Source organism: Carya illinoinensis, chromosome 8 (assembly GCF_018687715.1).
Source record: "Carya illinoinensis cultivar Pawnee chromosome 8, C.illinoinensisPawnee_v1, whole genome shotgun sequence".
Taxonomy (NCBI): Eukaryota; Viridiplantae; Streptophyta; class Magnoliopsida; order Fagales; family Juglandaceae; genus Carya; species Carya illinoinensis.
Genome location: NC_056759.1, coordinates 22,451,137 through 22,523,225, shown reverse-complemented (window position 1 = coordinate 22,523,225; position 72,089 = coordinate 22,451,137). Strand labels below are relative to the sequence as shown.

The following is a 72,089-nucleotide window of genomic DNA, read 5'->3' as shown; positions in this document are numbered from 1 at the left end:
TGAAAATCCATTTACTCCAACAAAACATGATTTTCTCAATTTAAATAAAATGCACGTGCATGCACCATGTAAATACAACCACAAGGCACAAACCAACCAACCGATCACAAATCAACAAACCAAGTAACTCCGTCCTCAATCCATCCGACCCCCGAACTCCTCGGACTCAGTCCGAAATCAACCAACCAATCCAACAAATATTTATTGTAAGAGCAAAATATATTTAAATCTAAAATTAGAGTTTGGAAAATATTTACAGCGCTATACGGTATTTTTCGAAAGCTCGCGGCATTGCAAAAGGCGGAGAAAAAGCAACATAACAGTGTATTTTACACTGTGGTCGTGGGTAATGAATTACCCACTTTCGGACAGGGAAAACCAAGACACAAAATTGATAGGGAATGGCCTTGAGATGTTTATGAAGTTAAAGGAAGTGAGTTTTAGCCGTGGGTGGCGGTGGAAATGGCGGTGGAAGGCCAAAATGGGGCTGAACGAAGTTGAGCTCGTGGGAGCTGCTCCGGCAACAGATCGAGGCCGGAAATGGGTGGGTTAGATAGGAAAGTGGTAGAGGAAGAAGCTGTGAAGAGATGGTGGCCGGACATGGAATGACGGCGCCGAAAAATCTCAAAAACTGTGTGGCTTGGAGGAGCTCGTGGCGGCTAACAGTGGCTCGGATGGAGGTGAAACTTGGTGGGGATGTTCACCGGTGGGAGGGGAAGAAAACTGGGTGGGTGGTGTCAGCCACGTCACCGTCGAGCGACGGTTCTGGATTGAGAAAGCAACCGGCAACAGAGAGAGAAGGGTGGGCTGGTGCCGTGACTTCCAGCCGTGCGTGGCGGCTAATGGCTCGACGGATGACGCTGAAAATTGGTGGGGATGATCACCGGTGGGAGGGAAAGATTTTGGTGGGGGTGGTTTACTATACGGCCGCTGGACGATGGCGAACTGGGCGGTCGAATGGTCGGCGACGGGAAGGGAAGAAAGGGGCGTTCGGGCGTGCAGGGAGAGAAGAGAAAAAGAAGAAGAAAAAGAAAGAAAGAAAGAAGGAAAGAAAAGGAAAAAGGGAAAAAGAGAAAAGAAAAGAAATGAGGTCCAATCCTCACTCCGGAATCCAAAAACTGATTTGCCGAAAATGATTTTAAAAACCGTAAAATGACTAAAATAAATTAAACACAACATCAAATAAATTAAAATCAATTTAGAATACAATAATTTAAAATAAGATAACTATTATATTAATTAAATTAAAAACAACTCCTTCAGTGAAAATACATGTAAAAACGGGTCATCACACCAAAACCATGGTCCGTCTCGAAAAACCAAAAAGACACCTCATCCCCTATTTTTCATTCCTTGCTCTTTCTACCCAAAAAGTCTTTCCTTTCTCCCGAATAAAGTGCCGCCCATTCAAAAGCTAGAAAATCCCTCCTTTCTTTCATTCATCCCTTTCTTTCCACACTAGTGCAGCATCCTCTCAAAAAAGTCAGCCAGCCCTCCTTGTTTAAAAAACGTTAGTGCAGCATCCTCATTCGAGATGAGTCACGTCTATATCAACCAAAAAGAGCAAACTGCTATGTCCCTTTTATTTTCTCAAAACCTACGGAGACCAAAAAGATAGAAGCTTCTCACATGCATCCTAAGAGAAATGAAGCCCCTGTGTTGCGTGTGGTCCCGTTAGCTTCTAAAGAAGCCGTGTTGCAACTTGCATCCAATTGGTTTAGCGTGTCTTTCGTCAAAGAGCTATGCGGCTGCTGCTTCTATCTTTCTTTCTTTTCTTTTGATTGCATTGAGTCTCTTTGATGTGTGCTTCTGTAATTGGTTTGCCGTTTGATTGTTGTGAATATTGGGAGAAAACAAGTGCAAGGCATAGTAGTTAATTAAAAAAAATAAAAAAGAAGAATATAATATCAAAGATGTGTTGTGCATGTGAAGAAACATTGTCCAATTAAATCACAAGTTATAAAATTAAGCATAAACCATGCTATTAACCAATTTAAATCACAACTAAGATTTATGCCCATTAACCATTTTTTCATCTAAAACCAATAATAATGTTATGAAATAATTAAAATATATTAGTTTTAAATGTATGAAGTATGCAATATTTCAACTCAATCAATCATTCTAAGACATTAATAAATCATATCAAAATATGCTAAGACATGCCATAGCCAAAATTTCCACTTAAAATAATTTAAACACTTAAAGCATTCTTAATGAACCCAGTTTTGAATTAAGCATGGTATCTTTTCTAAAATCAACCAAAATTCACTCCAACACTTGAAAACAAGACTTGACATGCAAACCAAGATCTAGGGCAAAAAAAATTACTATTTTCGTGGGCCACTCAAGATGCCAACACAAGAGCTCACAAGAACACCAAGAACACTCAAACATTTACACCCTTTCAGTTTCTCTCAAAACATAGTAGGAAGAAGACTCTCAAATTCTCAAGAGGAGATTGGAGATGAGGTGTGGAGGAAATGAGGGGGTGGAGGGGACATTGGCCTAGGCTAAGGGGATTGGGTGAAATGGGCGGTGGTGCAAGGGGTGAAGTTTTAAGTTTTTCATGCATCACTTTGTGTTACTCGTGCAAAGTGAATAGTGCCTCAAAACCACCATGATTTCATCAAGCCAAGTGCTACAATGACCCTACAGGTGCTGGTCGAGTTGTGGTGTAGAAGGAAGAAGAGAAAAAAAAAATCAAGCATGAAGCTAACAGGTTCAAGGATGGCAACTTTGGATAGTTTTGAGCATGCCCTTGACTCCTTCTCTTGTCCTCTCTTCATAGCTCATTTGTGCAGGTCATGATTCACTCTTGGAAGGATTTTAAGTTGAGGTAATGGTGCTTGTTTGGCTACCAAGTGATCATGAAGTGGCAGCTCAAAAGAAATGGGTGAAGGGAAGTGGGTGCCGAGTGAGGGTGGCTTGGTGCCTTCTTTGTGTGGGAGAAATTGGTCAAATGCTCATGATGACTATGAGGGCCTCTTGGGGATTGGGTGGTGATGGAGGTGGTGTGTGATGGTGGCGGCTCAGCCATGGGCATAAGTGGGGTTGAAACTCAACCAACCCAGTTCCTATCCAACTAGTGCTTAGGGTGCAATTGGTTTGGTTCTTGAAACCATATTCATCCAAGGCTTGGTCTGGTTCTAAATGGATTATATGAGGTGCTTAAAGGCCATAATTGCCTTGAGAAAAAGGCACAAAACAATTGGGCTAGTGGTAAATCAGTCCATTGCACACAACAGATTGGTGTAGTCTGGGGTTTGATATGTCATTTCTTTTAATGACATGTGTGGAGGTTTATCTAGGGTTATAATATGATCTAAGAATGATGAAATTGAATAATGAAACAAGAATATTTCAGATCAAAAAGGCTAAAAATATTGAGAAAGAAAATTAAGCTCCAAAACATGATTTAAAGATCACTAATCATGAGTAAGTTGATTAATGGTTTTAACCCAATTTCAAAACCTAATTTGAGTCCTAAGAATCACTTAGGGTACAATATGGGTTGAGAAAACCCATGGTATGGCGTATTGGGCTTCAAATTAAAGAGTGAATAGAAGCAAAACAAGGCTTTGGGCTTTGTTGGGCTGAAAAGGGCCATGAGTGTGAGTTAATGGTCCATGGGCTTTGGTTGTGGGTTGATGGGGAGGCCTTTTTTCTAGATTTTGAAGGATTATGAAAGGCCTCAAGATCCACAAATATGGGGCATAAAAGGCTTACCTTGACGTAATTGGGCCATGGGTCAAGCCTACACCAAGTTAGGCCAAAAAGGCCTTATGTCTTCCTCAAACTTGGGCCAACCCTTATCCTACCAAGACTTGTATTCCTATGAGGCTTGGTTTAAGGCTTCTAAGTCTTGGCCCATTAACATTATAAAGTTCTAAGGGTCTTAATAGAATTACTAATAGGCTTGCTTCTCTTAACCTTCATGCTTAATAATTAATGACACTAAGTGTCATAGTTTAAATAAATCTAACTATCTCTAATGAATAAAATAAATAATATAATAATATAATAACAATAAAAAAATATTGAAAGCCCAAGATCAGAAGCTTAAACTAAGGGCGTTTAAAGATTAATCATAATGGTTAATTAGGCAAGATTTTACAAAATCTCACTGCTGTAGTCTCAACAATCATTCTCCTCTAAATGGTAGATCATATGTCAGGATAAGGAGGTGCACCAAAGGTTGATCAACTAGAGACTGTCGATTAGAAGGTGACAACATGGTGCAGAAATCATAGCCTCAGTGCTCTAATTTATTGTTAGTATTATGGCATCCTTGACTGAGTTGCGTGAGCTACTCAAGATTTGCCTAGTAGTTGTGTTAGTTCCCGATTGTCTCCAATACTCTTACAATTACAAACCTTTTCGACTTATGTTGTAATCTTGAACGTCTATTACATTCAGTGTATGAACTATATTTCAATGTTTTGGGATATATCATATTTGGTGCATAGTATTGCTTAGAGGAAAAAAAAATCTACACAAATATTGTATATTGCTAGATGCATGCTAGGTGTATTGCATCTTTATTTGTCATGAACAAGGGCAGGTAACCTTTTATTGTATGTCCCGATGCTTCTAAATCTATTCAATCCCAAGCGGAATCTGGGGGTGCCACAGCTATAGTCTACAACAATTCACCTCAATAAATTTTACAATCTCAATTGAGAAAAAATTGGATACACAATCCCAAAATGAAGGTAAGGCATATGTTGCCTCAATGGTGACTCAAGCTGGCACATTCCTTGGGCATTATTAATAATATAAGCCTAGAGGGAGATTACTTGCATGCCAATTTGATAGTTCAACATTGAACATTTACCTTTATCTGATAAAACCTTGCTCTCCATAGTCCAAGCTTCCTTGAAAGTCTGGCAAAAACCCATAATGCATCCCTGATGGGTCAGAATCATCAAATCGGGTCGACACACCAACAAAATCAGACTCCACAAAACCCAACATATCATTATATTGGAAATAACATTGAATGTAAATTCATTAAAGCTATTGCTACAAGAAAGAATCCTTCTTAACATTGTACCAACCAACAAGACAGCAGCTCGAAGTGATTAGTATTCTTTTTGGAAATGAAGATGGAAGTTATTCTTTTGTTTCAAAGAAGAAACAATGGAGCATCTTTTTATTAATTGCATGTGATAATGTGGAACAAAGTCCTTGGCCTCTTTAGATCAATCTTCTCAAAACAATCTATTTTTTATTGGGTTTAATTTGTCCCCTTCCCCATAAACAATTGTGCTTGTGCGTCCCTCTAAAGGAAAATAGAAACTACCTCACCCAAACTAGTGTAAGAAATCATAAAAGCAAGTGAAGAACATCACGACATATGGAGACTGTAGAGGAATTAACTTGGCTGGGTGTTGAATATGAACAGACCAAATGGTACACTTGTCAGAGAAAGGGAAAAAGAGTTTTGCTACATACAATCAAATTTGCATATTGCTTGCGCACTCTACTGATATGATTGACCAAAACAGTTATTTTATATTAAAAAAATAATGCAGTCAATCGCATGAGTGGAGTAAACAAGGAATACGCAAAAATGACTGTACAAAGAAATTTTGTTATTTTTGATAATATAAACCTAAAGCGAGATTACTTGGCAGTTCAACATTGAATATTTACCTTGATCTGGCAAATCTCAGCTTATTTGCCTGACCTCCTACGAGATAAGAATTGGATTACAAAACAAACTGTTTGATTTATAAAAAGAATTTTAAAAAAAAAAATTGTCATTTAAATCGAGGTAGATTGATGTGGTGCCTTGATTATAAATCTGGTATTATTACAAGATAAATTGCATGACAAATTAATGTGGTTTCCCCCAAAATTCAAAAGTGGAAAAGGACTCAAATAGTTTCTACAAGGACAAGTTACTCTCATTTATCGTTTCTATTTTATCTTATTTTGTAGTGTTTCTCTTTTACTTCTTCTACCTTTCTCATGCAATATATATAAGGAAGTTGAAAAAAAGAATTTCTGAAGGCCGAGTAAGGGAAAAAGTCATTCCTCTATTTTCTTTACCTTTTTTGCCCTTTTCAATTGGCAATATTTTTGCTACATGAACCTTATGGCTCATGCTTGTCTTATCTGATCAATTCTTCTAACAAGTTTTGATTACTTGGGGACTGTTGGTCAAGCTTTACCACCAACATAACTTACTGTAAAAGAAAAAGTTGGCTAGGATTAGATGACTAAATGATAACGTTTATCTTATCATTATATTTGTAATTTATGGATGAATGTAAAATAATTATTGACTTTATCTTTAAACAACATTGAGTTTATCTAGAAGTCTTAGAGGTTGTTTAGATAAGTCATTGAGGTAAAAATCGAGTCCATGGGGATCTGCATTTATCCAGAATAGAAGCTGAACAGAAATCAGTCACTACAATAGAGAGTTATCGCAAAATGTCAGTAATTCGTCAGGAGACATTCTCATGACAGATTCTATCCATTAGCATAATCCTACTTCAACTAGAACTCTTTCCAAATTATTTATTTAAGAGATCCTATTGGTTAGGATCTGTAGAGATTCAAATCTACGTATTTTCTAAAGCACTCGCTTGTACATATTTTGGTGAGAAAATTCCTTAGTGAATTTTCATATTTGTGATCTCTCATTATGTGTGATCGTGCTTCAAGTGTGAAGGATCATTGATTGGATTTTAGCCACTGGAGTTCCAGGAGGGAAGTCAATAGTTTAAAGATCACCAGAGGTTCTGCCTTCTACTGCGGTAGAAGACAAATGGGTCATTTGTCTAGACAAGTAAAAGAGTCAAGTTACAAAGGTTTTGTAATTGAGAATTACTTGTAATTGATTTTTAAACAATAAGATTAACTTTCCTAGGTTTGGTTGCCCCGTAAGGTTTTACCTTTAAAGAGTTCTTTAAAGGGTTTTCCTTCGTAACAAATCCTTGCGTCTTGCAAGTTTGATTATTTATTTTAAGTATTTGATTCGTTATATAATCTTGATAATTGAGATCTAACCAATTTGTTCAAGAAAATTGGTAGACAATTTCGTAGTTTTATAGGGGTACTTGGGGAATATCAATTGGCAACAGAGTCTGGTTTACTCATTTGAGTGTGATCCGTGTCTTGTAGATCATGTCGACGTCATTGTATGTCCTGCCACACTTCGATGATGATATAGATCTCATTGTAAGGAAATTCAGAAAATTCTTGTTTTACAAGAAAGCTAATGGAAAACAAAAGCAAAGTGAGGAATTTTTTTGCAAAGATAAATGAGTCTAAAAATTGGAATAAAGATAAATTTGAGAAAAATGACAAAGTTAAGTGTCATGAATATTTAGGATATGGTCACATAAGAGTTGAATGTCCAAACTTTAAGAAAAATAAAGGAAAAGTATTGAATGTCACACTTAGTGACAGTTCAGATTCTGAAAGTTCAAGCTCATCATCTAATGATGAAAAATGTTTTATAGCTTTTCCTATTATTGTGAATGATTTTCCTGATATTGCACTAACAAAATCTGAAAGTGGTTATGATTACAGTGATTCAAATGTATCACTTGGTGATGCTGACCAAGAATTAAGTTTACAGGAAGCATACAATGATGTGTGTGAAGTGATCAAATTAAAGAAACTCAACAAGAAGCTGTATAATAGATTTACTGCTGTGGAGAATGAGAAAAATAATCTTTCTGAGGCATTAAAAATTTATGGTGTTGAAGTATCAATATTAAAAGATCAAAAGGCTGCACTAGAAAAAGATTTGAAAAAGTTTCAAGAGTGCAAACAAAAAACAGCAACACAAAAATTAGAAGAGATGTTGAGTTTCCAAAAATCTTGTTGTGATCGTACTGTGACGCCCCCAAATCCCCACGCACGGACACGGAGAAATCGAGACGTCCGGATGATGACATCACGGGTCACCACCCTGTCGACGTGTGCCAAGTGTGTGTATAAGCGGCGAATGTGCACGAGAAACAAGCAACGAAAAGCAAAGTCAATAACTAAGTACCAGAATTTTTCTTAATTTAATACAAAACTGTTTAAAACATATGTAAAGAAATATTACAAAACACAAATATATTTTTAAACCAAACATCAAAACTTAAACTTTAACTCAGAACTCCGGCTGAGCCGCATCCTCAGGCTCAGCCTCCTCCTCTTCCTCGAACTCTGCACCAAAAATCTACGGTACCAAAAATGGTGCCGCAAGTAAGTAAAATCCAAACACCACTGGATAAAAACATATTAACTCAAACAACATGCATGGAAGAATGCAATGCACATGTTCCATAAAACCATAATTTTTCCATGCACGCTAAAAATCTCATTTGGCCCAAAAACATATCCTTTCCAAATATCACGCCAAAAGTCACATTTGGCCCATATCCAACTCAATCCATTAACCGATTAATCCGTATGCACCATGACCTCCCCTAGGGGTCATCCGCACACCCTGGCTCCTGTGCCACACCACAGGTAACAACCACGCGTGTGACACCTAAACGAGCGATGCCCAGTTCCGCGCCCGGCGTGTTCGTAGCCAAGCATCCTCTAGCCCCGGCTCCCGTCATTGCCCAGCGACAACTCAGGAGACGTCACTCAGTATATTACGCTTCCAAATGACCAGAGGAGCTCCACCGAGATAATACCGCATCTCGGCATTGGGGTCGTGATACACAAGCACCCAAAATCCATTTTAACTCATGAAAACCCAGTTATCAATAATTACCACATGCATATGCGTGCACAATGCAATGCCAATAAAATCACACAATTCACCAATACTTTCCAAACATCCAAAACAACCAACAAACAACTCCGTCCTCAAATCCAATCGACCCCGACTCCTCGGACTCAGTCTGGAATAACCAACCAAATCACAAATAATTATTGTAAATGAAATAATATATTTAAATCTAAAATGAAGTTTTGAAAATACTTACAGCACTATATATTAATTTTTGAAGGATTGGCGCACAGCAAACGGTGAAGGAAAAGCAACGTAACAGAGAAATTTCACTTTGGCCTTTGGTTGTAAAATACCCACTTTCAAGCGGGGACAAACCAAGACTTGGGATTGGTAGAAAATAGCTTAGGGGTGTTTATGAAGCTAGTGGAAGTGAAGGTTGGCCGTGGGCGGCGGCGAAAACGGCGGTGGAAGGCTTAAACACCAAAATCAGAAACTAGCTCGTCGGAGCTGCTCCAGCAACGGATTGAGGCCAGAAATGGGTGGTTTAGGACGGCAAGGAACCGGTGATGAAGTGGTGAAGAGGTGATGGCAAGAGGTGGAGTGACGGCGGCAAAACGAAGCAAAAGCCGTTCGGCTTGGAGTGACTATTCCAGCTAAACAGTGGCTTAGATGCCGGTGAAACTTGGTGGGGATGATCACCGGCAAGAGGGGAAGAAAACTGGGTGGGTGGTGTGCCACACGGTGGCCAGCAGAGGTGGTTCTGGGCAGAGAGAGAAAAATGAACGGAAATGGGTAGAGAGAGAGAGAGTTGCGGGGGAGGAGAAGAACGGGAAGAAAGAAAGAAAGAAAAAGAAAGAAAGAAGAAAAGAAAGAAAGAAAAAGGAAAAGAGAAAGAGAAAAATAAAAGATGGGGAAAAGAAATGAGGTCTAATCCTCACCCCTGGAATCCAAAAACTGATCCAACGAAAACAATTTTAAAAGCAATAAAACCAAGAAAATATTTTAAACACAACGTAAAGCTAAAATATAATAAATAACTAGTAAAAACTAACTATTTAATTTAAAATCCAAAGACAAGCTAAAATAAATTAAACAGCAATTTAAACTCAACAGCAATTAAAATCCAATTAAAATCCGATAATTTAAAATAAAAGAACTATTATATTAATTAAATTCAAATATTCCTTCAGTGAAAATACACATAAAAACGGAGTGTCACATCCTCTCCCCCTTAAAATAAATTTCGTCCTCGAAATTTGTGAGATCAAATATCAGCACCAAGTAGGATACGATAGACAACTCAAAGTATAATTGAGAAAATCATACCATCGGCCATTTTCACACAAGTATGATTAAAGCTCTCTCCAAATATACTCCTAAAGCAATTCCATCATATTCGTACTAGTCTCCCAGCGACGCATCACGTCTAGAACTCCTAAAGTGGCCACGTAAACCGAAATCACCATATCCTCAAGAACTTCAAAACCACACCCAAGAAAATTCCAATAATTATTACTCCCTAGAATGAATTGTATTAACCTAGTGGGACTCTCTGACTTAACAAATGAAATGGGTTAGTTTCAATAGGGGCTTAATTGTAAGAAAGGAAGGCCCGTGCCCAGCACGTTGGCCACTTAAGAGTCTTTAAGTTGCATTCTATGAAGACTCTCTCACGACATTGTCGTATGCGATAGCCCCATTCCCCTTTCCAAAAATCTCTCAAGACTGAGCATCCTGCTAATCTCGAACACAAGCCATAGTCATTCCATTATTTTCGCATCACTCTTGTTAAAGCCTTGGTTCTGAGCTTTTTTTAATCACTAATCCATCAAGGTAAGATTCGGATTTGATTCATATTTGTTTCCATTACAATGTCTAGGGCTCGGAATGTATTTATGTGATATAATTTGTGAAGTTTGATTCTACAAAGTGTTGGGTTGAATTTGCATTTGGGATGAATAGACAGTGACTAGATCGTTCCCTCAAAATACTTTCTGCATGTATTTAGGAATTTTTTTAGAGGTTACATGATTATACATCTCGGTTTTCATTAAGTGCACACCAAGTGCTTGTTTTTATGTCTCAACCAAACTACTTCATTTGTTTTGTCATGTTTTTACTTGCACTCATGCCCATACATCAAGCACATTTAATTCATGAAAAGTTGAGACACGTGGGAGTTGTTCATCATGTCTTTCTTAGTATTTTCATCTTGGCACACATAAGTAGTATTTATTCTCTTATGAGTCTTGTCAGATTAGTGACAAAAAGGGAGAGTATTGGAAGAATAAATTGAAAGATGTTGAAATATTTTGGTGCTGTGAAATTTAGGGGGAGTTTCAGTAAGTATGTTGTTGAGAGGGAGTTTAATGAACTTACTTAAATTAATTTGTTGAGGGGGAGTTGGATAATAGTTGTTTATTTTTGCTGGACATAAGTTTTTATTCTTGATTATTTGTTTAGAATTTCTACTCGATTTCTTAGTTTGTTATTTGTACTTTTGACAGATCTTATATTACATTCATCAAGTTAGTTTTGTCACCAATCCGCCAAAGGGGGAGATTGTAAAGGAAAAAGTTGGCTAGAATTAGATGACTAAATGATAAGGTTTATTTTATCATTATATTTGTAATTTTTGGATAAATGTAAAATAATTATCGAATTTATCTTTAAACAACATTGAGTTTATCTAGAAGTCTTAGAGATTGTTTAGATAAGTCATTGAGATAAAAATCGAGTCCATGAGGATCTGCATTTATCCAGAACAGAAGCTGAACAGAAATCAGTCACTGCAAAATAGAGTTATCGCGAAATGTCAACAATTCATCAAGAGACGTTCTCGCGACAGATTCTATCCGTCAGCAGAATCCTACTTCAACTGGAACTCTTTCCAAATTATTTATTTAAGAGATCCTATTGGTTATGATCTGTAGAGATTCAAAGCTACATATTTTCTAGAGCACTTTCTAGTGCATATTTTGGTGAGAAAATTCCTTAGTGAATTTTCATATTTGTGATCTCTCATTGTGTGTAATCGTACTTCAAGTGTGAAGGATCATTGATTGGATTTTAGCCACTGGAATTCCAGGAGGGAAGTCAATAGTTTGAAAATCGCTAGAGGTTCTGTCTGCTACTGCGGTAAAAGACAAATGGGTCATTTGTCTGGACAAGTAATAGAGTCAAGTTACAAAGATTTTGTAATTGAGAATTACTTGTAATTGATTTTTAAACAATAAGATTAACTTTCCTGGGTTTGGCTACTCCGTAAGATTTTACCTTTAAAGAGTTCTTTAAAAGATTTTCTTTTGTAACCATTCGTTGTGTTTTGCAAGTTTGATTATTTATTTTAAGTATTTAATTTATTATATAATCTTGATAATTGAGATCTAACCAATTTGTTCAAGGAAATTAGTAGATAATTTCATAGTTTTACAGAGATACTTAGGGAATATCACTTACAATAAAGATAAAGAAATAAAACAACAAAATAAATTAAGGCCTTCTATCGATGACCTTAACCTTTTAATAATTTATGCATGCAAGGTTCATTTAGCTTAGGGATGCTATATGGACCTTAACCATTAAAAGGAATAAATTATTATTATTATTATTATTAATTTTTTTCTTTTAATAAATAAAAAAAGAGATTTAAGGAAAGAAAAAGATTTCTTTAAACACTTCCAAATGAATACAACCAAACCATTGTCAGCAAATAAAATAAATTAAAAATTCATACATCATACAGATTATATGTTGAAGTAGATTTTCGCATGGTCGGACCGGCAAAGAACTCTTCCTAAAAAATAAGAAAATCATCACTGGACCTTACCAGGTCTCGAGGGACCGGGAACACTCCAAAGATAAAATGAGTCATTCTTTTATCTCTAGAGAAATTCAAGAGAGAGTGAGAGTTCCTTTATTTCTAGAACTCCTTCCTTCTTCTGGAATGACCTCTTCACATGATTTCATAAATTGAGTCTATAAATGTTTGCTATGTGTCAACTTTGAAACCGTTAGATGATTGGAGTGGGGGGTTATTTTCTAAAACTGGGGCTTAGTAGCCACTATTTACGAAGTAGGTTTCATGTGGCTATTTATCATGTAGTGGGATTTTTGAGTTGGGACCCCTAACTCTTTTTATCCCTGACATTATAGATACTCTTCTTCGTTTTTGGTCTTTCCGCTGACTAGGAAAGGCCATGTAGCATGAGAAATATTAGAGGTGACTCATTAATTACTATACAAGTAGTGAATGAACAGGAAACAACTGTAATCTGGATTCTTCAACCTATCATGAAGGATATAAGGAAACTCTTGAGTAGGTTTCAAAGCTGACAAGTCAGGAAAATTTATCGAGATTTGAATCGATGCGCGCATTCTATTGTACAATGGGCAGCTTCCAATAACCTTTATGGAAGCATACCCCTCGCTTTTATTCCCCCTTGCCTCCTAGAATTTTAATGGTGGTAAAGACTCCCTAGTATTTAATGTTCCTTCTTGTGGGCCGTAATCTGTTTTTGTAATGCTGTGCTTAGGATGATGAACTATGTTGTATTCTGTTTTCTAGTAATGAAGTTCTATTTGCAGGACAAAAAAAAACAAAAACATAAAAACAAAACAAAAAAGAGATAAAGCATGGGAAATATTAGAGGCTTTCAGGCTTAGATGCAAGCTAGTGAATGTCTTCAAATAGATAATTAGTCTCAGAAAGAACCCCGAATGTACCACCACTTGGACCCTTCAAAATAAACTAAAACTGGGCAACAGCGAGATCGTAGGAACCAGGTGCAAGGTTTTCATCAGCATCTTTGTTTTTTGATTAAAGTTTCTCCATATTATAATTTTTTTTATTCTCAATTACCAACTAAATAAATCTCTAATTTGATCGACCAATACGTACTTCCACCATTACTTTGCTCTTGATACCACCGGCGGGAAAATCCCATGCACCAAGCACTCTGATATAAGTTTTGCTAACAGAGCATGCTTCACAGATGGGAGTAGACTGCTTAGTAGAGCGAAGGGACTATGCTTTCCCAAGTCATTTCCGGTTTACATCTAGGCGTGTAGAGACACAGTAGAAGCATCAAACCAGCCAGCTGCAGAGATTGTATACAAAGGCAATTGGGTATGCGGGCAATTTGTACGACAAGCAGCATAGGTGTTAGGTACATGTTGCAATGATATATTTCAATCAATCGCAGTTTAGGGAGCCTTTGCAGAAAGTTGGGACGTTATATGGGTTCAGCCATGCATTATGGTATAACCATACCTTGTCGGGTTTCAGAATTTGAGAGGTTGCAAACTCAAACTGCCACGGTAAATGCTGCCACCTCCATAGGTGTAGGCAACCATGGCTGATACTTCGATCGGCAAAGCGTCAAAAGAGAGATTCAGAACACCGAGAACGAAAAAGATGAGGCAGAGATATGGGTTTCATTTGCGCTACAAGTCCACAACAGCAGAATGAACTTTCTAGTAAGATACATTACATGGAATTTAAATACTAGAATTTGAATCACTTCCCTTACTAAAAAATTTGGTGCCTTGTAACAAAATTTGAACTCAAAACGATATTGATTTTAGTTCTCCAAACTAAGATGCCACAAAATTCCAGCCTCATTTAACCAGATATATTGTTGCTGCATGGTTCCTCAATCTCTTCAAAGATTCTTCATCTGTAATACGATGCCATAAAGTAGAGCATGACTGCCGTTGAAGTGGTGACTAATAGCTCCTGATCATACATGAAAAGTCAAATGCGTACAACAATCAGCCGTTAGACAGGAGCAAAGAAAATGGAAATGCTAACAAATTGCACAAAATCGAGTACGGCATCGCTTGTTTGATCATTTAGCCATCAAGGAGCAGATTTTGGAAGTGATGGTGGAAATGTATATGTATGGGCAGATTTCTACCTCATGTAGGTTAGACTCAAAAACAACTCACATGCCAAAATTTGGTACATTTTTAAACGAACCCACAAATATAGATTATGGATCTGACAAGTTCATGAAAAATATTGCTATATATGTACTGGCTTAAATGCATATCCATGCACCTAAAGGATTCTGTGCTTATAATAAATACTTCCAAATCTATAGTAGTAGCTTTTTTTTTTCATCGTTATTAACAGTAGGTTAACATGGAATAAACTACTATTTGTTATTTCTCAAGTAATTTAGCACAAAATTAACATGCATATGTTAGTTGATAGTGACACCACGGAAAATAAATGAAGATTTACAACATATTGTCTATAAATTCAACAAAGCCTCATTCGTTTTAGTAAGTAAATGCCAGTACCTGATTGTTGTAAAGAAAAGCAGGTATGTAGCCACCGACAAACTCAATCAAATTTAGAAGACCAGTGTATGCCTGCAAGAATTCAATTATGGAAGGATCAGTTATAAGACCACAAGAATAGAAGACTAAAGATTTTTTATATCAACCCATGTAAAAAGCTGGGAGTTGCAACCAATCCATGGGTGAGGGAGGCTCATGAGTAATCAGACATTATGAGGTTGTTTGGATAGTGAGATGAGATGAGATGGTTTTAGATGAAAGTTGAAAATTGAATAAAATATTGTTAGAATATTAGTTTTTAATATTATTATTGTTTTGGGATTTAAAAAAACTGAATTGAGATTTGAAAAAGTTGAATTGTTTATTGCATTTTGTGTGAGAATTTAAAAAATTTATAATGATGAGGTGAGATGATAGTGTTTCTCAATCTAAACAGTCTCTATAAGTACAGATAGCAACTAAACCTGTCATATTGAGAGAGAGAATCAAACAATAAGTGGGAAAAATGGAAATCTTCAATCAACAAAAAGATCACTTGCATTCATCTTGAAAATTTACCGGTTCAATGCAAGTGCTTTTAAGTTGAAAAGCATCCCTTTCAACCCGCTTTCATATCTTAGAATACAATAGACAAACAAGCATAGCTGAGCAAAAGTTTTGCAATTTCCTTTGGCCAAGCATGCAAGAAACTTATGAAAAAAGACCTGTCTTCCATCAGAGGAAGCTAATCTGTCAAACTTGTAAAGGTTAGCATGATTTCCACATTGTTAATTTTGGAAAGGAAATGCCTTGAATCTCACTTAAGCTTTTGTTGCTCGTTTTCATAGTTATTTTTCTTTAATATGAACATGAAACGAAATACATATCAATCATGAGAAGCGACAAACTCATTGAAGCGACAAACTCATTGACAAGCTTAATGGTTGTGTAATACCGTCTTTTTCTTATAAGTAAATGATTGTATTAATAATAATAGGCATAGCCCCAATACAAAAGATGGTATAAAAGAGAGAACACTAATCTAGAAAGAAACATAGGATACAAAAAAGTCATGAACATCAAGGCCATTAAAATCTACAGATATGGCCCATAGAAATAGAGTTCTAATAAAAAGAGATATACGTTCCTCTGTTGTGTGCTTCTTGTCTTCGAACGTCCAATCATTTCGCTCCTACCACAGACACCACAAAATATAGATAGGAACCATTTTCCACATAGCTTTGATTTGTGGGATACCTCCTAGATTTGTCCAGCTGGTCAACATTGCTACCACTGAGGCGGAAAAACTTCATCCCATAATGCTCTAGCAAGCTCACAATGCAGTAAGAGATGATCCACAGTCTTGCCAGTTTTCTTACACATACAGCACCAATCTATTATAATCACCCTGCATTTCCACAAGTTATCCGTCGTCAAAATCTTACCCAGAGTTGTTCAACAAAAAATGCCGCTTTAGGAGGTGCCTTGTTTCACCAAATCCTTCTCCATGGAAACTGAATGTCCTATGATTGTGTGTGTCTTATAAAAAGAGCGAACCAAGAATGTACCTTTGCTTGTAGGTACCCACCATAGTGAGTCTTGATTGCTCAATGTGGACATGGAATACAAGAGACTAAAAAATTCCTCAAAGTTGCCTACTTCCCAATCTTGGGCTGCCCTATTAAAGTTGATGATCCATTGGACTTGATCCCTAGATATCACCATAAGATCAGCCCCTGAAGCTTCATTCTCACTCGCAACATGGAAAACTGAATGGAAGGATTCCTTTTAGGCATTATTCCCACACCACAGGTCGTTCCAGAATTTTATTCTAGAGCCATCTCCCAGCACGAGCCTAGTATGATGAGTAAAAACACCCCCACCCTCGTCTAATGTGCTTCCAGACTCCCACCCCATAAGCTACACTTACCTCCTTAATGGACCAACCCCCCACCCCCCCCCCCCCCCCCCCCCCCAAAAAAAAAAAACCTCCGTATTTGTTGTCAACCACCGACTTCCATAAGGCTTCCGGTTCCATATTCAACGGTCACAACCATTTCCTAATTAAGGCCTGATTGAAAAGCCCTTAGATTTTTTACGCCCAAACCAACATATGAGATTGGGGAGCATACCTCATGCCAACTAACTAGATGGAATTTGAATTCATCCCCCATTCCACTCCACAGGAAATTAAAATAAAGTTTCTCAATTTGGATCTCCACGCTTGCTAGAATTGGGAATTGGGAACAAGGATAGGAAATACGTTGGTAAATTGGACAAGGTTCTCTTGATTAAGGTGATCCTGCCACCTTTCGACAAGTACATTCTCTTCCAATTAGCCAATCTACCTATGGTCTATCTTATTGATCACTGTATTCTAGATTGATTTGGCCCTCAAGGCAACCTCCAACAGCAGACCAAAGTAATTCATAGGAAGAGAGAACACCTTACATCCAAGAGTGTTGTTAGCTAGGTGCTGGATATTAAGAATATTGTCAACTGGCACCAACTCTATTTTGCCAAACTTCATTTACAAACCTGATACCACTTCAAAACAGAGTAGAAGTGCCCTTAGTGCCCGACCTTGATTTTGATCTGCCTCAAAAAATATAGTGTATCATCTACAAACAACAAATGGAAAATGTTAAGAATATTCCTGTGTCCCCAACTGAGAATCTATTCACGAAGCCATTAATGACCAAATATGAGATCATTCTACTAAGCGCCTCCATTACCATAACGAAGAGTAGTGGGGACAACGAATCTCCTTGTTTTAGACCTCCGGAGCTGTTGAAGAAACCAAGTGGGCTACCATTCACCAAAATTGAAAATTTTGCCGTTGAAATGCACCATCTCATCCACAAACACCATCTCTCTCCAAAACCACATCTCTCAAGTAGGTAAAGTAGAAAGTTGCATTTAACGTGATTATACATCTTCTCCATATCCAACTTGCATAGGATACATGTATTGCATAGGTAAAGTACAAATGTATTTTGGGGTTTTGTGATAGTTTTTCCCAGTACCTCTCTTGCGATTTGCAAGCACCTTGTAGATTATCTTATAAACCCCATTCACAATACTAAGGGGATGCTTGGGGAATGAGATGTAGTAAGATGATTTGAAAATAGTGGTGAGATAGTTTAAGTTAAGTATTTTTTAGATTTTGGAAAAGGAAAAAGAAAAATTCGAATAAAAAATATTATAAAATTAAAATATTATTAGAATAGAATTTTTTAATATTATTTTTATTTTAGGATTTGAAAAAGTTGAATTATTTTTTATTTAAAAGTTGGAAAAGTTGTAATGATTAGTTTTAAAGTGTTTGTGTTTGAGTAGTGTTTGGGTAGGAGATGAGATGAGATGAGAATTATTACCAAACATCTCCTAATAGGCCAAAAATCCTTAACCTCCGATGCCTTGGTCTTTCCTTAGGAATCAATTCAATAAATGTGGCATTAAGGTTTTTCTCAAATTTTCCAACTGAGAACGATTCCTGGAACACCTTCATTAGATCCTCCTTCACCACCTCCCAACATGATTGGAAGAATCCCATAGAAAAACCATCTGGACCTGGTGCTTTGTCTTTTACCATTTTCCTCACCACTCCATGAACCTCCAACTCCTCGAATGACCTCTCCAACCAAGAGACAATATGCAGCTCAACGACTATAAACCTAGTCCATCTGGCTTTGGCCGCCACCCCTCTTGCTCGGTAAGCAAATGTGCAAAAAAACCTGCCACACATTCTTGAACAACAGGGACCTCCGTACAAGCCACACCAACTATATTTAGCATTTCAATGTTATTGATTACCATAAGAGTTAGCCACTCTACGGAAAACTTCGTACTTTGATCCCTTCTTTTAACCACAAAACTCTTGATTTTTGGTGCCAATATATTTCTTCCAACAAGATAAACCCTCTCTAATTCTGATACCAACTTCGCCTTCCAAGAAAATTCTTCTGAGAATAGAAATCAGCCCTCCTGTAACCTCTCTAACTCCTGAAGCTCATCCAGTATGGATTTCTTCCGTTCACCTATGTCACCAAAGGGGAGAGTTCCAAAGCTTTAAATCATTTTTTTAAAGCTTTTAGTTTACTTGCAAATATAAAGCTAGGGCCGCCATGAATTTGAAATGAGGACCACCATTGCCTGACCCTATCCACAAAACCTTCAATTTCAACCACATATTTTCAAACTTGAAGTAACACTCCCTTCTTGGATACCACTACAATTGAACAATATAGGAAAATGATCCAAGTAAAGGCGAGGCAGCCTCCTTTGACATACGTTTGGATGGTGAATTTCCCATTTCGATGAGACTAAAAATCTGTCCAATCTAGACCAAGTCTGATTATTGGACCACGTGAATGCTCCCCCCATGAGAGGAATATCCAACTCAAGTCAAAAATACACTCCAAGAATACTACCATTGCTGGTCGTAGCCTGCTTTCTCTTGAACATTCACTTGGAAACCTTATAACATTATAATTTCCACCTATGCACCATGGCAGGTCCCACCAGCTATGGACTCTAGCTAATTATTCTCATAAAAACCACTATCCAAATTCGGCCCGTAAATACCAGCAAAAGCCCACAAGAAGTTATCTTCCACACTCTTAAATGAACATGCCACTATGAATTCCTCCATTTTCTCCACCACCCTTCTATCCAAACATCACTAAAACACCTCCTAAAACTCCATCCGATGCTAGATAAGCCCAATCCACATATGGACAGCTCCAAATACTTCAAACAATTCTTCTCATAATAGATTTCAACTTAGTTTCCTGCAAACATACCATGTCCACCTTCCACTCACGAACAAAATTTTTATACAAAGATGATTATTGGCCTTGTTGAGCCCTCGAACATTCCAAGAAATAATTTTGGGCTTCATAAAGAAGAAGCTAGCCCCTTCCCTTTGGATCTTTCTCGACTAGAGCTGCCCTCATAGTTAGTTGATTTTGAGCCTAATTCCCTTCAACTACACAATATCTTACAAATTAACTCATGTACATGAAGATAAGATTACAATTCAAACCATTAATGTTGGATCCTTAAGGGCTCTAAGAAGTTTCCATATATTTTATAAACAAATGTAATTTTTCTTGTACGGAAATAGATAAATATAAAATAATCAACTTAAGCTAGCTTGTTTATGAAGTGCCACCTAAAGAAAAATATCCAGTACGAGTATGTTTCTCCCTTGTCCATCTTTTTAATCTCAATTTATCATGGATTCTGAGATCCAATTGGAACCCCACGCTTATAACAAGCGATCCAGTAATCTATGTTATCCTGATCAGCCTGTTTACTTGGGTGCACCTTTTACTCTTTAATAAAATTCTATTACTCAATAAAAAGATAGCCCTGATCGGAGGGGGAAAAATAGCTGAATATTACCAGAATCCACAAATTTAGCCTTTTAACATTTTGACCTATCACCAACAGTCTAAGATATATAGAAGTCATATAATGTATCCTACCAGAGATGAAACAGCAATACAGCCAAAAACTAGTCCAAGAGAACGAAGCAGGCGTTTTCCCATTCGCAGTGCTCGCCCTGAATCTTCGCCATCTTCCTGCAGGCAAGAACAGCTTATATATATCCAAATTGAAACAGTAACTCAAAAGGCCTCAAACATAAATGCCAACAAGGTCTTGGCATGTGGTGCCACAAGAAATGGAACTCACCGTATATGTTGGTGATGCGGGTGGTTCAAAGGCCTTCAGCTTCTCAAAAATCCGATAAACAAAAGCAAAAGCTAAAAATTGCAAAGGCTTATATTCCGCATTGCCCTTGACAATAATCCAAGCTGTCTGCAGAAAGATAACAAAAGATGAGGATGAAAAGAAAGCCATAATTAAAAGCATGATTGACCAAGTAACTGTGAAACAGCAGCCATGTAATGCCTCATATGGTTGGAACTGACTTACTAAAAGATCACCTACATATCACACCATATGAACAAGGTAGAAATTTCACATGAACATATCTAGCTAGCTATGATTTCATGAGCTTGGGTGTAGGTGTGGCCGTTGGGTGGGAGAATGTGTTCTAGTGTCAGATCCCTTACAACTTGGAAAAATCTATAGAAGTGACAGTGGTGATGGAGTGCTATTGCATTAATAGGAGGGATGGAGAATCCATGAATTATCTCCTACTTACTCCATTGTGAGGCAGACATGGTTAGCACTTTGTAGCAAGTGCTTTTGGTCTGTTTGGGCTAGATTCCGTGGCAGCTAGATTGGGAGCTGCCTTATTAACATGCTGGAAAGGAAGATTTGAGAATGATCACAGGTCAACATGCTTCTATGGAGAATGATTTCAATTTGTTTAATGTGGTGCATATGGTGGGAAAGAACCGATCGAAGCTTCAAGGAAGATACAAAACAACGGAGGAACTCAAAACTTTCCTTGTTAATACAGTATTTTTGTATGGCGTCCACTTATGTTTTCTAGATTTAGATTCACTGGACCTTCTCTCTCTAGTTGGATGTATCTGATGTTCACTCTGTACTTAGTGCCTTTTTTTTATCATTAATAAAATTCATCATACTTGTCAAAAAAAAAAAGTTTTGAATTTGGGTCCATATATTGCATTCAGATCTTATTTATAAAGGATATGTGAAATATTCTCTACACAAAAGTGCCGATTTGAGTTATAAATTGTGAATGTAACGGATAATATGAATAGTACATAATGACATAATGATGCCATTGTGAAATAATCACGTGCAATGAACGTCTGAAAAAATAGAATTGGCACTTTAATCACAATTGTTTGCATTATATATCCATAACTGAGCACCTTAAACGCTCCCTGAGGCTAATGAAATAATAACTTGGTACCGTAGCTCTATCCTAACATGAGGACCAAGAGAAGTAGAATTTTCAATGGGAAATTGTGCTACCATTTTGGCTTTTAGCGACTACAACAATGGTATTGGCCATGGGTTATACCTTGTGGTTAGTGATTCTCAATCCCAGCAAGGGAATCACACAATCCAATCAAGCAGTGTGAGAGCATTTGACAATGAGTAAAGATGTTTTGGGAGTAGGCTTCGGTAACATTTTGGTGAATAATAATAAAATATCGCTCACATGAGACTACAATTTTACTAGCAAGTAGTATTAATATTATTTGAATTGTATACTGATTATTTTGTAGTAATTTGATATCCTCAGAAAACATAAGTAAAATTGTTTACATAATTTGTATGTTTTGCATAGAAGATAATTGCTAGAGTATGTATTGAAGTCATGATTTAAATTTCCTAGAATTTTTATTTTTTTATTTTTTTTATAAGTAATAAACTTTATTGAAACAAATGAAACGAGGCGGAGCCCATGTACACAGGAAGTATACAAGATGAGACACCTAATTACATTCTAGAAAGCTGAAAAGAAAACAAAAACTCATGAACACTCCCTCCCTTTAATAAAATAGCAGAAAACCATTGAAAAAGGGAAGACACAAAGAAATTCCAGATATCCCCCGCTGCTCTTTCCCTGTTGTTAAAACATGTCATTCCTTTTTGTCCATACACACCACAATAAGCACAATGGTATCATCCTCCAAGCCGCATCCAATTGAGAGCTATTATGATTTCTGTTCCAGCAGGCTAAAACCTCCCACCACCCTGTAGGCATAACCCAACTCAGCCCTACTCTACCAAGAATACCATCCATAACTCCCTAGCCACCTCACTATGAAGAAAAAGATGATCAATCGATTCACCATCCTTTTTACACATGAAACACCATTCCATAATAATCATACCACGCTTTCTCAGATTATCAATCGTCAAAATCTTCCCTAGTGCAGCAGTGCAAATAAAAAAAGGCAACTTAGACAGCACAAAACCTTCCAAATGCTCAAAAAAAAAAAAAAAAAAAAGCATGCTGCTGAGCAGACACCTCCTTATAAAATGACTTAACAGAGAATTTATTGCTCCCCGAGTGTTTCCACAGCAACCGATCTCTCCCATGTGCATCTATCTTTACAGAATGCAAAAAACTCAAAAAACCTGCAATTTCATCAAGTTCCCAATCCTGTGCATTTCTAGTGAAAATAACATTCCAAGGTACAGCCCCATCAACACGACACAACACCTCTGAAACAGCAACCTGCTGATTACCAACCAAACTGAAAACTACAGGAAAAACAGCATAAAGAGGTCTCTCACTACACCACTCATCAAACCAGAACCGGATTCTATCACCAACTCCAACTTCAAACTTGATATGTTTTTCAAAAATGTTCCACCCCTTTCTAATATATTTCCAAAGGCAAACACCATAAGACCCCCTACCCTCCTTAGAACACCATCTCCCCCCACTCACACCCATATTTCCAGATTTTAGACTTTTGCTTGTGGAATTACCGTGACACTTTTATACTTCCCTTTTATAATGGTTTGTATGATGTTCTTAACTATGCGATAATAGTTAGTCGCACTTGAATTTTGCAAATAATTAGAGGATGGGAGCTTATAAATTTGCTGATGTGATACTCAGAATTAGCTAAAAATGATACGCACACGACCCTTTTTTACAACCCTTTACACAGCCATGTTTTAAAATGAGGGAATTTTTATGAGCTATTTTTTAATGCATGTTGGGAGAATACAACTAACCCTAAGTAGCAAGGGGCAATGCTTAAAAGAGGAGTATTAAAAGAGTTCCTTTAACATGCTGACATGATCTTGAGTTTTCTTACTATTTGAGGTTTGGACCTTATTAGGGTTATTAATGGAAGTTATTACACTAATTAACCATGATTTATACTTAAGATTAGCTCTAGTGATCTAAGCATCATTAAGATAGATTAAGCCTAACTTAAGAGGAGTTTAAGGTAGTTAAGTAAGGTTAATGCATTGAGGTTTAAGAGGAACCGATAAGGGATAGGATTTGCTGGCAACTCCTGAGAGTTGCTTGTCAGCCTTAGAACCATCTGATTAGAGGGACTTAAGTGGTGGAGAAGCTTATTGTGGTGGTATTATGGAAGAAAGAATGGGTACTTGAGAGGCTCAGAGTTAACCAATGAGTATCTGTTTTTGTGTCAAGTGCAGCCACCTCATTTTGATGTCAAATTATCTCATATTTTAATTAAAAATCTACAATTACTTGAGGATTAAAATTATATATGATAGGAATGAAAACTAGATGAAAATCTGGTCAAACAAGAGGAGGACAGCAAGGTTACTCAAAAATTGACCAGATTTTCTGTTAATTGATTACACTTCATGCAAATGACTTTTCATTAATGACCCATGTTCGACCCCAATAACTCTCCAACGCTCTAGAATAATCCTAGCATGTACAACAGCAGCTTTGGGAAGCATTGGTGTCAAAATCAACCTTAGCCAGCAGCTGTAGAGATGGTTTAGCTAGCAGCTTGCTGACTAACTTGTATATGCCCAAGTTTTGGTCCAATCCAGCAATAGCTTCGACTCTATCCGAAGTGAGAAGATTATAAAACTAGCTCTAGCATTCAGAAAAAGTCATTATCGTGGTTTAGAAGGGAGGAGAAACAGAGAGAAGGAGAATAACAGAAATGAGGACAGGAACTCTAAACTATAACCGGAGTTTGATCAAAGGTGAGTTTGATTTATGTTTTTGTGTTCATGGAAATGAATCTAGGATCTAGCAATGAATTAAGGATGTATATAATCATCTAATTCTGATGTAACATGAATCATTTAAGCAAGCTCCATTAAAAACCACAAGAGGCCCAAGGAAATAAAGTATGGAAGAAGAAACTTCTAAGCTCATATGGAGAACACTCCTTATCCTCAAAGCTTCAACTATTCCTTTCAATCCAAAGACATCACATGATACATAGAGGAATTTAGCAAGATGTTGATGGTAGAGATTCTATTTTTGTGGTTGTGGATAGATTTAGCAAGATGGCACATTTCATTCCATGCCATAAAACAGATGATGCCACAAGCATAGCTGACTTGTTTTTCAGGGAGATAGTGCGACTCCATGGTGTGCCCAAGAGCATTGTTTCTGATAGGGATGTTAAATTTCTTAGCTACTTTTGGAAGGTGTTGTGGGGAAAATTAGGTACTAAACTCTTATTTTCCACTACTTGTCACCCACAAAGTGCTGGTCAGACTGAAATAGTTAATAGGACTTTAACTCAACTTTTATGCACTGTTGTTCATAAGAATTTAAAGACTTGGGAGGATTGTTTGCCATTTATAGAGTTTGCATATAATAGGACCATGCATACTACTACTTCATACTCTCCTTTTGAAATTGTTTATGGTTTTAATCCACTTACTCCTTTAGATTTGATGCCTTTACCTATTGATGGCAGGAGTAGCTTAGATGGACAAAAGAAGGCGGAGTTGGTGAAGTCACTTCATGAGAGGGTACGGCTTCAAATTGCCCAAAAGAATGAAAGGGTTGCTTCCCAAGCCAATAAAGGGCGACGGCATGTCATCTTTGAACCAAGAGATTGGGTTTGAGTTCACATGCGCAAAGAAAGATTCACAGCCCATAGACGGACTAAGTTGCATCCTCGAGGAGATGGACCTTTTCAAATTCTTGAGAAAATTAATGACAATGCATATAAAGTGAACCTTCCAAGTGAATATAATGTTTCTGCTACCTTCAATGTTTTTGATCTTTCTCCTTTTGATGTAGGTGAAGATTCGAGGTCGAATCCTTTTGAGGAGAGGGGGAATGATGGGAACCAAGGTGGAGCTATCCTTAAAGATCCCTTACAAATTCCAGATGGGCCAATTACAAGATCAAGAGCCAAGAAGATCAAAGAAGCAATGCAAGGATTGGTGCAATCCACTTGGGATGAAGCTAGGAAGAGCCCAACACTCAAGATGGGCTTGAAGGAAAAAGAACCAATTTTGATCCACTTGATACAAGCTATGGAAGGCATGACTTAAAGATTGGGCCTATTGTTGTTAAGGCTTTCAATTTGTTTAACGGTATTTTATTATTAGTTTAGAAGAAGTGGGCTTGAGGATACTTGGCCCACATGTCTTATTCCTAATGCACTAGGGTTATTTTTGAGAAGGCCTTGTATTTTTGGCCAAGGGTTTATTTGGAAAGTTATAATTTTATGTTTCACTAGGGTTTCAAAAGTTACTGTAGCACGGCGTATGGCACTGTTCACGCTACAGTACACGACGCATTATTTACTTAGGGTTTTTGGGGATTGTCTATTTAAACCACTTGTAACCTCATTTGAGAGGCAGACTATATGGAATTGTGATTGAGAGTTATCTCCTCTTGTTCTTCTTGAACTTCTGAACTTATCAAAGGTAAATCAAAACCTTTGTGGCGTTCTTCCTTTGTAATCTAGGTTCTTGAGACGGGTTCTTCAATGGGTCTAAATTTTGATATAATCTAGGTTCTTTGAACGAATTCTCATCGGGTCTAGATTCTCCATCCATATACCTGAGTTTGGCTTTCTTGGGGTTGTTTTTCCAGTATTTTTGTTGGGTCTCAAAGCAAGTCTATTGGGGTTCACATCACATGCTCCGTACATCGACAACAGGTGAATTGACCTTTCCAACAAGCAAACAAATTAACCACCCTCTTGGGCATCACCCATGCTATTAAAGATCTCCGCCCATAATATCCTAGCCACCTTGCAGTGAAGTACCAGGTGACCAACCGATTCCCCACTCTTCTTACATATATAACACCAATCCATTACGACAAGACCCTCTTCCTCAAATTATCCAAAGTTAGAATTTTCCCAAGAGATGCAATCCATCTAGAGAAAGCAATCTTAGGCGGCACCTTACTTTTCCAAATACACTTCCAAGGGAACAAAATATAATTTTGACTTGACAAAGCCTTGCACAATTATTGCACAAAAACCTTCCTACTCCTTGTCTTTATCCAAAGCATCTTGTCCACCACATTATTACCAACATTCAAGAGGTATACAATAAACTGAAAAAAAAAAAACAGAAATAACTTCAATTTCCCAATCATGAGCAGCTCTAATAAAACAAACATTCCACTATGGGGATCCACTAGAACAATCCAACAACTCAGACACTGAAGCCTCCTGATCAATAGCCAACCAAAAAAGAGATGGAAAATGGTCTTTAAGAGCTGAATCACCACACCAAAAAAAGGCCAAAATCTGACACTAGATCCATCACCAATCACAAAACTAATAAAACAAACAAAAACTTCCCATCCATTTCTGATATTCTTCCACAAACCTACACCATGTGCACTTTTCACTTCATTAGAACGCCAACCCCCTCTCAAGGTCCCATACTTCAACTCAATAATAACCTTCCATAAAGACTCCCCTTCCTGATGGTACCCCATAACCATTTCCAAGGAAAGCCTTACTAAAAATCCTCATATTACAAATTCCTAACCCTCTACTAGAAATTGTTGTACATACCTTGTTCCACTTAACGAAGTGGAACTTGGACTCCTCCCCAATTCCTCCCCACAAAAAAGCTTGAAAATTTGCTCAATTCAATTAGCGACACTCGCCGACAATGGACAAAGGTTTTTTTCTTTTTATTGGCACTGGGATCCACGAACAGCATTCCGACTAATCACAGGTGTGCACAGACCCTTGGAAATGAGTTTGCCGCAAGTGCACTTAGGGTCATTCAAGGGCAAAATCCCTCAGTCCAATGGCCCCTAGAGATTGCTTGCACCCAATGGGATTTGAACTTCGGACCTTGGAGAGAGTATACCACCAAGATCAAAGCCTTTACCACTTGAGCCAAACCCTAAGGGTTATGGAAAAAGGGATAAAAAAATAAGTGGGAAGATTAGAGAGCGTACACTTAATAAGAATGGTTCTTCCCCCTTTTGACAAGTACAACATTTTCCATCCAGTCAATCTCCTCTCAATTTTCTCCACGACCTCATCCCAAATAGTCTTAGCCTTGGAGGAGGCCCCAAGAGGAAGACCCAAGTATTCATTGGCAATGAAGCTACCTTGCAACCCAAAATGCTTGCCAACCTTCAGTGATGACAACCCAACTATCCTTTCCAACTCACAAAGAAATCCACCACACTTCTAAACATCACCCAATTCACTCCAAATGATTGAATGAATGATTCCACAAAGCATTAGCCACTTCAAAGTGAAGCAAAAGATGGTGAACAGAGTCTCCACTGTTCGGCATATAAAACACCAACCAATCACCAATATACAAATTTTCCTTAAATTGACCAACAAGAGAATCTTCCATAGTGCTACCAAAAAAAAAACCCCCCTCTATGGAGACTTCATCCTCCAAATATGCTTCCAAGGAAAGGAAATTTGATCATGTGGATAAATGGGATTATAGAAATCCAACCTCCATTTTAAGTTTGGGGAATTACATGTCATGTATGTCGATACGGGAACAACAAGTTGAAGTGGACGCTCTAGCTAAGACAAACTAGTGCATGACTAGCATCTTGCACTGATATATATATATATATATATATATTTGCACTCTTCCTCCACAAATCAAAACACAGGAAATTACCCCAAAGTTAACAAAAAGTGCACAAAGAATATATAAACTTGTGATCATCAACACAAAATTCTCTAAACACAATACATTTACAGTGTAAGACCTCATTAAAACCTTAGTCAACAACTCCTTAGATAGAATGAGCAGTGATTACACCATATGGTCAAGAAGAATAAAAGGACTTTCAAGGATATTTATAATAACAATAAGAGCCCATTGAGTGTATGCCATGCCATTTATATGCTTTGGCCAATAAAATACTTGATTTCCAAACCTTAACTACATGCAAATCTAAAGGTGAGCTCAAGCCAAGTATGAATGGTAGGAGCTTATTGACTGTATAGTGTAACAACTCAGAAAAAGCGTTAGCCATATCCTATAACCCAAAGAAAACTAGTCAATTTGAAACTCCCTCATAATCAATTATAAATCTTGGCTTCAACTAGTAAGTGAGCAATGTGGGACCTAGCACCCATGAATACCTTTATAACTTACTCTATGTTCGTTATTCCTTTTCCCAATGTGATACTGCGGAGTTACATATAGCATGGCATTTACAACCTTTTGTATATAAAACAACTGATTGCCAAGTCTTAACTAAAGAAAAGTTGCCGAGATTATAAATTCAAGCCAAGAATGAATGGATATCAGTTTTGCTTAAAAAAAAATAAACAATAAGATTATCAATCTATCTATCACCACTTACAAAAACAGCAGATATTGCAATGTTGATGCGCATATCTTTGCCCTCAGACTTCGTGAACCTAAAAAGATATTAAAGTTTAAAACTGAAAACACTGGTAGACAAAATACAATCATAAGGTGATATGTGATGCTTGACACAAAGGCAGAGCATATAATTTGCTAGAATTTGCCTAAGATATAAATATGACACAGTAAGCCAAAGGCTGAACACTTATAAAGTTCAAGGGGAAGTTGGAAACAAATATCACATTTCCATGAACGTAATAAATAAGCTTCTCCATTGAAAATCATGTATGATTGTGCATGCAGCATTTTAAATCATCTGAACAGAGGATTATTGTCATATGTATGCTTTCAATAGGCAATCACACCAGCCTTTTGCCTAAGCATGCATGAGTAATTGATTTGCTTAAAGCAATGTCTAGCCAATTTATTTGAAGTTTTAATCAACTTATCATAATTTGATTCGCATAAAGCTCCAGTGGGGAAAGATGGGACCTGGTGCACCATTTTGAAATTATGGACCACACTCCAGACAAATGATAGTGCAGCCAGAGTCCCTTTTTTCCACTTAAACTGGAAGGAACCTTGCCCACCTAGTGGCAAACAGTATTTCTATAAAGGAAGAAAGGAAGTATAGTTCATCAAAATATTAAAATAAACCAATGGTACGTTTGAATATTGCAATTGCTTATCAGCACTCTTCTATCATGCCTCTAATTAATCACAAAAAGACAAACCTTGGCCCCCATGGTACAATTGGCTGCTTATCAGCATATTTAATGTCCTTTGAAACCTGAATTTTAAAAGGATTTAAGATTAATCAGTATAAGACAGAAAAAAATGATGATAAATACTTAAGGCTAAACCTTGAAACTATTAAAGAAAAGAGCAAGTAAATAGCACTAAAAAATAAAGAACATGTGGTATGAATCAAATATCGGGCGAAGAACAAGCTGCAAGTATTTAACATAAGAATGAATATTCATATTTTCCATGTACAGAAAACCTTGAAGGAAAAACAAAATCTAGTATGATGGCATATGGTAAGGAAAATATATATTTTTCCATAGAGAACCACAAAACAAAACTGAAAACACAAGAAATTGGTTAGTCCATTCAAGAAGGCACACAAAGCAATTATCATGAGGAAATTATGAAAGGTGACACAAAACTGTAAGTTTGTAGCTCTAAGATAATGACCCACAACCTCCGTGTAAATCATGTAATTTTCACTCTTTAAATTGCACAACCAGGGCAAGCCCCTTGAAAACAATTGGGACCCACCAGAAAAAAGAAATAAGATCTTGCCCCAAGATTGCATGCCTAAGGCTTGTATCTAGCATTGCTCATGAAGAATAAAACAATGAAAGTGTTATAAACTGTACCTTGAATTGACCATATGTTACACCCTTCTTGCGCTTTGTTAATTGTTCCATCATGACTTTGTCGTATGCCTTCTCCAGCTGAGGAATTACACATTAGGAGCTATAAGATCCCATAACTCAGCCCACAACCCTTTTGAGCCAGACAATAAATTTCATTACTTGCGATACAGAAATCCTTCTCTAACCCATAACCTATTTCTATTCCATTAAACGTTTAAAGTTCTTGATATTTTGATATCAGTATATATAAATTCAGACTTTGAGGGGGAAATTCCATAAGATATACTGCCGTATATCAAGAACAAGAGATCCATTTGCAACCAAATAATCTCTCACAGAGAGAGATATGTAACCTACTCTGGTAGCAGTTGCTTCATCACCTTGCCTCTCAGCTTCCTTGTGCTTTTTTGTATATGCTGCCTTGATCATGTCAAATCCCTCAATGGGGCTCACACCAAGAACCTGAAAACCAAGATCATTACAAATAGAGTAATTCTAGGTACAAGCCCGGAACAGGCCCTTTGTAAAAAAGTGGGCACCACTTAAGAAGAAAATGTTTTTTTATACATTTTCATGGTGGGGTCTGCTTTTTTTTAACAAAGGACTGTGCGGGGCTTGTCTATTGGGCTTGTACAAAGAGTTATTCTTAAAGATATTACTCAGTAAGTGTAAACATAAACTAAAGCAATTACATGACTCATAACTTTCATCTTTAGGGTGCAAGCCAAGTAAAGCCATATACCTCATATGGATTTAAGTTGCTGTCTGGATTAGAACTTCCTGCAGCAGATGTAGCAGCACAAAACATCGTTCTATTTTTCTGCTGTAATGTTCTAGAAAATCTGACAAATTCCACAGCATGCTGCTGTCATAAATTGTTGAATGAACAAATCAAAGTTTAAGGAATGAAAGCTTTTAGTACTTTCTTTAGATCACTATTTCTTTTTCCTTCTTGTAAACAAGCTTATTATTTATATAATGACATACAGCCAACCCCCGAAAAATTAAATCGTTCCACTCAATAAATGATATGCAATCAGTATGGCTGACTTATTTCAAGCCGATAAAAAGTTTCCTCATAAAACTCTCAAACCTGAACATAAAACTTCTTTCAAGGTAGTAAAAGAACACCACTAGTACTTGAATATTAGAGTTTAATTGCTAAGGAAGCAAATTACAGAATAAGTATATAATTAATTAAGTAATCACCCTCACATGAGGCTCACACAACTAATTTGCTTTACCAATAAACAACAACAATTAATCTTGAAGTTTGTATTTGAAAAATGAAACTGAATCCCAAAACACAAGTGCCCATTTCGTTCAACAGTTAATCAGTATTCCCTTAATTAAAAAATTAAAAATAAAATAAAAACCACAATTTCAGCTTACTTTTACCGAAAATGCTAACAGCTTACAATATAGCTCAGTTTGTTATGGCCGCCGAGCGACTACTGGAAAAGAAACGTACTTTCCATTCCAAATAGCGGCCTTATCAAACATCTCTCTAAAACCGAAAAAAAAAAATGTAAAAGAAAGCAATTACCTAACGTGCGAGGGTGGAAAGTTTGAGACTTTAGGCCGCAAATTCCATTGGGAAAAGTGTAATTTAGGGAAGTGTAAGTCAGTGGAGACTGCGAACACCATTCCTTCGAGTCTTCCTGCCGGAGAAAATTGGAAGGTTTAGAATTTGTATATAAAGGTTTTAGTACTAGGGTCTGGAGTCTGGACTGAAAGGGTTGGGCGTCAGAGACGTGGGCATTGAGGGTTGGACATCTGGAAGTACCGCTTGCGAGGCTTTTATTTTTATTTTTTATTTTTTATTTTTTCTTTCGAATTACATAATCCTTTCCGAAATTAAAATCTTTTCACGGGTATTTAATTTTATCGTTTTTATCTTTGAATTCATAAATTTGTAGTAACACAAAATATGTGGTAAAATAATAAAAAGTTAAAATTATATATAAAACTAACAATAATCAAAAAATTTCGAAACCACTACAAGGAAAAATGACAAATGAAGATAGGACTAGGTAACACTATTCATCCAGACCAGGTAAAATGGTCTGAAACCTAGATAATTGAGTTCCGATTATAAGTTTTAGCCAAAACAAATCCAAGCCAATAATCGCATAGAGAAACTTGGGTACACCCGATACCCAAATTTTTTTTTTTTCTTTTTAAACTTTCAAGATATGAAAACGACGTTGTTTTGGTTTACCAAAAAGGCATCATTTTGTGCTAATCGTCAAAAGAGATGAAACCCTTCTCACTCAAATCACTCATTCCTTCAGAATCTCGTATCGATCTCTCTCCCTCTCCTCTTTGTGTCGAAACCTTCTCTCTCTCTCTCTCACATGCGCCTTAGCCTCCTCAACCAATCGAAGCTTTGTTGTCTCGATCATCACTCTACATCGTTCCATCGCTCCATCATCTGCATCCTTGCGCCCATCAAAGTTACTCTCTCTCTCTCTCTCTCTCTCTCTCTCTCTCTCTCTCTCTCTCTCTCTCTCTCTCTCTCTCTCTCTCTCTCTCTCTCTCTCTCTCTCTCTCTCTCTCTCTCTCTCTCTCTCTCTCTCTCTCTCTCTCTCTGTGTTGAGCTTTTGTAACTCTTAGATTATTGAATATTTCAACTTGTGTTCCAAGAGTGTTGGTTGTAAGTCCTTTTGATTCTAGCTTGGTTTTCTCTCGACTAGTAGAGTGTTTGATTCTAGATTGGTAGATGTTGTATAGTATCTGTGATTATAATATTGTATTAAATATGGGTTTTACCCATAAAATTTCTAGATTGGTAGATGCTGTATAGTATCTGTGATTATAATATTGTATTAAATATGGGTTTTACCCAAAAATTTTGTGGGTTAATTTGTTGCTAGACTTAGACATGAATTTAGCCCTTTCAATTCACTTTTTTCCTTTTCTTTTCCTTGCTGTAGGTCGTGATTTGGCACTCTTACTAAGTTATTGTTTAAAAAGTAGCTCATTCTTTGGAGCTCACTTCACTGGTCACCTCTAGAATTCTTTACTTGAATTTAGATTCATTCTCTTAACTATCATGCATCAAAAAATATTTGAATTTTGCCAGATTTCTGACTATAGGGGAGAAACTATTGTGAATGTTAAACTTTAAATTATATGAATGGAGTTTTGATAAAATTTTGACCATCACAGTTGATAATACATTTTCAAATGATGTTGTCGTTAATTACATAAGAAGGAGAATAAAGGACAATGATTGTACTATATTAGGTGGTAAATTTATTCACATGCAATGTGTTGCCCATATATTGAATCTAATTGTTATGAACTGCTTAAATGATGTTTATGAATTTGTAACAAAGAGTAAGGATGTCCTTAGGTATGTGAAATCTTCGCCGTTAAGATTTGCCAAGTTCAAATCTTGTGCAGTAAAAAAAAAAAAAAAAAAGCAGTGGTAGAATGATTTGCTTGTATATTCTTACTAGATGAAACTCTACATATTTGATGTAGAATACCATTGGAAAACATAAACAAGACTTTGAAAATTATGTGTTTATGGATGAACAATTCATGAACCCCACTAGTGATAATTGGAAAAATGCACAAATTTTTTTAAAGTTACTGAGAATTTTTTCTGATGTTACATTGAACATTTTTGGTTCTTCGTTTGTGACGGCTAATATATATTTTGAATAATTTTACACAAATGAAGATGCATTAAATGAAATATTCATGAGTAATGATATTATCACTAGTACTATGGGCATAAATATGAAATGTAAATATGACAAGTATTGGGGTAGCACAAATAGGTTCAACTTGATTATATATGTTACTTTTGTGCTTGATCCACAATACAAAATAATGGCAATGAAGTTTTGTTTGCAAAAGAGCAAAGGGTATGAGTTAGTAGATAAGATAGAGAACAAAATTAAACTCCTTTTAGGCCGCTTGAACGAGCAGTATAACACATTTCATGTGGCCGGTGTGAGAAGTTCTAATGTGACTCAAGAGAGGCCAAACACTACTAGTGGGGGAAGCTCTAATGAGCCGGCACCGTCTATGACTAAATTTCAGATTATGTTTACCAAATACCTTAAGGAGCAAGGTGTTATGAAGTTTAAATCGGAGTTAGAAAGGCATTTGTCATAGGCATGTGCAAATGACTCGCTCGGTTTTGATATCTTAGATTGTTGAAGAGTTAAAGTCGCTAATTATCCTATCCTTGCTAAGATAGCACATGATGTGTTAGTCACTCACATTTTCACTGTTGCCTCAAAGTCCCCATTCAGTACTAAAGGACGCATATTAGATTCTTTTAGGAGTTCATTGTCTCCAGAAACCATTGAAGCCCTAATTTGCACTCAAAAGTTGGAAGAATACGTATAGTCGACGGGCCTTAAAGGCAAGTTTGAAACTTGAAATATTTTTTTAATACTTATCCAACTCATTTTATTATATATCTAACTCACTTTTTAATATTTTTTTAGATGATCATTTAGTTTCATCTTCAACCAAGACTGTTGTGAGTCTCCCTTCCCATTCATGCTGAAAAATTTAGAACTTTTTATATCCCCCTAGTAAATTAGCTCTACTTGTTGAGATTTTGACTATGGATGGTTGTAAACTTGTAATTATTAAATCTTTTACTTTGTCTTGGCAGGATTTGAGACTATTGCCTATATATTGTAGGTATGTGCAATAGGGGTGGGCAGTGGGGCCCCACAGCCTACTGCCCCACCCTCGTATGGGCAGGGTGGATCCCCTGTCCACCAGATGTAGGGGGCAGGTGCCCCCATTTGCATCTAGCGCCCCCAGTGGGGCCGGGGCAAGGATGGCCTCAAAGCTTGCCCTACAAATCCCCCGCCCCACCCTCGTATATAATATATATTTATATAGTTATAATAAAAAAAAAATACCACGGCAATCAAAACAACATTGTTTTGATGGTTGGGGCTTTATTTTAAAAGCTACACATCTCCAAACAACATCGTTGTATATATGTTGACATTTGTGTTGTTATATGCATGCTTGACTTATGTTCTCATATAATTGTTTCTAGTTTGGCATAAGAATGAATGAGGGTTTTCTTTCATATGCTAGATATGTGAACCTTAGCTTATCTCAAAATTTTCTCCACAGCCGATTCTTTAAGTTTGTAAGCATATTGTCTTAAAAAATTAATAATTTGATTAGATCCTCATTTTACACTTTTTGTCTGATCTTATATTTTTTGGCCATGCAGTTGCAATTATAGTGACCATTATATTCTTAAACCACACTGGATTTACAAGACTTGTACTTGAGTGATTGTAGGTTCAAATTTGCCATTTAGTTAATGTTTAAAATATCTATGTTTTCTATTTTGGGGTTTTGATATGGAAACCCCGATCTGTTTTGACTTTTAAGACTTGATTGATTGTTGAATGGTTTTAATTGTTTGAACATGGTATGATGTTTGCTTCATTTCAGATTTTTGTCAGTTTTGGGGAATGGAAAATCTGTCAGACTGTAGTGGTAGCTCTCCTACCCCTAACCCTACACATACCCCAAAACCTAAACCTACCGGATCTACGAACCCTTGCCCTAACCCCACAAAGCAAGAAACTTGTTTCTATAGTATGGACCCACTTCACTAAATTAGATGGTGGTGACCCCAATAACCACTAAGCTAAGTGTAACTATTGTAGTAAAGTATATGGATGTCACTATACGAGACATGGTACATCCCAATTAAATGTAAACTTATAAGAACAATTCAAGAAAAATCCAATATTAAAATCTTTACAAAACAAGAGTCAATCTAGACTAGAGGTCGAAATTAAAAATATGGCGGATGGGAGTAGTGGGGGTGCAACATTGAAGAAGTATGCTAAGTATGATCCCGAGGAGTGTAAGAGACACCTAGCTCGTATTGTAATTATGGACAAGTTACATTTTCAGTTTGTGGAAGAGAAAATGGTTCAAGCATATCTAAGTACTTCGAACCTAGATTTAATCTTCCTTCTCGCCACATGGTGGCAAAGGATATAAAGAAACAGTATATGTTAGAGAAAGAGTTGTTAAGGGTCCAATTGGTGAGTCAAATGGTTTGTCTCACCACTGATACTTGGATATTGATCCAAAATTTTATTATATGTCTTTGACATCGTATTTTGTTGATTGTGATTGGACATTACATAAAAAAAATTATAAAATTTTATCAAATTTTCGATCACAAGAGTGAGACGATTGGGAAGGCCTTAGAGGCAAAATAAAGAAGTGGGGGTTGGCACCGTTGCAATTGACAATACCTCGTCTAACGATGTCGCATTGGGATATCTTAAGACCTATGATCTTAGAGAGGCAAATAAGATAATCATGGATGGTGAGTGTTTGCATGTAAGATCTGTTGCACATATTCTAAATCTAATTGTGACTAAAGGTTTGAATGATCTTGATAACTCGATTGCCCGAGTTAGAACTATTGTGAGATTTGTGAGATTTTCTCCTACTAGATTGGAGAAATTCAAGGTTAATGTGAGGTTTGCGGGCATAACATCTACGAAGGGCCTCTGTATTGATGTTCCTACAAGATGGAATATATTAGGATGCGGGAGATGATATTGATGACGAGAGTGAAGTATGACAAGATTGGGGAGATTTTAGTAGGTCTAATATTTTGTTATATGTGGTTGTTGTTCTTAACCCCCAACTTATGATTGATGGCATAGTATACGGATTGGGAATTGCACACGGGAATGCATGGGCGAACTTATTGCAGCAAGGGTTAAGGAAACCCTTGCTAGATTGTTTGATGAGTTTGCCGTCTTCAGAGATGCTAATATTCTGACACCTACACCTACCCCTCCACCTCCTCCAGAAGCCGGAGTTAGGAAAAAATGTAGGTTAGACTGTGGATTGACAGTGAGAGGTTGGACTAGAACCTCATAGTCCATCATTCTACAAAGGCTCAGTCAAAGGTAGACAGATACTTGGCAACAGACATTCAACCATTTTGTAACATCGCGCTCCTTCTTTCTCTTATAGTTATGAGCCTTGTTCTACGTGTCGAACCTTGTTGGCGAGTTTTTAAAGATATTAAGTGATTTCTAAAGTAAGTCGAGTGTTTTAAAGCCCTCGAATATTTTAAATGTTCTTGAAATATTTATATGCAATATTTTCAATGTTATTGGATTAAATTTAATTTTAAATAAGACAATTATAATATTTTTGAAGAGTTCCAAAAATATTATAATTATAGAAAATCATTTTTATTAAATGATTTAGTCATTTAAAAATATTCTGAGATTTAAATTATGTTGAAAACTCTATATTAATTTAAATAGTTTTATTCTCTTCAATTAATTAATAAGACTTCATCATTTAAATTAATGATGAAGGAATATTATTTTATGAACTTTAGTTTATAAAATAATATTCTATCTTAATTCCTCTCAGTGTTTTAAGTAAAATAAGTATTTTAATTCCTTACGTTTAGATCGTTTTGTAGATCCCAAGACGAAGGGTCTAGATTAAATACCCAATCTCCCTCTCTTTCTCCCTCACTTTTCCCTTTCCCCTCTCTCTCCTCTCCCTTTTTCCATGCTCAACGAAAGCCTCTCTCTCCCTCTATCACAGTCTTCTCTTCTCCAGCCAGATGCCACCGCGCACCTCCCAACCTTACCTCCACCACCGGCGTCACCCCCTCACGCCGGCGAACACCTCATCCCATCGGTGAGCTCCACGTAACCCTCTCTCTCCTCCTAGGGTAGCTCAACCCAAAATGGGTGAAAACCCATTTCTCTCTCCCCAAGCTGCCGTACACGACAACCCAAGCCACAGTACCTCGCCAGCAGCTCCTCTCTTCATCGGTGAGCACTCCCACTAGACCCAAGCCACCGTAGCTCCTCTCGCTCCCCCACGGTTCTCCCTCTTTCGAATGGGTCCCTCATAGCTTGGATCCACCACCAACTACCCTAGCGCCGCTGTACGACGGTTCTGGCCCCACCAAGCACCACCCCTGACCACCACGGCTCCTCCTTGAGCTCCTCCATGCTAGCCAAGCCCTCCACCTGTTCCATGCCCTCTCACTCTCTAATGGATCTCTCCACCCATTTGGCTTAGATTTGCCACACTCCACCCACTGTGCTGCCGCCACCTCGACACCACAGCTCCACTGCACCTCCTTCAAGTCCTCCATGGCCAACTACCACCCAACCAAGCTTCCCCTCCAAATCGCCTTGTGTAAGACCCATGGCTCCACTATGCTCTGCCACCCAGCCACTGTGAGTTCACCGTCAGCCTCCCAAGACCACCCCTAACCCTTCCCTAAGCCCAAACCGCCACCTTATGCGATGGATAGCCACCATACAAGGTGGACAGCCACCGTACGTGGTTTAGCCACCATGTACGACTCCTCCGACGCCTATGACCATGACAGGTAGCAAGGAACGTATGGGTTAATTTTGACAATAGTATAACCCTCTATCTCTCATTATTTATAATAAATATTAGTTGATAGGTTGTGGGCTGTGCTATTAGTATTATGGAGTTCACTGTGAAGTGTTTGGCTTAATTGTGTAGTGTGCTGCGTAGTGTTGTGGACTATGCTGTGAAGTATGGGTATGAGGTGTGTGCCGTAGTTGTGATACAGCGTAGTGTTGTGAATGGAGTGTACTCCATGTGATGGAGTGGTGCACCATATGGCGTGTATGCCATAGTGCTGATGTGGCATAGCATGAGTGGAGTGTACTCCATGAGGTGAAGTGATGCTCTGTGTGGTGTTGTGATGCATCGGATGTTGTGTCACTAAGGTTTGAATGGTGTAGTTGAGGAGCATAGAGCATGTGAGTAGTGTCGCAAACTGTGGAACAGTGTCCCGAAGTAGCTATGATGTGGCCTATAGTCTGAGGTAATAGGTGTCACCTTGTAGTTGACTTATGGCTAGGAGTATATGTGAAGTGGCAGAATAGTATAAGAGTAGTGCAGCAGAAGCATGATGGGGGAATGTCACAAAGTGACATGGTTAAACAAGAAGTCATGCTTGTGATGAGTGAGGAGTTAGTGTAAGAATGACGTAACGGGATGTCAAATGACGTGACTAGATCACAGGTCAGTTTGGGAGTAGTCTCGAGCTACTTGACGTGATTGAGATGTAGTTGTGAATGGAGTCCTATTATGTTAAGTGTCAGGATGAACTTGTATAGAGTCGGGAAATAAGAAGGGTCTTACTGACCAGGTTTGAGCAAGTTGGTATCGGAGTATAGTGCTTGTTCATATAAGCAAGCAACCAACGAACTATATGTTAATCGTATGTGGTAAAGGGGTAAGGTACATGTGCCTCTAGTGAGACATGTGTGCCAGACGGATTTAACATATGTAATGGGTGATCTGTCCTCGGTATGGTTACACAGTGTTTTAGCCTCAGAGTTGGCTTAAAGTCGTGTGGCATGTATAGATGGGCAATGTAAGCAATGAGCATGAAGGTACTGACGTGTGTATTGTCTAAGATTGTGATGCGTGAATTAGTCGGTCTGAGTCATGCGTCGGAACATGGTTAACAGGAAGAGTAAGACGAAGGTCTTAGTGTCTTAATCTTAAGGTTTTAGCATAGTGAGAGACATGTAAGGACACATGGATAGAAGGAGAGTGTTCCAAGTATAATGTAGTTCTATTCTAGTTTACTTGCTTATACATTAGGTAGAGAGTGACGTTGAGGTTATGTGTATGCATGTAGATTGTCATCTGACATGCACATGAATAGACTATATGAAATGAATATGGCATGGAGTCCAAATAAGTATTACGTTCATACTCTTCTAGAGTTTTCTAAATAAATGAAAATGAAACTGAAATGATTTTGTTTTACGATGCTTTACAAAATGATACAAAAGATGCTTTACAAAAAAATGCTAAGTATAAGTTTTCAAGTATAAGTACGTAACGGCCCTCCTTAGCAGCCCCTTTTTATGCACCCAAAGTATTAAGTGTATGCATATGAATGGAAGTTATACCTAGTAAATGAAAGATGGTGCTTTTAAATGATGCCTATGAAAGACGATACTTTTAAATGATGCCATGAACTGATGTTTTAAATGATGCTTATGTCATGATTTCAAAGACTATTTTTTTAAATGTCGAGGTTTAGGCCTCTGCTTTTAAATGATGCTTAAGAATTGAATGGATTGAAAAGAATGAATGAAAATGACTGAAATGATTGAATGAACGGAAGGACTAAATGTTTTAATGTATGAAAATACATAACGGTCAAATGAATGAATGAATGATGGTACCGAATGACTTGACTTGGCAGATTGCAATGCTGGGTAAGTAGTACTGATAGTGCACCCAGTGCTGCATCCTGGCGGAATGGATTCCTCACCCATGGCCACAGGAGGAATCGAGGTCCAAAAGACTGCTAACCATCACACACGAGGCGTAACTACGGCCAATGAAAGTGATAAGAAAGAATGTATGCATATTAAGAAAGAATGCATGTATGATCAGACTCTTTAAGAAATGAAGGCACAAGGCGTGGGGGAAATGTTTTACAAAAGAAAATCATTTTTCAAGAAAAACACTGCCTCGAAATGTTTTAATTGAACAAATGTCTTTAGCATAAGTATGTATGGAGTGATGAATGCATGACTGAAAACCTATGTTATGCAAATTTAATTGTATGAAGTAATGTTTATGAGTTTTCGGCTCATTTTAGTTTTTATGCGTGCCCTCCCAGGGACAAGACGAACTGTACGCATCAGGACGGGCACGACCCAAGAGGAAGAGCACTGAAACCTAAGCACGATGATTTGTGTGAAAGACTTTTAATTATAAAATTTAATATTTACCGTTGTAACTCTCTTTAAATTAAGAATCACATTTTATTTTATATACATTGAGTTTTTCATATCCTAGCATGGAAGGAAATAGTTTTAAATGAACGGTAATTCTCGTCGTCTTCCTTAAAATCATTTTCTAGAAATCCCACCATAAGAATGAGCATTACACATTTGCACGAGATTTTCATATATTAGCTTGGTGTAAGAGCAATGTCATGAAAGAGAGATACCCCGCAGTATTTTGGCCATCCCTATTAGTGTCTGATGCAGGGGGATCTGAGACAGATGATGCTGAGCTGTCAGATTGCACCTTGATGGCGCTGAGATACCATGAGTTGGCAGATCAGCGCAAAGGCGGGAATTGATTGTGATATGTTCCTCATTGGGGCCGTTTTGAGTGCGTTTCAGTCTTTTGGCCATAACTTTGGCTGCGAGTGTCAGAATCGCACATAAGACCCCAATTCAGAAAGCTCTTTTCAGCGCATACGCTGTCCACATCAAGCATGGCTCCATGTGCCTTTTTTTCGACCTCAAATTCTGCTGTTTTTCCTTCCGAATCACTAGTTTTAGTTATTTTTTACTATTTATGGTAATATTTCTCTTGTCAGTTAGGAAGTCATTTTAAACCCGATTTGGGCCTGATTTTTTGCAGATTGCTTATTTTATTTCGAATTTCAATTTAGAGTGATTTTCAAGATTTTGCTATTTTTGGCAAAATTTGGATAAACACGATTTTTAGCTATAACAGTCCGGCTTGTGGACTGATTTTGATTATTGCTTGATTTTATAATATTCCGTTAAACCCTAGAGACTTTTCTCTCTGGTTTGGGCGATTTTTCTCCTGTGAATCATCTGTTGGAACTAGCTTGCATGATAATCGCTATTCTGTCCGGCGTCAGTTGGTATCAGAGCTTCAACATCTTCCTGGGAAATTTCACCAGTTTCAATGGCTGGTGGTCATGGTCGTGGTCGTCGTGGGTAGGTTCCAAATGAGGAAGCCCAACGCCGTGATCGCAACGTTCAGGATGCGATGATTGAGGATTTGTAGAGGCAAGTTGCAGAATTAACCCACCGCCTGGCGGCGCAGGATTTCGAGGATCGTGAGGCCTCTGATCACGATTCTAATTCCACTTTTAAAAACTCATATTACAATCGTGCTCTATTCTGAGAGCACCGTGGTCGGGAGGAGCGTCATGGAGACCTTGATTTTCGGGTCGATCTGCCCAAGTTTTCTGGTACGTTACAGGCCGAAGGATTCATGGATTGGATTAATGAAGTGGAGCGTATTTTTTATTATAAGGAAGTCCCTGATCATGTGAAAGTGAAACTGATCGCCATAAAACTCAAGGGCAGAGCATCTGCGTGGTGGGAGCAGTTGCAACGTTCACGAGACAGGCAGGGCAAGGCCAAGATCACTGATTGGGAGAAGATGAAGAAGAAGATGAAGGGTCACTTCCTTCCCTTCGGCTACACGCAAACCTTGTTTCAACGACTTCATGCGTTAAGGCAGGGCGCGCGATCAGTCGATGATTACACGGAGGAGTTTTACCAATTGGTCACCCGGAACGATTTATCTGAGACAGAGGAGCAAATGGTGGCGCGGTATTTGAGGGGTTTGCGCCAACCCTTGCAAGTTGATTTCCAAGATTTTGCTATTTTTGGCAAAATTCGGATAAACACGATTTTTGGCTATAACAGTCCAGCTTGTGGACTGATTTTGATTATTGCTTGATTTTATAATATTCCGTTAAACCCTAGAGACTTTTCTCTCTGGTTTTGGGCAATTTTTCTCTTGTGAATCATCTATTGGAACTAGCCTGCAGGATAATCGCTATTCTGTCCGGCGTCAGTGTCGTAACCTCAAAGTTGACATTTAGTACTAGAGGGCACATATTGGATCCATTCAGGAGTTCATTATCTACTACTACTATGGAGGCATTGATTTGTATGCAGAATTAGATCAAGGGGACCCTAATTCATATTCCGGATGTTCTTGACTTTTAGGAGGCCAACGAGGAGAATGGTGGTAATTAGCCTAGATCTGGACCATTTGGTAATCGTGAATTTCCTATTATTATTTTAATATTTTTATACTTATTTAATCGGTATTAATTTCAATTTTAATTGTTGTAGCGATACAAGTGACGACGTTTATGACTAGCTTCATTGTAGTATGACTTCGTGTGTATTGGACCCACCATTGCCATTCGTCATTGGTTTGCTACAATATGTCCCTTAATTGCTTTTTGTATTTATATTTTATATAATTTTTGGAATCTAATTATTTTTCTTGTATTTTTTTTTAGCTTTTATAACCTCAATGTCATATGCCAAATCCTAATCCTAACTTCGTAAGGACCCAATGATTACTCTCATCTTGATCCCAATCTCATCTTGGTTAGTACTTTTAATATTTGTAATTTTTACATTTTTAATATATGTTTTTATTTTTAATTTTTATGTCATGTTTATAATTCTGATTTATTTTCCTTTTAAATTATTAATGTTTCAGGTTTTATGATCTTGATTCTCACAACCTCACAACAGTCAGCACAACTCACTTTTCTACCACCATAGCCACCCCAAATAGCAAATTCCATTGAAGAATGAAATATTATTCTTTTGTTAATTCAATTAATTGTAATGTTGCTACAATATTACAATTTATAATATTTTAGATGAATTTGTAATTTTATAATAGTTTTATCTTAATTATAATTGTAATATACTAATAGCTTAGTTATGATGATTAATTAATAGTTGCAACTTAGTAGTATGCTAGTATATAATTAATGACCTTCTATTATTGTAAATTAATTTTTTTTTTTAAATTTTTGTTATTAAATGTTGTATTTTTTTAAATTAAATTCTTGACCTAAAATGACCCATAAATAGTTTATGTGGCATTTTGGGCCTAGAATCCTAATTGATTTTAGCAGAGATATCGTTAATATTAGCAATTTATGGTATGAAGATAATAACTATTGGAATTTGTTGGGAGTTGTTGATGATATGTATCTCTCAAATATGTTCGGAGTTGTATCTTGTATCTTATTTTGGCGCTGATGTTTGACCTCATAAATTTCGAGGACAAAATTTCTTTTAAGGGGGAGGATGTGACATCCCGTTTTTATATGTATTTTCACTGAAGGAGTATTTTAATTTAATTAAAATATTAGTTATTTTATTTTAAATTATTGTATTTTAATTGGATTTATTTAGTTGTAATATTTGTTTTGTGGAGCTTTCTTAATATTAATTATCGTTTTGATTTTAAATTGTTGTATAATTTATTTTAGTTTGTTTTCGGATTTAAAATTTAGTTGTTAGTTTTTACTAGTTATTTATTATATTTTAGCTTGATGTGGTGTTTAAATTAATTTAGTCGTTTTATAGCTTTTAAAATTGTTTTCGTCGAATCAGTTTTTGGACTCTAGAGGTGAGGATTGGACCTTATTTCTTTTCCCCATCTTTTCTTTTTCTCTTTTTCTTTTTCTCTTTTCTTTTTCTTTTTCTTTTTCTTCTTTCTTCTCTGGTTCTTCTCCCGTGCGCGACACTCTCTCTCTCTCCTCCATTTCTGCCTGTTTTTGTTCCACCACCCAGAACCGCCCCTCGCTGACGATGTGGTCGACACCACCCACCCAGAAATCTTCCCCTCTGGCCAGCGCACCTCCCCACCAAATTTCACCTCCATCCGAGCCACCGTTAGCCGCCACGAGCTCCTCCAAGCAGCACGGTTTTTGTGCTTCTCCACCGCCGTCGTTCCACCTCCGGCCACCATTTTTTCACCACTTCATCACCTATCTCTTGCTATCCTAAACCACCCATTTCCAGCTCCAATCCGTTGCCAGAGCAACTCCCACAAGCTCATCCTTGTTTTTGCCATTTTTCACTTCCACCGCCATCCACAACCAACTCTCACTTCCATTAGCTTCATAAATACCTCTAGATCATTCCCTATCAATCCCAAGTCTTCGTTTGTCCCCGTTCGAAATTGGGCATTTTACAACCCACAGCCACAGTGTATTTTAAACTGTTACGTTGCTTTTTCTCCACTGTTTACAGCTCCTTGATCCTTCGAAAATTATCATATAGCACTGTAAGTATTTTCCAAACTCTATTTTAGATTTAAATATATTATTACTTTTTCAATAAATTCATTGACTGGTTGGTTATTCTGAACTGAGTCCGAGGAGTTGGGGGTCGGATGGATTTAAGGACGGAGTTGTTTGTTATTATTGATATTGTTATATGTTGGATAAATTGTATCTTGAGGTGTGCATTGCATGGTGCATTCATGTGCATGTTTTAAATTGAGAAAAATTGATTTTATCAGTATAAATGGATTTTCGGGTGCGTGTGTATCATGACCCCAAGCCGGGATAAAGTATTATCTCGGTGGAGCTCCTCTAGTCACTCGGAAGTGGATAATACTGAGTGACATCCCCTGGGTTGTCACTGGGCGACGACTGGATCGCACGATACGGTAACGCTATCGTGTCGACTCCGTGGTCCCTAGGCTGGCGGGGACTAGAGGATAGCCTGGTCCAAGTACGCCCTGGGCGCTAGACTGGACATCGCTCATTTAGGTGTCACATGCGTAGTCGTTAGCTGCGGTGTGGCATAGGAGCCAGAGTGTGCGGTTGATCCCTAGGGGAGATCATGGTGCACGCAATAAATTGGAACGAGTTTTGGATATTGGATACAGGCCATTTTTTGGGAAAATGGCGAGGTTTTGTTTGAGGTTATTGTGATCCATTTTCTGGGAAAATGGTGGTTTTCTTTATTTGGGCCATTATCTGGGATAATGGTAAGAATTTGTTTAAAGGATATATTTTGGGCCAAAATGGGATTTTAGCGTGTGTGGAAAAATGTGGATTTATGGAATATGTGCATTTGATATTCTTTCATGCATATTGTTGAGTTTAATATATTTTTATCTTGTGGCGTTTGAAATATTACTTACCTGCGGCACCATTTTGGTGCCGTAGATTTTGATGCAGATGTTGAGGAGGAGGAGGAGGTTGAGCCCGGGGAGGCGGCTCCTCCAGAGTTTTGACTTAAAGTCTCTGATGTTTGAAAATATTCTCTATCAGTTTTTATGGCTTGTATTTTGGTTTGAAACAATATTTGAGACTTATAATATTTTATTATGTATGGTTTAAACGAGTTTGTATTAAACAAAAATTCTGGTACTTAGTTATAAGACTTTTATTATCGCTACGTGTTTTTATTGTACACTTGTTGCATGTACACACACTCGACACTTGGCGATAGGATGGTGACCCGTGTTGTCATCATCCCGACGCTTCGATTTTCCACGTGTCCGTACATGGGAATTGGGGGCGTCATAGTAGAGGGGGTATTTTAGGTCGTCATATTTTTCCTTGTAGAAAAATGGAGATAAAGCCTCGTGTTGAGGGATTGGATATGACTAACTGGATTTGGGGTCCAAATTCCATGACAATGGTATGCACAGGTTCATTTACTCAAATTTTCATATATTTTTTTGGCTTGAGACTTGCATGCTAGATGGTGTAAGTTAATATTGTTTTGGTCTTGAAAATAAAAAGGCAAATGGAGTACCGTAACATCAAGAATGTGCAGTGAGAAAGGAGATATCAATGCACATTCTTATTAGTCTGGAACTCTGTCAATGATAAGAGATACTTTACAGTTGCAGAATTTCTATAAAACAAAATGTCTATTCTTCAGTGTTTCATTGGAGCAATATGAGATTTCACTTTTTTATTTTTTTATTTTATTTTTCATCTTGCATCTCATACGCGTTCCTTTGTTAATGGGATTTGATATGAACTTATTCCTTTGTGTAAAGGCAAAAATTGGCTATGATTAAATGAGTAAATGATAAGACTTATCTTATCATATTATTTATTATTGTTGGATAAATGTAAAAATAATTATTAATTTATATCTAAACAATGTTGAGTCTATCTAGAAGTTTTAGAAGCTGTTTAGATAAGTCCTTGAAGTCAAAATCGAGTTTTGATAGTTTTGAACTTATCCAGAAGAAATCTGAATAGAGTTTAGTCTATAACAGAAGAAGTTATCACGAAATGTTAGCAGTCAGTTGGGACGCATTTTCGCGTCTGTTGCTAACCGTCAGCAGAGTCTTACTGTGACTAGAACTCTTTCCAGACTTTCTATTTAAAGGGATTCGGTTTTATATCTTCTCAAGGACTTTGAGCCACGAATTTTAGAGAGGATATTCTGAGCATTTAAGAGAGAAAATTCACTTGAGAATTTTCATGGAATTTTTCATATCTTCTTGAGTTTGATCGTGCTTTGAGGATAAAGCAACATCGATTGGATTTCAGCCTCTGGAGTTCCAGAAGGGAAGTCAACATTTGAAGATTGCTAGAGGTTTTGGCTGCTACTACGATAGAAACAAACAGGTCGTTTGTCTAGGCAAGTAAGAGAGTCGAATTGTAAAGGTTTTGTAATTGATTATTGCTTGTAATTGTTCTTCAAATAATAAGATTAACTTTTCTGGGTTTGGTTGCCCCGTAGGGTTTTACCTTTAAAGAGTTCTTTAAAGGATTTTCCTTCGTAACCAATCATTGTGTCTTGCAAGTTTGATTATTTAATTTAAAGTATTTGATTCGTTTCATAATCTTGATAATTAAGATCTAACTTATTCATTCAAGGAAATTGGTAGACAATTTCGTGGTTTTACAGGGGTACGTTGGGAGTTTCACTTTGTTTGAATATGAAGCTAATGGGATTTAAACCGAGTGATGGTATTTCATATGGAACTGCTCCCTACCATATATCTTTTCTAATTAACTTGTTATCACATTCATTTGATCTGTTGATATTGATGGTGATGAGGAGCTACTGAAGTCCCAAATGAATTTGGATAGTTTGCAATTTTTGTGACTTCAACCTTAATTGAATGCAGTAAAACAGGACCATTTGCTATGAAATTTTCATATATTGTAATTGTGTTTTGTAATGTGAAGTACAAATACGAAATAATATGTAGTGAATTGTATGTGTTGCATGCATTTTAAATGATAAATATTGAATTTTTTTTAGATGCCTTTAGTTAAAATAGGTGATTAGTTGTTTTCTTTTCTTTTCTTTTTTTTAAAAGGAAACACTTCTTATAACATTAGACAGAAATATTAGTTGTTATATATATATATATAATCATTTTTTCAACATTTTTTCTTGAAAAGTTTGTAATAGAATATAGGCTTTTAGATAAAATAAATAAATAAAAATTATGCTTTTCAACATTATCTTTTTCATGAAAAAAATAATATAGGCTTTTGTTAAAAATAAATATAAAAATCGAGTACTACCCGGAACTCGGACTCATCCGGGTTATGATCTAACCTGGGCCTAGTTACTCAGTTTGAAACCCAAATGAACAATGCTAGACTATGGGTGCTACCCGCATATGTGGGGTCGGGGTCGACCCATTCCCCTCACCCCACCGCTGCATATGAAGGGGTCCCTCGCCCTAGTGCCTATGGGTGGGGCCAACATCTCATCTGCCTCACCCCTCGCCCAATCCAAAGGTACCCATGGTCCATTAGGCCTAAAAATTATTTCTAGGTCCAAAAATATTTTTTCTGACCCAAACTATTATATAATTTAAAATATAAATTAAAATTTGTAAATATAACCATAATTTAAAAAATAATAATATAGTTTTTAAATTTGTTAGACTTGTATTTACAAGATTGTATCACCTTGGCCTAGGCCTTACTTGAGCAATGTGACACTCACTATGTAATTTCTTCCTGGATACAATTCATATCTGATCCAAAATCAATCGTAGCAATCACAGCAAATTCATATTCATGATAAACAATAGGGCTTTGCTACACGCAGTCGGGAAACGCAGTCGGCGTGCAGTCGGCTGTACGGAATGAATAAAAAAAAATTATAAAAAAATTATTTTATATTCAAGGGGACCTGCATGAATTATAAAAAGTTATAAAAATAATTTTTTTTTTTCATATAGGTCCTGTATTAATTTTTTTTTTACAGCCGACTGCACGCCGACTGCGTTTCCCGACTGCATAAATCATTTCTCTAAACAATAATGGTAACTTTAGAAAACTACTTGGGAGGAATAATATGATGGATCAAGCAAATTTGATTGTTATATGAAGGAGAAGTTTTTTCGTCATTTTGATTTGAATTTGAATCATTTATTTACTCATCATTATTAGAAGGAATATATTGATCAAACTGTTTATGAATTCTTAAACACAATAATTCTTATTTAAAAAAATCATTTTCAGATTTGAGATTGTTAATCTCAGTTTTGAGTTCAACAATTTCTTTTTTAATAAAAACAACTTCACGTTGTAAATCAATAGTATAAATTTCTTTGGGCCTTTTCTTTTCAAATCTTCCCAAATATTTTTGAAAACTAATTTTTGATTTAGAAGTTTCAGATTATTGGTGAACCATTGCCTTCTTGAGCTTATGAAAATATTCTTTTTTGAACTCAAGATTAGTAATCTGACTAACCAAGGTTAAAAAAAGATTTTCTTGTTCTTCAGCTTTAGTTAAGACATTGATTGTTTTACTCCAAATGTTTGCAACAAGAATCATTACGACCAAGTTTAATATTTTGAGGATCAGATGATTCAACTTCTGAGCGATACTCGGAATCACTAGAACTAAATTCTTTAATGTTGGATGATGCATAAGATTTTGTTTCTTAGAGTTGAAATAGATACTCTTGATCATTATCATTAATGTTTAACTGATTAAGCTTGTTTTTAAGTTTATTGGGCTTTTTGGTACATTTATAAGTAAAATGTCCAGACTCGCCACAATTAAAATATTTTCCTTTTGAATGATTTTGAAAACTCTTTTTTTTACCAAAAGATTTTTTCTTATAAAAAGTATAAGGTTTTTTTTTTTAATAAAAATCATCACGGTTTCTACTTCTTTTCTTGGCATGAGGTTTAGCAAATTTATCAAAGTATTTGTGTTTCTATTCAAAAGGAGCAATAGGAGGAAGGCCAAATTATTTACAAAAATTTTCCATTTCAAATTTGGCTTTCTTAATATTTGTCATCTGTTGACAAAGCAATTTTTTTATCACGACACATACTAATACCAAGGGACTTTGGCTTCTGGTAGGTGTTTTATATCTGTTCATCTAGTCTCTTGTGTTGTCTCTCAATTTTTTTCTTCGTGCTCTATTCATCTGGTCAAAATTCTTGTTTCTGTTGGTGTCACCCTGATTGTAAAGAATCTCAAGAACCATATCTGTAAGGCCCGTTTTGCTCGAGAGAACGTTTAAGGCATGAGTGGGTAGATGGTTGACCCCAGGGTATGTGTTATGAAATGCAACATGTACTTGAATGAAGACAGGATTCGTGAGTATTAAGTTTGGTTTTGATTGATTTCATAATGAATAAGATGTTTAGATCTAATTCATCTATTAGTTCTAGATCTAGTATACCTCTTGATATGATTAATGAGGAAGACTTTTTAGTTGAAGAAACTAATAATATTGATTTTAATAAATGGAATATTCCAATGTTAAAACTGTTGAACAAACCTATACTATTTCTAAAATCCATGAGAAATGTTGTTTGTTTAACAGAAAATTGATTCAAGATTTTCTAGTCAAATGTTACAAATTTCTACATATTGGTTCTGTTCAAGTTTATGTTAAACCTCTTACGAGCAAAGATATCAATGCTTCGATACTTCTTTGTTTGCGTGATGCTAGATTCAATAAATTTGAAACTAGTATACTTGGTATGATTCAATCTTCTTTGTTTATTGGTCCTATTCATTTTGATTGTTTTCCTAATTTAACTTTTTTTTGGATGATCCTAATATTCTTAAGGCTTTGACTTTAAATATTTTAACGTCAGGGTATGATATGGAAGAAGGTAGTAAATCTCTTGCCATAGTTTACTATATTTATTATCGAATATTAAAAACTAATTTAAATCCTAAAGCTATTTTAAAAACTTTAGGAAATAAAAATTTGTTAATTTAGAAATCTACTCCAGATGCTAATATTTAGGTTCCCAAAAACAAAATCCACTGGAAGGATATCACTCTTCTTGATGAATGGACTTTGGAACATGAAGTTCCTCTTGTTAAGGTTATTTATGATGAACTTAACCTTGATTATATTCCACAATATTTGAATGTTACTATTAAAATTAGTTTTGATCAACCTCTAGTTGACAACCAAAGAAGAATTCTTTTGCGGGAACTAGAAGTTCATTTGTTGGATTCATTGCTGATAACCCGTAAATAAGAGACCAAAATCTCATAAACTTTCTAGTAGATTTAGTAAAAACTATTAAACTCGATTTAAAACTTAAATGTATTTCTACATCCTCACAGGTTATTTCCACCTATTACACTACCAAAGATACATATGTATCCAAAGGTAAATCCATAAAGAAAAAAGCTAATAAAGAAGAAGAAGAAGATGCTTCATCTTTATCTCTAACAATTTTGGATATGTTTGCTCTTGTTAATAAAGTTTTTGAAATTAATTTAATTGCTTTACATAAAAAAAATATAGTTATGCTAAAAATCGTGATAAGATAAAATCTTACCATGTTACTTTTTCAAACTCTGAAAAATCACTTGCTAAGAGAAAATGGAAGAAAAAATGTATGCCCTACAAAAGCATATACTTTTCTTTTTTCTTGAAAATTATTATGTTTCTAAGCATAGTTTAAATGTGGCTAAAACAAATTTTGTCAAGATCGAATGAAAGACCAAGGTTAAATCAAGCCATCCTCCTTTAGAGACAATTATTATTTCTCATAAAGGAGCAAACATTAATGCTTCTTGTTTCAAAGTACCCAATGCTGATAATAAAGTTACAATTTTCATTGAAATGAAGAAAATTATTGAACAAAATAGTTTTGTCAAACTCATCGTGTTATAGGTCAGCAATTGAATCGTATTGAAGAAAAAAGGTTGAAAGTCCTGTTTCTACTTCAACTTCCAAACCTGAAAAACCTTTGATTATTTTACTAGAGAATAAGCAAGGTCCTAAGACCAAATAGGCTAACACTCTTGATAAAATTAATCAAATGCTTGCTTATTTAAAAAGAAAACAACTCTCTACCAGTGCTTTAAATAACAATGGTAAAGAAGTTGCTTCTAGTTTTTCTACCGATGAACCATCCGACACTAATTATTTTGCTAATAAAAATCTTGTTTTACTTGAAAAAAATTCTTAATATATTGATCTGGAAAAACCTGGGATTAAAAGATTTTCTCCAAAAAAGGCCCAATCCAATGAGTCTAACAAAGAATTTGTACCCAAACCTACTCCACTTGATCTATAGCTTGAAAGATTTTTTCAAACACAATTTTCTGTTTCTTCTGATAAACTTTATATATAATATATTGATGGATTAATAGAACAAGAAATTCTCAATACCATGAATAAAATGTCCATGATTGCAAATGCCTATATTAATAACAATAGTCTTAGTCAAACCAAATGTTTTGCTACTGTTTTCAAAATGGATCGGCATAATAAAAGATTCCTCTACTTCCTCCAATTTTGCAAGAGATATAAAATCCATTGGATATTAAAATGGAGTTATGATTGGAATGGTGATTTACTCATCCAGTATCAGTTTGTTAAGTGGTGGGACAAATTTCCTCACACACAAGATGTTATTGACAATGATGCTCGAGACTTTCCTCAAACTGCTCTAGATCTTAAGAGCATTGAAAAATTTTCGCTTGTTAAGCAAATAACTTTGCCTAAATACCCTAACACTTAGGCCACTACTTTTGCTAAACTTACTACTTCTACTATTTGAAAAATCTAGCAAGTCTTCTAAATCCAAGAAAAAGAAGAATCTAATCCAAGGATTAACAAAAATTAATTTAATTTATCTACTACAGAAGCAATTGCAAAACATTGAGAAAATTGATAAGAATAATTTTGATACTGAGTCAAAAGCATTCTCTGAAGCTTCAGTTACTGATCACTACAATAACATATTTGGATATGATTCAAAAGACACTCCAAGGTTATTTGATGACTGATCCATCGGCACAAGCCGATAAATATTCAAAAGCACCAAATGACTACAATCTCTAAAAAGATTGTTTAATCATCTACTTTTTTTACAAGATTCATGCTAATTTGCTTTATATATTGAGTCCCACATTGCTCAAAAAAGACTCTTGTATTGACTTGGTGTCCTATATAAAGATTGACCTAGAAGGGCGGGGTGGGAACCTACTAGGGTCAGGCCGCCCCCGCATGGCAAGCAGGGTTGCCTGCCTCATCATCCAGGGGCGAGGTAGTGAGGTGAGTTCAGCCTAAGTGTTGCTCGACCTCTGCAAGGATTTTTGGGTGAGCCCAGCTTTACATGCTGCTTAGCCCCTCTAGCCAAATGCAAGGGTCAACGAGGTGAGTTCAACCTAAGTGCTGCCCTCCATCAAAGCATCTTAGCAAGCCCAGCTTCACATGCTGCTCAACTCCTCTCAGCATGCGCGAGGGCCAACGAGGTGAGTTTAGCCTAGGTGCTGCCCGACCTCTATTTAAGCATCTCGACGAGCCAGACTTCACATGCCACTCAGCCCCTCTCGCTAAGTATGAGAGTCAACAAGGTGAGTTCAGCCTAAGTGTTGCTCGACCTCCGTCAAAGCATCATGACAAGCTCGGCTTCACATGTCGCTCACCCGCTCTCGCCAAGCGCAAGGATCCACGAGGCGAGTTCAGCCTATCTGCTGCTCGACCTTCACAATGATTTCTGGGCGAGCCTAGCTTCACATGTTGCTCGGCCCCTCTGGCCAAGCGCAAGGGCCAAGGAGGTGAGTTCAGCCTAAGTGCTGCTCAACCTCCTTCAAAGCATCAGAACGATCCCGGCTTCACATGTTGCTTGGCCCCTTTTGCTAAGCTCAAAGATCCATGAGACGAGTTCAGCCTATGTGCTACTCGACCCTGCAAGAGTTTCCACACTCTTGCGGGGTGCCATGGAACACATCTGCCTGCCCTTATGGCATAGAAATTCATTCACCCACCAGGAAGAAAAAGAGACAAGTCGTCAACGTTGACAATGCCAACAACGGATAAATGCTTAGTAGCCGCTAAGGGTCGCGCACAGAACGCAAATAGACGGTGAGAAAATAAAGGCGACAGAATGTGAGATCATAAGCAAAGAACATTTTACTCATCAATTGTTAGAATCTTTACAAAGAGGGTGATTACAACATCCTCACAAGGAACCTTGCAAGAAGAAAGAAACAAATATGCATTCAAGAGGGAAAATGAGCTATTAACGAGATCAGAGTCGGTAGGGTACCTGGAGGCACCATCCCAGACGTATACAAAAGGTGAGGGCTAGGGAATCCATGCGTCCCAAGGTCCCTAGTTTGTAGGCCATCGCATGGAAGCCACTATCTCTATTGGTCATTTCCACACATTTAAAGCTAAATAGGGCTCTTGCGTGGAAATGGCAGGCCGAGGTTTCCACCTAAGGATGGCGGACCGAAGCTTCCACTTCATGAATACCACCAGCACCTGGGGAGTAGGTGAGCCCTAACAACCCCACCACCAAGAAAGATGCTGACTAGGGCAATGCTAAATAGGCGAGTTCGGCCTAACTCATTTTGCTGAATGGGCCTTAATGTCATAACAGAATGTGGGCTACATGACGGGTTGTGAGATAGGAAAGACAGTTGAATGTTGTGGCCATAAAACTTGGGCCACATTGTCTCTACAACCCATCTCATAACATCAACTTCGGCAACCAGCCTAACGGTCGGAGGCTTACAGACCACTTCATAAAGAGAAATTGGGTTAAATCGACAATGCCTGACAACCTGAGACCGAATTTTAGTGCCCTTTAGAGGAAAAACCCATCTAATGCCCCAACCAGGTGCCATGAGAAGCCGCCTCACATTTACTCTAACACTGACACACGACAAGCCCTTACCTAGGGGACTCGACTGGGGGATGGAAGGCTCGTCAGGATTGAGGCTTTATAAGAACTAAATTCACTTGAGGTAGAGAGGAGGAGTCCAAAATGCTAAGGAGGAGTCTGAAATGCTAGGAAGAGGAAGAGGGAGATGTGAAGGATATCAACCATCAAGGGGTGCTTTATATAGGCTGCTCGTGACATTATGCTACCCATGATCTGGGGAACATGTGTATCCCATGAGCCTGTCAAGTACGGCATGAATCTCACAAGGGGAGGATTGGGCCCCCTGGCCTCACAGGAGGGGCAATGGTGTGGCCTGACTCGACGATGCCGAAACCACCCCTCCCTATCGAATATGGCATGGGCTACTAGATGAACACCTCTGTTGAGGATTGCCCAAGAGGGCTTATGAGAGGATAATATTGTATAATTAGGCATCATGATTAAGTGAAATGTAGAATAAAATTTATGAAAAAAAAGCTTAACTAAACATTAAAATAAAAATAAATGCTAAAACTCAAGTCTGATAATTTTTTGGCCTTTCATCTATTTAAAGTGTGGTAGACCCTTGTGGTCATGTGACCATTTTTTACTTATTTCATCGTGTGATAACACAACCAGCTTCTAGACTGTCTATTTTCTATTTTCTAACCTTGTATTTCTACTAAAATACGCCTGCTCTACCATAGGGTCATGATGGGTGATTGAGCTGAAATATTGCATATTTTAGCTATTTAAAACCAATGTATTTTAAATTCATCATGACATTATTATTGGTTTTAAATGGAAAAATAGTTAAAATGAATAAATCAAAGTTGTGATTTTAATTGATTAAAAGCATGAATTTCTGCTTGAATTCTACCAACTATTGATTACTGTGCATTCTAGTCCATAATTTTTCTTGCTTTCCATTATCATTTGTGTTTGTACCATTGTTCTCCTTGTTCTTCATGTTCATAAGGTTTCTTGAGCTATCTTTCCATCTTCAAAAGATAGAAGCACTTCTTGCCAACCCATAACCATAGGGCATCCTCGGCATTAAATTCTTGGCTACAAATTTTGTCTTATTTCTTTTTATTTTCTCCCCAAAACAGATCAGATTCATCCAGCACCGTTCCAACTTCCACCAACAAGAACAATTCAACATGCTCTTGTTTGCCGGTTTCCTCAAAACTTGGGAGCATCATCACTCACGAATGGAAGGGAAACAACTCATACAAACACAGCACTTGCAGAAAAATCACATGTGCAGCAGCTACTACAGCAAAAGAAAGAAGATCATTCAGACAGCACTCACACATGCATGCACACATGTACACATCAGTAAGCAAACATGCAACAAACCAGCACATGCAGATCACTCGGGCAGCACGTTACAGCAACTCACAGCCAGCCACTCACACCATACAGCAGACCAGTTCACACATGCATGACAGCAACCACTCATTCGGATCACACCAAGCAGCAGAAAGCATTCGGACAGCACTCATGCACAATACACATGCAACACATGCAGAAAAGTGCAAAACACATGCAGACCAGCAGAGCATTCGGACTCAAACATGTAGCCACTCACACATGCAATGCACACACAACAACCAACTCACACGGACACCATGCATGGGACCAACTTACACATGCAGGAACACAGCACGTTGCAGACGTTGTACAGCAGCAAAACAAACTCATTTGGACCACATGGAGAGCAGCTGGACGTGCAGGAGATCAGTTATGTGCTGCTGGAAGCTTTTGGCATGTGAAGCTGAGAGATGGAAGCACGTTGAAGATAGCAGAATGATGGAATTCACATGCAAACATGCAGCAACAAACCCACCTAGACAGCACACAAACGGAAAGCACATGGCAAAGTGGTCTACGGAAGCGTCAACCTGAACGTGCAGCAGCAGAGTTTTATTTCTTTTTCTTTTTCCATGTGGACGGGAAGCACCAACCTGGACGTGCAGCAGCAGCAGAGTTATTTTTTCTTTCTTTTTCATTCGGTTAGCTGGAGCAGCTAGAGATCAGCTATTTATTTAGCTGGTAGCAGCAGCAGCAGAAGGCAGTTTTGAATTATTTTCTTTTCATTTAGAAGCTAGCGGCAGCAGTAGAACCTAGCTTAAGCTTGGAGTTATTAGTTTGTTCTTTCATTTTTTTTTTTTTTTTTTTTTTGTTTAAGCTGGAAAATAGCAGAGTGGTGTTCGGCAGTTTGTTTTAACTTAAACATAGTGTTGTGTTCGGTAGTTTTTGTTTTAACTTAAACATAGTGTTGTGTTCGGCAGTTTTTGTTTTTGGCTACAATGCTTTGTTGTTTTAGAATTTTTATTAAATGTATTAAGAATTGTTTTAGAATTTTATTTCATTAAGTGTAATACCTTAATTTCTTTGAAGTGTGCTAGTTGGTTTCATGCAACAAGAGAATTGTTTTAGAAGTTTTAATCAAGTATGCTAGTTTGTTTCATGAAACAAAGGAATTGTTTTAGAAGTTTTTAATTAAGTGTGCTAGTTTAATTTATTGCAAGAAGGGTTTGGTAGAGAACTTTTGTTTTTGTTTTAGTTGGGTAATTTATTTGTTGTTTACTTATTTCATGTTATTTATTTTTATTGTTTCATTAAGCTTTCATTTTAATAGTGATTACAATTGCTATGGTTTAATTTGAGAATTTGTGATGAACCCTAGAATATTGATTTGGAGACTTTTCAATTTTCAGTACATGCTTTGTCAATTACTTTCTAATTTAGTTTAATTCTTAATTTAGTTTTATTAATTTCTGAGTTTAATCTATTAGTCCTTTACATTCCAATCCAACAATCAAAATCTAAAAACATGAATCTAGTCCATGACTAGTAACCTCTTCCATCCATTGCACATATCATCCTCTTGTTTTCTCTTTGTGAAGTTTTTCACATTTTTCAACGAGTTTAATTTTAAGTAACTTTCCCTGAGGAGACGATCTAGAAATTTATTCCTAATTATTACACGACATCCTCCTGCACTTGGGATAGCATTAGTGCTACTCATTTTTGAGTGAGTCAAGTTTTTGGCGCCGTTGCTGGGGAAAAGTCGTCTAACTTAAATTTAAACTTGTTATTTTATTTTTCTCTACCATATTGTCTCTGGTTACTCGTCTCATTTGCATCAACCACTCATTTCTAACATATTAGATTGATGTTTCATGTCATGGGTGAGAGACACTTCAAATAGGTTGCTTAGAGTCACATTGAGTGTTGAAGTAGTATACACAGCTTGGAGATAGATAGCTCGTCTGTCTTTTCTTTGAGTGAGCCAGGTGACGAAATTGAAATTGAATCAGAAAACATGGCTGCACCTGCACCACGCACTCTTAAGGACTATTTGCAACCCACTCGTACCACTACACCTTCATGCATTGTTTTACCAGAAAATGCACCTAATTTCTCTATCAAGCATGGCATGATGTCAGTGATACCTCAGTTCCACGGGATGGATTCTGAGAGTCCTTACCAGCACTTGACAGATTTTGAGTTGGCTTGTGCTACTTTTATCACTGGGGTTGTTACTGATGAATTCATTAGACTTCGTTTATTTCCTTTCTCTTTAAAGGATAAAGAGAAGATTTGGTTTAACTCTTTGAGACCTAATTCCATTTCTAGTTGGTCTGACATGCAGCGTGAATTCTTACAGAAATTTTTTCCTTTTCAGAGAACTCAGTTTTTGCAAGAGCAAATCAGCCAGTTCAATCAGAGACCTGATGAGACCTTTCAGACCAGTTGGGAAAAATTTAAGGATTTGGTGAACATTTGTCCACATTATGGTTTTGAATCTTGGAGGCTGGTGAGCTATTTTTACACTGGTCTCACTCCGGAATGCAAGCAGTTTGTTCAGACAATGTGCAATTGGGAGTTCTTCAGCAAGGAACCTGATGAAGCATTATCAATTTTTGACTACCTTGCTGAGAGCGCACAACAGTGGAACACTCGTACTAATCGAGTTCCATTAGCAGCACAACCACTGAGGGCTATTTCTGGATGGGGCAGATATGAGCTTAAAGAAGACACTGATGTTCAAGCCTGAATAGCTGCATTGACTAGAAGACTAGAAGTCATGGAAATAGAAAAAGTGAAGGCTACGAAAGTAGTAGAGGCATGTTCTATATGTGCTGATTCAAACCATAAGACCCAAGACTGCCCAATTATGCCAGTATTTCAAGAAGGTGGGTCTGAGCCAATGCAATCAGCTAACTGGGTTAATAGAGCACAGAATCAGCCTTTCTCCAACACATATAATCCGGGGTGGAGGAATCACACAAATTTCTCATGGAGAAATGATCAACCAGGTCGGTCCCCACCACCTCAACAGCAGCTATTTAATCAAGGTGCTCCTCAGCACCAGTATCCGCCATATTAGAATCCTCAGAGCTATTCTTATGTAGCTCCTCCTGGATTTCAGCCTCATGTAGCTGCACAAAGTTCTTAGCCTTCATCATCTGCAAAGAAGACTCTAGATGACAGTATGGCTCAGATGGCCAATACACTTCAGCAATTCATGCAGATTCAGGCCACCACAAATAATCAGAACACTCAGGCCATAAATGAGTTGCGTGGCACTATTAATAAGATGAGCACAACCTTGAACATCCTAGAGAAAGGGAAATTTCCAGCACAGCCTCAGCCTAATCCTCAAGTATACAGACAACAACAACATCAAGTGCATAATGTCTCAGGAGACGTTATTGAGACAGCAAAAGCTGTTCTTACTTTGAGAAGTGGGAAGGAAGTTCCCCGACCTGAGATGACCATAGACACAGAGGTAGTTGCTCCAACGCCTAAAGATGCAGCAGAGACGGATGAAGTTGAAAAAGAACCAGAGGTAGTGAGACCAGAACTGAAGAAGCCTGTGAGTGCAGATGTTGAGACTAGTAAGGGATACCAACCTGTGGTTCCCTATCCTCAGAGATTGGCAGCTGGCCAAAAGAACAAGTATCACACGGAGATTCAAGAGATTTTCAAGCAAGTGAAGATCAATATTCCACTCTTGGATGCCATACAACAAGTGCCTTCATATGCAAAGTTTTTGAAGGACTTGTGCACGGTGAAGAGGAAGCTGAATGTGAAGAAGAAAGCTTTCCTAACGGAGCAAGTTAGTGCATTGATATTGAGCGAGACTTCTCAGAAGTTTGGAGATCCTGGCTCTCCCAACATTTCCATTATGATTGGTGAATCACGCATTGGGAGAGCTTTACTTGATTTGGGGAGTAGTGTGAACTTGCTACCGTTCTCAGTATATGAGCAGTTGGGATTGGGTGAGCTAAAAAAGACCTCTATCATGCTACAGTTGGCTGACAGATCAGTTAAGGTACCGAGGGGTATTGTAGAGGACGTGTTGGTCCAGGTGGACAAATTCTACTACCCAGTGGATTTTGTGGTTCTTGACATGTAGCAACCGGTCTCCACTATTTACCAAGCTCCTGTCATCCTAGGAAGACCATTTCTAGCTACATCAAATGCATTGATCAATTGCAGAAGTGGAGTTTTGAAGCTTAACTTTGGGAACATGGCACTTGAGTTGAACGTTTTCAACGCTTGCAAGATGCCAGCACATTTTGATGACACAAGCGATTTGAATGCTGTGGAGAGTTTGACACCAACAGATTTTATTTGCTCAACTTCTCCCTTCTCTGATGATGATTATATTTTTCAGACACTTGAATTTTTACTTGATGAGAAAATTGATCATATCAATGAAGATGACTTCGATTTTTTTTATTGTTTTGCAGATTCTTCATTACCACTTGAAGTACAGTTTGCGGGAGCAAGATGGAAACCCCAGTTTGAAGCCCTACCACCACCAGACATGCTTAAATCTTCAGAGGAAGAAGTTACCCAGTTGGAGCTGAAACCGCTTCCTCAAGATTTAAAGTATGTGTTTCTTGGTCCTGAAGAAGGCACTTTTCCGGTGGTGATTTCCTCAAAGCTAAATCAGAAGGATGAAGCCCAGTTGATTGAAGTATTAAGGAAGCATCGAGGCACAATTGGTTGGACAATAGCTGACATCAAAGGCATTGATGCCGCTGTATGTACCCATAGAATCCATCTTGAAGACGATGCTAGACCGGTTCGTGATGCTCAACGCAGGCTCAATCCTACCATGAAGGAAGTTGTGAAAGAGAAGGTGCTTAAGCTACTCGCAGTGGGTATCATTTATCCCATCTCAGACAGTAAGTGGGTAAGTCCAACTCAAGTGGTACCAAAGAAATCTGGTTTGACTGTCATAAAAAATGATAAAAATGAGTTGATTCCAACTAGAATGGCTACTGGCTGGAGAATGTGCATTGACTATAGAAAACTTAACTCAGCCAGTAGGAAGGATCATTTTCCTTTACCATTCTTGGATCAAATTTTGGAAAGAGTAGCTGGTAATGCATATTATTGTTTCTTGGATGGCTATTCTGGTTATTATCAAATTGCTGTAGCACCTGAGGATCAGGAGAAAACCACTTTCACCTGTCCTTTTGGCACTTTTGCTTTTACTAGAATGCCTTTTGGTTTGTGTAATGCTCCAGCTACTTTTCAGAGATGCATGATGAGTATTTTTTCTGATATGATTGATGACATTTGTGAAATATTCATGGATGATTTCTCTGTTTTTGGAAAATCCTTTGAGAGTTGTTTGCATAATTTGGCACGTATTCTCCAGAGATGTGAGGAAAAAAATCTTTTACTTAATTGGGAGAAATGCCAATTTATGGTTACTCAGGGCATTGTATTGGGGCATATTGTTTCTTCTGAGGGTATAAAGGTTGACAAGGCAAAGATTGAATTAATATCTAAACTTCCTATCCCTAGGACAGTTAGGGATATTCGTTCTTTTCTTGGTCATGCTGGCTTTTATAGGCGGTTTATTCAAGGGTTTAGTTCTATTGCAAAACCTTTGTGCACTCTTTTACAAAATGATATTGAATTTGTTTGGACTGATGAGTGCCGAAAAGCTTTTGATACCTTGAAAAAGTCGCTTACCACTGCCCCTATTGTGAAACCCCCGCAGTGGGACCTTCCCTTTGAGATTATGACAGATGCTAGTGACTATGCCTTAGGAGCTGTTTTGGGGTAGCGAGTGGATAACAGACCTTTTGTGATTTATTATGCCAGTAGAACTTTGAATGATGCCCAGAAAAATTATACCACTACTGAAAAAGAATTGTTTGCAATGGTTTTTGCACTTGATAAATTCCGGGCTTATATTCTTGGTTCTCCTGTTACTATTTTCACTGACCACTCTGCTCTTAAGTATTTGTTGGCTAAAAAAGATGCAAAACCACGCTTGATTCGCTGGATTCTATTACTTCAAGAGTTCAACATCAACATTAAGGACAAGAAAGGAGTTGAAAACGTGGTAGCTGACCACCTCTCTAGATTGTCATCATCTCCTTCTTCACATGTCAGCCTCCCTCTTGATGATAGTTTCCCGGATGAGCAGCTGTTTGTGGTTGATAGAGCTCCCTGGTATGCTGACATAGTCAATTATCTGGTGACTGAGCGAATGCCTTCTGAATGGTCAACCCAAGATAAGCGTCGGTTTCTATCTGAGGTAAAACATTTCTACTTTGACGACCCTTATCTTTTCAAATATTGTTCGGACCAATTGATTCGGAAATGCATTCCTGATGATGAGTTTTCTTCAGTATTGAGATTTTGTCATATGAGTGCATGTGGTGGTCATTTTTCAGCAAATAAAACAGTGGCAAAAATTTTGTAAAGCGGTTTTTATTGGCCTTCCATGTTTAAAGACGCTTACAATTTTTGTAAAGCATGTGAGTCTTGTCAAAAGTTGGGAGCCATTAGTAAAAGAAACATGATGCCCCTTTCCCCCATTCTTACTTTAGAAATCTTTGATTGTTGGGGAATAGACTTCATGGGACCTTTTCCGGTTTCCTTTGGAAACACATATATTTTATTGGCTATGGACTATGTTTCAAAGTGGGTTGAGGCCATCGCTTGCAAAATCAATGACCATCATGTTGTACTAAAATTTTTACAATCTTTGTTTGCTCGATTTGGCATGCCCAAGGTTATCATTAGTGACGGGGGTTCTCGTTTTTGCAATAAACCATTTTCTACACTTGTGAAGAAATATGGTATCACACACAGAGTTTCTACCCCTTATCACCCTCAAACAAATGGGCAAGCTGAATTGGCAAACAGAGAAATAAAAATCATTCTGGAGAAAACAGTAAATCCTAATAGGAAAGATTGGTCGATTAAGCTTATTGATGCTTTGTGGGTTTATAGGACAACTTTTAAAACAAATCTAGGGATGTCTCCCTATCGATTAGTTTATGGTAAAACTTGTCATTTACCTGTTGACATTCAGCATCGAGCTCTTTGGGCCATAAAACATGTTAACATGTCACTTGATGAAGCTTCAGAGTTGAGAAAATTGCAGATCAATGAATTGGATGAAGCTCGTCGGAATGCTTATGACAACGCGCAACTGGCAAAGGAACGCATGAAAATTCTGCATGATCAGAAAATTCATCCAAAGCATTTCACACTTGGCCAGGAAGTTCTTCTTTACAACTCTCGCTTGCATATTTTTCCTGGAAAGTTGAAATCCCGATGGAGTGGGCTGTACATTGTAAAGGCCGTTCATCCTCATGGCGCGGTAGACATTGTCAATCCGAAGAATGGTAATAGCTTCACTGTCAACGGATAACGTCTAAAGTCATTTTTGAAGGTCTTTAATCCACATGAAGAGATCTTGCTTGTGCAAGACCCCAGGGAAGTGTTTTGATTTGCTTCTCCTTCTTTACAATTTTCTTTACTTGCTCTGTTTCTATTTGTTCTTTTGCTTTGATTTTATATTTCATGTTGTTTGTTTGTTTTGCTTGTTTTTTTTTTCTGTGCTCTTTGTTTTCTTTCGATCGATTCATTGAGGACTATGTCTCTCACTAGTTGGGGGGTAGCATGTGTGCACATAAAAAAAAAAAAAAAAAAAAAAAAAAAAAAAAAAAAAAAAAAAAAAAAAAAACCAAAAGTTTGAAATTTGAGATTTGTGAAAATTGAACATCTTGGCGGAGTAGTTGAGCGGGATCATTTGTGAAGATTTATTTTCAAGCTTAAACATAGAGCATGATTTTTGATGCATCATATTTTGTTAATATGTGGCTTGAAATACCGGGATGTTATACTTATTAAGATGAAACATGATAAAATTTTTGTAGAACAAAAGGCAAATTTTGAAGGACATTTTGCACATGCTTACGCTTGTAGTGTTCCTTATTTACCATTCATTGATTTAACACTGGAGAAGTAAATTACAGGACTACCGAGCCATGCCAAAAAGAAAAAAAAAAATTGAAAAGATTAGAAAAAAAAAAAGAGAGAGAAAAGGAATAAAGGCAACTTAGTGAACTTTCCTAAGTAAAAAGGGCTAGAAACAGTTATCCAAGACTTTGGGGGTTGAGTGTCCAACCTTTAAAAACAAAGCTGGCGTGAAAACTGCTAGTCCCTTGGGCTTTGAGGTAGTTAGAATCAGCAATGATTAATCTTAAGGTTGAAAAATCCAATGACAAATCATGGCTAGTAATAAGGAACGCACAGCCAGTTTAGCTCCACACACACATTTGAATTTCAAGAAATTTGCCTCAATTCTACGTGAAAGATTGTTGAGATAGTCTTGGTGGGTATAACCCTTGGGGGTTGAGTAGTAACATGTCACTTTTGTGAGAATTCAGAATTGTATTTGATTGTTTTTGTTTGAATTTCGATCTTTATGCAATATTCATCTCAATTAATTTTCACTATTTTGCTCAAGGATTAGTAAAATGCTAGTTGGGGGGTGTGATTGAGCTGAAATATTGCATATTTTAGTTATTTAAAACCAATGTATTTTAAATTCATCATGACATTATTATTGGTTTTAAATGGAAAAATGGTTAAAATGAATAAATCAAAGTTGTGATTTTAATTGATTAAAAGCATGAATTTCTGCTTGAATTCTACCAACTATTGATTACTGTGCATTCTAGTCCATAATTTTTCTTGCTTTCCATTATCATTTGTGTTTGTACCATTGTTCTCCTTGTTCTTCATGTTCATAAGGTTTCTTGAGCTATCTTTCCATCTTCAAAAGATAGAAGTACTTCTTGCCAACCCATAACCATAGGGCATCCTCGGCATTAAATTCTTGGCTACAAATTTTGTCTTATTTCTTTTTATTTTCTCTCCAAAACAGATCAGATTCATCCAGCACCGTTCCAACTTCCACCAACAAGAACAATTCAACATGCTCTTGTTTGCCAGTTTCCTCAAAACTTGGCAGCATCATCACTCACGAATGGAAGGGAAACAACTCATACAAACACAGTACTTGCAGAAAGATCACATGTGCAGCAGCTACTACAGCTAAAGAAAGAAGATCATTCAGACAACACTCACACATGCATGCACACATGTACACATCAGTAAGCAAACATGCAACAAACCAACACATGCAGATCACTCGGGCAGCACGTTACAGCAACTCACAGCCAGCCACTCACACCATACAGCAGACCAGTTCACACAGGCATGACAGCAACCACTCATTCGGATCACACCAAGCAGCAGAAAGCATTCGGATAGCACTCATGCACAATACACTTGCAACACATGCAGAAAAGTGCAAAACACATGCAGACCAGCAGAGCATTCGGACTCAAACATGTAGCCACTCACACATGCAATGGACACACAACAACCAACACACACGGACACCATGCATGGGACCAACTTACACATGCAGGAACACAGCACGTTGCAGACGTTGTACAGCAGCAAAACAAACTCATTCGGACCACATGGACAGCAGCTGGACGTGCAGGAGATCAGTTATGTGCTGCTGGAAGCTTTTGGCATGTGAAGCTGAGAGATGGAAGCACGTTGAAGATAGCAGAATGCTGGAATTCACATGCAAACATGCAGCAACAAACCCACCTAGACAGCACACAAACGGAAAGCACATGGCAAAGTGGTCTACGGAAGCATCAACCTGAACGTGCAGCAGCAGAGTTTTATTTCTTTTTCTTTTTCCATGTGGACGGGAAGCACCAACCTGGATGTGCAGCAGCAGCAGAGTTATTTTTTCTTTCTTTTTCGTTCGGTTAGTTGGAGCAGCTGGAGATCAGCTATTTATTTAGCTGGTAGCAGCAGCAGCAGAAGGCAGTTTTGAAATATTTTCTTTTCATTTAGAAGCTAGCGGCAACAGCAGAACCTAGCTTAAGCTTGGAGTTATTAGTTTGTTCTTTCATTTTTTCTTTCTTTTTTTTTTGTTTAAGCTGGAAAATAGCATAGTGGTGTTTGGCAGTTTGTTTTAACTTAAACCTAGTGGTGTTCGGCAGGTTTTAACTTAAACCGAGTGATGTTCGGCAGTTTGTTTTAACTTAAACATAGTGTTGTGTTCGGTAGTTTTTGTTTTAACTTAAACATAGTGTTGTGTTCGGCAGTTTTTGTTTTTGACTACAATGCTTTGTTGTTTTAGAATTTTTATTAAGTGTATTAAGAATTATTTTAGAATTTTATTTCATTAAGTGTAATACCTTAATTTCTTTCAAGTGTGCTAGTTGGTTTCATGCAACAAGAGAATTGTTTTAGAAGTTTTAATCAAGTATGCTAGTTTGTTTCATGAAACAAAGGAATTGTTTTAGAAGTTTTTAATTAAGTGTGCTAGTTTAATTTATTGCAAGAAGGGTTTGGTAGAGAACTTTTGTTTTTGTTTTAGTTGGGTAATTTATTTGTTGTTTACTTATTTCATGTTATTTATTTTTATTATTTCATTAACCTTTCATTTTAATAGTGATTACAATTGCTATGGTTTAATTTGAGAATTTGTGATGAACCCTAGAATATTGATTTTGAGGCTTTTCAATTTTCAGTACATGCTTTGTCAATTACTTTCTAATTTAGTTTAATTCTTAATTTAGTTTTATTAATTTCTGAGTTTAATCTATTAGTCCTTTACATTCCAATCCGACAATCAAAATCTAAAAACATGAATCTAGTCCATGACTAGTAACCTCTTCCATCCATTGCACATATCATCCTCTTGTTTTCTCTTTGTGAAGTTTTTCACATTTTTCAACGAGTTTAATTTTAAGTAACTTTCCCTGAGGAGACGATCTAGGAATTTATTCCTAATTATTACACGACATCCTCCTGCACTTGGGATAGCATTAGTGCTACTCATTTTTGAGTGAGTCAATGGGGATAGGAGAGTGGTAATCGAAAGAGACATTGAGCTGAATAGGAAGGAGGCTGAAGAATATTTTGTGGTCTAAAGGAAGGAAATCAATTACATAGCAGGGAGATGGAAAAAAAGAAAAGCATAAAAGGAGATTTTGGGAAGGAACCAGGGGCGTCGTGATTCTTCTTCTTCTTTTCCAATTTTTATTCTGAAGAATAAAACCTTTTGTATTAGAGGAGAAATATTTTACTTTCACCATGCAAGAGTAATTATGTGACTAAGCTTGAGCATAGCTCAGATTGGGTTATGATTCTTATAAATCGAATTTCCTTTTGTTTAATTCTCATAGTTCTAAGGGGTTGTAAGTTAGTTTACTAAAGATTCAACATGGATTCTTCCTGTAAGTCTTTGATCTATTATCGACAAGAGGCACAATAGATGCTTGGGTAGCAATGAGAACACAATTAAATGTGTTATTCCAAAACTGCTTACCAATTCCGTAGAAACTTTTGGTGATACTTGAAAAGTGTTTTTAATTGTTGAATTTTCTGCATGTTTATCTTTCGACAGAGGTTAGAGAATAGGGATTTATTTGAGCACAATCCATGAAGAGTAAACCTATAGCTTAGATGCTTGATCTTTTGGCTCTTAGACATAAAATTTGCATTCAGAATTGATTGTCTTTCATCATTCATTGTTTTGACATTTTTAGCTTTACAAACAATTACAAGAAATCTAAGTTGGAAAAGCTACACCTCATGTATTTCACAATCAGTACATTCCATCTTCATCTATACATAGAGAAGCAGTTCCTTTTGAAGTTTAGAGTAGGTTTACACACCAAATCGTTACATAATACATTACACCATTTTTCTGAAATAAAACGCATCCTCAAGCATTTTTCTAAACCTTAAGTGATTTTATATCATTATATTCCCTGTGAAATCGACCTTGGGATTCTCCCTTGAATCAACTTGACACCACTTGTACTTGAGAGGCAACTTTATTGGCAAAGCAAGGGTAGACTATGTCATTATCGAAATCTAGCTTGACTGGCAAGTCCCCCTTGGGCTTCTTTCCCTTCCCTTCCACTGGCAGGCTAGTAGGGCGCTTGCACCCTGGACAACTAATTGGCTCCATCGGGATGGAAGTTCCTAGGTGGCGTAGTGCGGTGTGAGGGGGCAAATAAAGCTGCAAGCTATTAGCACTTAGCAAAGCATTTGTAAGAACTTCTGCTAGATGGGTGAAGACCCAGTCCCGCACGACCTTGATTTAGCGTAGTTCCTCCTGGGTTGCTAGTGACTTCACAAGCACCTCCTCCTGCACAACCCCCCAGTTTGCATGAACGAGGAAGGCTTGTCGACCAGCCTGTCTTGGTGTATACTCCCACCTATTGCCCGATAAAAGCAGAAGCACTTGAACCACAAAGACCACTTATCATATTTCTGTTCCAGGTTGGCCAAAGCCTGGGTGGATCGAAAACTGCAAGTATTCCTGCCTCTCCTCAAGATGTGGTGGGTAAGGAAGAACTCTCGACCAGTAAAGTCTGGCCAGGCATCCCCCACTTCTTCCAAAGCTCGTCACCAAATAATGCAACAACCCCGGAGGATCCTTCACGAGTTAGGATGGAGCTAGGTCGGAGCCACACGCACCATGTCCAACACATCGCAAATCGAAAGGTAGAATTGTAGCTGTAGGCCATTTGAAAATATGGTAAGGAACTCTCGACAGCCCCCTCGTTTAATCACGACACCTCGAGAATTGCATCCCTGAGTACGTCGTACTCTTGCCACAACCCGTCCAAATCGGAGGGAGTCATTGTCGACCACCACAAGGAAACCACGTACCTCTGAACCTCTACTGGCATCTCTACGAGCCTCGTGCCCACAGGGATGGGAAGAGGACTAGGGAGCCTGGTGGGTTTAGGATCCGTGGAACCTTTCAAGGCCGTGTGAGAAGGATTATTGGACTAAAAACTTGACCGGTGCAAAACTGCAAGTGCACAGTATCGTAGTTTTATAGTAAAGTAATAAGAAGAGTATCGTCCTCAGGGATTAATACCTTACGTTTGCCAAATACCAAAATTATACTAAACTTGATTTTATCTAGAGGAATCACTAAGATTTTTGTAGTTGCAATTTAAACTAGATCAACTCAAAGAAAAATATGCAAAGGAAATAACACTGACGTTCGAAGATCAAATTAATGGGAAGAAAACTTCTAGGAAATCGATTTCACCTACTTCTTCACTATGCTTTTCTCATCCAGCTAATTTAATTTAAATCTCTTTTGTCTATTAGCAAATCTCTAATTCATCCAAAAGCCTCTTTCGATAGTCAATTGGAATTGACTCTTGGTTATCAATTCACACAAGAATATGCAAATTCAATAATCAAGAACGCAATAAGACCAATGATTTAATTACTACATAGGTTCATACAAGTCTTTCGATCTCTATACTTACCTATGCTGAAATATCCAAGATCTACCCTATGATTCCCTCTTTCGATAGCAAATCACAAGATTACTTATCATCTAATCAATGGCCAGTTAATTAGAAGCAATAAATTCAGAATAAATCAGATAAACAAAGAGAGAATTGCATTAAATTAGCATAGACAATCAAGCATAGTTCGAAAATAGGTTACATCGTTTTCCTAGAATGAAGAAAATTTAGCTCATGCTAGAAATGGAATTCAACATAAACGAATTCACCATAATTGTTCTGAGAAGATGGGAAGAAAATAAACACTGAAAAATCCTCCTTGCAGCTGCAACTCGTCGTCAAAAGCTCAAGGGAACGATTCAACGCTTTTCTCCCATCCGTGCTCGTGTATGATTCCAACGTACGTGCAATAATTGGAATTCCCTCTCCAAAAACAGATGATTTGAATCCCTCTAGCTATGTTTTTCTCTCCCAAGAAGTGTTCTCCAGTCAAAACTCGCGGCCCTAGAGTGAAAAATTGCTTTTATATGGTGTCACGGCGGAAAACCTAGAATCTGTCAAAATACGATGTTCGCTCGAGCTGGGTGTCGAGCGCACATCGAGCGTTCGACTCTGTTTGAATTCACTCGAGCATCCAGTCGAGCGCATGTCGAGCGTTCGACTCTGCCTGATTTCGCTCGAGCGGCCAATGTCTCCGCTCGAGCGATCTTTGTTTTTCAGCAATCCGCTCGAGCTCCCTGTCGAGCGGCAGTCGAGCGTTTGAATCTGCCTGAATTCGCTTGAGCGGCCAAAAGCCTCCGCTCGAGCGGACTTGTAAAATCTGCAATATGAAATTTTGCAAGTCATCAAATACCCCCAAACTTACAACTTTGTTTGTCCTCAAACAAAAAGAAAAACAAATGATAGTTTAGGCAATATCGACTCGACCCGAAAGAGAAGTATCATCACTCACCAAGCTTTTATGAATTTAGATTTCATCTCTAGTATCTTACTCTTTTAACATCAAAGATGACAGGAAAACAATCAAAAATTTTGCAATTTGTCAAGCAAGAGTTAGGCGTTTACTTCAACCTAAAGCTAAGACCTTGAGTGTGTGTGTGATATAGTCAATTTAACCTCAAACCACCTGCAAACTCAGATAAAAGTAGAACAACCAAAATCAGAAGAATTCTCTTAAAACTTAACCCCATAAGTCCAATTTTCAGAAATCCTCTCCACTAATGTAGTCAACACCAAAATCAGAGATCAAAAGGTCTTTAATAAGGTTGTAATGATAGGCCACAGGGTGAGGGTTAAGAAAGAACTGGATATGAGAAATCAAATCAAACTGGGAAAATACTTAGTGAAAAGAACATTAAAAGAGAAATCCACATGATTCAAATCATAGCTCTTTCTTGGCAATATGCTCATACTTGTGGCATTATTATTACTGTAATCACTGATGTAATACCAACAATTCCCTTAACAAAATCTGAGGTAATTCACACTCCACTTAGCGACTTCTTTTTATTTTTCTTTCTCTTTTCTTCTTCTTCTTCTTCTTCTTCTTCTTCTTCTTCTTTTTTCAGTCACTTCCTTTCTTCTTCTTTTTCTTCTTCTTCTTTGATCAATCAAAGCAAAGATAATACGGTTCATCATGAAACCAATTTTTCTCTTTTAAATGTAACTCTCCACCAAAGTATTTTCTCAAACTATCAAAGGTAGATTCATTGTTTTTCAGGCTTAGAGCTGGCATGGTTTATGTAGTTCAAAGAATAAATAAAGGCTCATGAAGGCTCAAGGGGGTTGACTATGGAAACACACCATGTAATGATGGCATGACATTTAGGACGGCTGGGAAAGCTTTTTGGTTATGCCAAAGAAATGCCTAGATCATTTCTCTGATATTTGGTCTCAACTAAGATTTCGCCTCAAGGACCCATCAACGGATTCTAGAGCAAAGCAAAATCGAACCTCCCTCTTTCAATTAATTCAACTTCTTCTCTTCATAAGCAAAATGGAATAAGAGAAAAACGACTATGTGCTCAATTGTGTTCAAGGTCAAAGATTTAAACTAAAGTACCCACAAAACTTCACTTGACATAAAAGAAATTTTTGAAAATTTTTCTCAAAACCATCTTCAATCACAAATTTCAGAGTCATAGAGAATTCAATCTTACTCC

The 72,089-nt window shown here is 37.3% G+C and overlaps 1 protein-coding gene and 1 long non-coding RNA gene across 3 annotated transcripts; both read right to left on the bottom strand.

Annotated features, from left to right (window-relative positions):
- Positions 1-14,108: 14,108 nt before the first annotated feature.
- LOC122318789 lies at positions 14,109-32,344 on the bottom strand. Of its 2 annotated transcripts, none has more exons than XM_043136415.1 (10): positions 32,111-32,344; positions 31,307-31,406; positions 30,922-31,026; positions 30,565-30,642; positions 29,917-29,972; positions 29,178-29,235; positions 20,684-20,809; positions 20,476-20,571; positions 15,005-15,076; positions 14,109-14,435 (listed from the first exon to the last, which is right to left on the bottom strand). In XM_043136415.1, the coding sequence occupies exons 1-10, from the start codon at positions 32,209-32,211 to the stop codon at positions 14,373-14,375; spliced, it is 855 nt and encodes a 284-aa protein (XP_042992349.1). In that variant the 5' UTR covers positions 32,212-32,344; the 3' UTR covers positions 14,109-14,372. The 2 variants fall into 2 exon arrangements, with proteins under 2 accessions (XP_042992349.1, XP_042992350.1); XM_043136416.1 differs by having other exon boundaries at positions 31,307-31,426; positions 32,111-32,251.
- LOC122318791 lies at positions 15,928-20,468 on the bottom strand. Its single transcript, XR_006244907.1, has 2 exons — positions 17,435-20,468; positions 15,928-16,391 (listed from the first exon to the last, which is right to left on the bottom strand). It is a non-coding gene; the product is annotated as an uncharacterized LOC122318791 (long non-coding RNA).
- Positions 32,345-72,089: the final 39,745 nt, after the last annotated feature.

Coding starts and splice junctions, on each gene's coding strand:
- LOC122318789 (XM_043136415.1), bottom strand. CDS start 32,211: ATGGTGTTCGCAGTCTCCACTGACTTACACTTCCCTAAATTACACTTT. Junction 31,407..32,110: donor TTTCCACCCTCGCACGTTAG/GTAATTGCTTTC, acceptor GGAATTTGTCAG/ATTTTCTAGAACATTACAGC. Junction 29,973..30,564: donor TAACATATGGTCAATTCAAG/GTACAGTTTATA, acceptor TTTAAAATTCAG/GTTTCAAAGGACATTAAATA.